Here is a 60,948-nt window from a genome sequence, read left to right as displayed (position 1 = left end):
AAACAAATTAATTTCAATGTAAATAGCGGGAGTGCTACAGAATAGAGAAAGCAGTTAATACTAGGTTTCAGGGCTGTTGCAGGAAAAATCTTCTATGACAAGGCTAGTGAGCATGAAAATAGGATTTGGGTGCTGAAGTGAAGTATCTGGAGGGAATAAAGTCTGATGGCTGCTCAACATAGGTAATAACAGGTAATTTTGATCAGAGATCTACTCTGTAAGTGTAATATAAAAAGGGACAACTGGTTAAACTGAAGAATAATAGCAATCAGAAAAAAATATATGTATAGAATTATGTAAATATATAATTCATCCAAACAATTACATTTATTATAGTCCTCATTTTACAGGTATAGTGAAACAAATAGGAAGCAAGTTGTCATGACTCTTTAGTGCCACTTATTGCTGAAGGCTGAGAGTTTGTATCCCTGTGTGCACATAGTCTTTTCTCTGGATTGTTATACACACAATCTGAGGCAGAATGGAAAGTCCCATCTGATGACTGATGTTGGAGATGCTCTGTATCAGGGCTACACTCCAACTTCCTCTTATCTAAAGATTTCTCATCTTCTTCCAGTTTCCTTCTCTTTTTCGCATGATGAAGATGTGACTTGGATTTTGTGTGTGCTGCAAGAAAGGGACACAAAGATTTCATGCTGTCATATTTCAACATTTCAAATAGAAGGCAAAATGGTTGACCCTTACCTGCCCACTCCTGATCTCCGATAATGATCCGATTACACAGATCGCAGAGTCTACTACTTCTTTTGTTTTCACTATTGTCAGAGGCAATCTTCATAGGTTCAATGCTAGGGAGACGACCCTATAGGTAATATAGTAAAACAATTGAGTCAGTTCACTTATTTCAGTTATATTTACATATACAGTGCAGTGTAGATGGAGTGTGCAGTTAAAGTATGTAACGCTATTAGAGCTACCTATTGTATGGGAGCATTAAATTGGACCCTAACAATAACTGACCATAAAATTTAATTTCACTCAGCTCAAATAAAATACCTTTTTTGCCTTTTATTTTGCAGCCACGGGATACAACCAACTTACCTCCGCACCTCCCTGTCTGACAGTGGGGTGGAGATTTGTTTTTTACATGTGACAAAACTCTAAACTTGTGTGTAAAGCCTCGTACACACAGATTATCAAACGATCTTGCATCTGATTTTTGTTGCATGCTAGTCTCATATGGAAAGTGAAGAGGTTACTTTCATACGAAAATTCTCATACGACAGAATTTAATCTTCAAAAGTGAGGTCATTGTGTTGGATTGTTTTGTAGGTGTTCTTTAGTTTCTGGGCATGCCTAGTCTTGCTCTTATGATTTTATTCGGACAAAAACTGTACTAATTAAACAAAAATCGGAAGTTGTGTTGATGTACGATACATTTTTTATAGCCTGCACATCCAGATTTGGTCATCCGAAAATTCGCAATCGGCTGTTGAAAGCACCATACTAACAATCCGAAAATCGGCAGATCGTTCGGACTAAATTTTACTTCCGATTTTTTTATCGTGTGTACGGGTCTTTAAAAGAAAGAACATATCGCCAGCATCCTTTTAGACATGCATGCTCCTCTCTGCTGGCCACAAATTCATGCTGATCATGTGTTTCATTACATCCCATCAGACCTGCTTCTGGAACAGATTGCACAGCTAATGTCTGCACCACCCAGTGGCCAGAAGGTAGGAATGTACTCATCAAAAGGGATACTGGGGATGGTTTTTCAAATAATGTTTGGGCACAGAGTAAAGCATGGCTTTCTCCTAGGGGTAAACTGAAGCATGCACAGTGAAAGTAGCAACACTGAAAATTAAGTCTTGATTGCACACCTATGGCGCTTTTCCACTGCATGGAACCGAACGGTTCGGCTCGCTTATGTGCTTTTCCACTGCTGGTACCGCATGGTATGGTTCGGTACGGCTGCGCTTTTCCACTTCATGGAACCGAACGGTACAGCTCTCAAAAACAGTACCACCTCGATAGTGGTTCCAAGAGGTACCATACCCGGTACCATATCCCACAATCCTTTGCATGCAGTCACTACTAGCCACTGATTGGTCAGAGAATCCCACCCACTCCGTTGTTATCCCACCCACTTAACTTTAGTACTACTTTAGTGGAAAAGCAAACCAAACCGTTCCAACACCGTATCATGCGGTACCAGCAGTGGAAAAGCAAACCGGGCCAAGCAGGGCCGAGCCGGTACTTGCAGTGGAAAAGTGCCATATGTGAAGATTGTGCATATTCAAAGGAATGCTGGGGACGTGTTCTTTCATAAAACACTCAGGCTTACAGCAGAGCACAGCTTCCCTCAAAGAAAAACTGAAGAATGCGCAGTGAGAGTGGCAAAGGTGAATAAACAAAAAGAAAGCAGCGCCAGCTTAGTGAAGCATAAGGTTTATTAATACAAAAAACACATAGTGACTTACTCTTAAGTAAAGGCCGGTAGGGTAGGTGAATGGGATCATCCATCTTCTTGTCCTGGGTACCGTTGCAGAAAGGAGGGGTGCAGGGTGCCGGTGGTGTGTGGAGGCTGCTGTCTGGCAGCCTGTCTGATGGTGCTGTGGTGGTGGAGGACTCTGTGGGGCTCCACTTCCTACTTCCTGTCAGCCCGACATCACTTCCTGTGAGGCGGAGGGAAAGATGGGCGTTGCTAGCTTTCGGAGCATCCGTGCTCCTTCATTAGGCAGTGAAGGAGTCTAATTCACCGCCTAATGAAGGAGCACGGATGCTCCGAAAGCTAGCAACCACCACAGCATCATCAGACAGGCTGCCAGACAGCAGCCTCCACGCACCACCGGCACCCCTCCTTTCTGCAACGGTATCCAGGACAAGAAGATGGATGATCCCATTCACCTACCCTACCGGCCTTTACTTACCTAAGAGTAAGTCACTATGTGTTTTTTGTATTAATAAACCTTATGCTTCACTAAGCTGGCGCTGCTTTCTTTTTGTTTATTCTCCTCAGAGCTTCTCCTTGCTCCAGCTGGCAGCCGCTTTCGTGGGCCCCCTCCCCCCTTATCCTTTTTTATATTTTTCTACCCATTTTTTACTTTCTATATTTTTACCTCTTTACCTGATGGTATGCCACCCACCATCAGAGAGCGCCATGTAATCATTGACTTTAAGAGTGGCAAAGGTGAAGATAATGAATTGGCTGGAATAGAGTTGCCACTCTGAATAAGGAAATAGAAGAAAATTAAAGAATCAACTAAGTCAGGGCTCGACAAACCCCGGGCGCCAGGTCGCATTTGCGACTAGAATTAGCGACCTGGGGTGCCCTGCAGGAGGTGTCCTGTCCCTTTTGCGCCCCCACCTCCTCCGAGTGCACAGACTTCCGCGCCGTCCAAAAATTGAGGCCCCGGCTTTTCGGCCTTCTGTGAGATGAGATGAGAGAGGCTGGGGAACTGGCGCCCTCTGTGGTGGCCGGGAGTAATGACTGTTTCCACTGCCTGTTAATGCATTCCCATCTCCTTCCTAAGAGGAGATGAGAGGGAAGTTTTTGCAGGCTTCATCTCCCTGTCCAGTTACCTTTGCTTAAAAGGTAAGTGGATAGGGAGTGGTTATTAATTTATTTTTTAAATTTAAAAAAAAAAGAAAAAAAAAATTTTTTTTTCCAATTATCATAGAAAAAAAAAATTATATATATATATATATATATATATATATATATATTCCTTTTTTCCCATCACCATGCCACAGCCACAGCCGAAGGCCCCTTTCACTAGGGCTGTCTGATCAGGTCCGCCTGTCAGTTTTTCAGGCAGACCTGATCGGACCCTTCATTCTCCTCTATGGAACGGTATTCTGCCGCCATCTGATCTTGTCCGCCAAAAACCGACGGATGGTGGTTCTATTTTCTATCCACCATGTGGATCGGATCAGATGGCATCGGATGGAAAGAGACAGACAGTCTGTTTCCATCCAATTGCGCTATAGAGGAGAGTGGGGTTCTAGTCGTCTTTATGTGTAAATTTAGTATCAGTTTTATTAAATAAAGCTTGGTTGTTAGTTTAAAAAAAAAAAAAAAAAAACTGGCTCCTAACTTTTTTAGCCGGCTCCTAGATTTCAGGCAAATTTGTCAAGCCCTGAACTAAGTATTTACTATCCAATCCATGAATTATAAGCAAAGAAAGAAGAATCTAGCACACAGTAAGAGCAATTCATTTTAGGCTGCTTTCACACTGAGATGCTTGAAAACTGCCCATAAAATACTGGGCGCTTTTACGGTGCTTTTCAAGCGTCACGTGACTCAAAAGAACCATTTTCAGGCACTGCCCGTTTATTTCAATGGAGAGTGGCACTTTTGAGGTGCTTTTTTTAGCGCTCCAAAGTTGCTGCTTGCAGGAGTTTTTCACCGCCCGTCAGCGAACTTGCCCAGTGTGAAAGCATTAGTTGATCTTAATAGAAATAGGTATTCGTGAGTATTTCAGGTGCTTATTTTTTGCGTTAAAGTGCTTAGTGTGAAAGGGGTCTTAGAGTTAATGACCTGAAAAAAAATGTTGGTTTATTGACACTTTAAAGATGCTAAGATTTTAGTTAAAATATAAAAAGAATATATTGTTAAATTGTGAAATTCCACTGAACCAATTTTTTTGTTTTAAGATGCTAGAGGTATTAGGCACCAAACCGCTTCTAACTCCAACTTTGATATCTTAAACTAAACCCACACTGCTCTCAATGCCAGTATGCTACTACTACAATAGACTGGCTATAAAATGTACTTATAACATTGGTCAGTCTGAAACCAATATACCAGGTCCAAGCACAGGGAAGACCCAGAAATCGAGGAACCTACAGTGTTAAGACACTAAAAGGAACATCAAACCTTATGCCAATCTAAAAAGAGCTAGAGGAAAGGGGTAGACACAGTTTTGCCCTAAATATCCAGTATGTAGTTTCCTTTTATTTCTAATATGTATTGGAAAATTATTTGAGAGAGATTTTTTCTCAGGGTTCCAATTATGATGGTACATTACAGCACACATATTAATGCAATTAGACTGTTAACTTTGTGCCACCGCAACGTACAGATGGTTCACATTAGAGTGTTCTGATGTGTTAAAAGTCAGGTCAGATGTGGTGCCATAGAAAATGAATGTCAGTATTTGCATCATTTAACCCCTTCCTTTGAGTATGGGCTGACAAGGACATGCTCCCGTGGAAGGACATCATCACACCCTGGCCGCAGCCTGGGCCCGCAGTGCACTACTGCACAGAATGGCACTCACACAGTATCCTTCTATGAAACATTAAGGACTGCTCACTCCTCTAATGCTGGAGAAGACCAAGAACCCTGCTTGTCATGTGACTGCGTGGAAGACCCCTGCATGTAAGGCACACATTCTATATATTTCTTAAACATTTGCTACAGGGTGGGGTTCAGGATAGAGAAACTTTGGGGGGGGGGGGGGGTCTCTCACAGTTGGGCTTTAAAATTTGCAAACATTCCTGTAAAAGTAGTCACCAAGGTGCACCTGAACATACCCTTTAAAACTACAGGGCACCCTGGGAGTCTGGAAACCAGCCAACTTCAGAACGGAAGGTCAAGTTTGACCAATGCACCTACCCCCCTTTGATTTATAATTAACAGAATAATGTAATTGGCCAATAGAAAAGCATTGGGACTGAAGGCTGCAGGACCAAGCTTCACTTTCCTTCCTATATGTCTGCAGGGCTTGGGTTTCAGCTTTAAGAGCCATGTCTGCAGTTCAACAATGCTGTAAAGCTACAAAGCTGTTTTTCCTCTGATCCAGCATTATTTCCTTGAAACCACACTGTATCAACTCTTACATCTTGGACTGAGCATACATTATACAATTGGCTTGTGCCATTTTCCTTTAGATTTACCAAAACCATATAATAGGAGGTCAAACCTAAACACTTTCAATTTGTATGCAATCAGGCAGGCCCTTGCAGTACATAGTTGAATGTAAACCTAAAGGAAATTGAAGAAGAAAAATGAATAAATATATGGCCAGCCTTAATTGCAAAAGGTGCATGATGCGCTTTATTTATCCTGCAAGTGGAATTTAACTAGTAGTGACAAAGCAATCTTTTTTTTTTCACTAGCCCCTATAATAAAAATAATAAAAACGTCAACTCACAAAAACGCACTCCCTAAAAACACTAGTTAAGGCTTCTGATATCTGGGATTTCAATGGGTGGCTAAAGTGGGGTACACACTAGTAGAAAATCTGCCGAAAATTCAGCAGCCGATGCCGACATTTTCAATGAAAAAAAACGGAGGGACAAACACCAAAATTGTTATCCTCCGTCCCAAGACGACCAATTTTGTTTTAATGTGTATGCATTCAGCACGTCCGCAAAAAATCGGATACGAAAGACCACGCATGATCTGAAGTTGCTGACGACCCAGAAGTCTAGGAACAAAATGTCCCAAAAAAAAAAAAAAATCAGACGAGTAATTTCGTGAACATTATGCACTGTCAACTAAAAACGGTTATGACTGCTGAGCATGAGAGAGAAAAATTGGAGGATATTTTGTCCAATTTTCGTCAAGCGTGTATACGAGCCTTAAGTAAGAAAGTAAGGGACCCATTTAAAATAGCGATAGAAAAACACTTTATGAAATAATTATTTAAAAAGGAAATAAGACTTTCCTCTGTGAAATGTTTATTTAATGCAGAAACAATATGAAATATACAGGTAGGTCAAAATTCTTATCTTGAAAATTCGGTACAGAATACATTAATTCTTAGACCATGGGTTATATATGATGCTACCTTCAGGTAATTGGATACTAGCAAAGTTTTGCTGAGATTGCACCCCCTGATTCAGGATTTTTAACAAGCAATAAGACTAGGTTCACATCTGAATGGGTGCGGGAAGCCGACAAAAAAGCGCTGCTGCTTAGGAGATGCGTGGGGTGCCAATAATGGCAACCCCACACAGAAAACTGCAGCACTGCTTCCAGTACTGCAGTGTCCCTGCAGCTTCCCTTTTGAAAAAGGTGCAGGAATCTTTTCCCTGCATTTTCAGGAGGTACAGCAGCCCATTCAAAACAATTGGTTGCTGTGCCTGAGCAAATGCAGCCACCAGAAACTGCATAGATTTGAACCAGGCCTAAGGAGATCACAGAAAAAAAAAAAAAAAAAAAGAAGAGGGGAGGGACCGCTGTTGTGTACTCCCAAGATATGAAATTTACAGGAACAGCACAATTTATGTTATCATAATTATACAGCACAGTGTATATGTGTATGCATTTCATTTCACTTGTTTATAAAACAAGTATTGTATTTTTTAAGCACATGTAAAAAAAATAGGTTCCCACGACTGTAACCTTGAAAAAATGTGAAATTAAACCCAAAATTATTCAATACTAGTTTGGCGATAAAGGTCAACTGACAATTACAGAAGTGAGTCCGCTATAAAACCAACCTGTAAAAAACTGCTCACAATCTGTATTGCAGGTGATAGAATATTTTCATCCCAAGATGATACATCGGTCACATTCAGTCCATACACACTGGGTACGTTAGTTCCAGGTCCTAGAAATTATACAAAGTATTATCGTGTTCACTATTAAATGCATATTGAAATACAGACATTTAAAATATATTCTACAGTATAGTAAAAACGCATATTGTTACGATGCTATTGAAATAAAACTGAAAACAAGTCGTTTTGGATTTTTTTCTATTCAGTGAGAATACATAAGATTGTGTGTGCTTTATTACAAAGTGCAGTAACCGAGCATGACCTGCCTTCCACCTGCTCTTCCCTAAATGAGAACTGCAGCACAGGCTGAGCACCTGTCTCTTGCCTGGCTTTGTGGTAAAATATTAGAGGAGCAGCTGCTGACACTGGCAGCAATCCAAGACTGGAAGGAGTGGAAAGAAGGAGGAGGAGCAAGTCTGAAACAAGAATGTGCTCAGAAATCAAAAGGATGTCAGAGTCAGAAGATGATTCCATCGTTCCTAGTTTGTAAAATGTAGGTTTCAGATCGCCTTGTTCTAGAGAAATTCCCAAGTAGAACTCCAGTCCAAATAAAAGGCAGTACACAAACTTGTTACGAACATATGTTCACTTTTCCTTACTGTACACTTTTATACTGCACAATTGTGTACATTTTTGGTGAGTTAAAGTGACATTAACCACTTCTGGATCAGAAGGATTTACCCCCTTAATGACCAGGCCATATTTTGCGATTCGGCACTGCGTTACTTTAATGGACAATTGCGCAGTCGTGCGACGCTGTACCTAAATAAAATTGATGTCTTTTTTTCCCCCACAAATAGAGCTTTCTTTTGGTGGTATTTGATCAACTGTACGATTTTTTTTTTGCGCTATAAAAAAAAAAAAAAAATGAGCGACAATTCTGAAAAAAAAAAAATATATATATATTTTCCACATTCTGCTATATAACATTCCCAAAAAACTGTAAAAATCAAAATGTAACATTTTGGGCCAATTTGTTTTCGGCTACATATTTTAATATAATATAATATAAAAATATAATATAAAATAAGCGTATTTTGGTTGGTTTGCGCAAAAGTTATCGTGTCTACTAACTACGGAAAAGATTTAAGTAATTTTCATTGTTTTTTTTTTTTTTTTTTTTTTTACTAGTAAAGGCGGTAATTCGCGATTTTTCGCGGGACTGCGATATTGCGGTGGACAGATCGGACCCCTAACTGACATTTTTGACACTTTTGGGGGGGGACCAGTGACATTACTACAGTAATCAGTGCTAAAAATATGCAGTTACTGTAATAATGACACTGGCAGGGAATGGGGTTAAAGCGGAGTTCCGGGCACAAAATCGACCTAATCGATTTTGTGCCCATCCGCTGGATCTTCTTCACCTGAAATGAATTGGATAGTTAGGTATATATTTTTTTTTTACTCACCTTGTAATTCTGGATAGAAAATACTCACCTATTCTGCACTTCCTCCTTCTGTGCCGCGGCTCCACTGTCACTTCCTGTCTTGCGGTGATTCCTGGGAGCTGAACGTCATTGCTCCCAGGAATCAATGCGACGGCACCGGCACCGCTCGTCACTTCTGGGGCGACGCCGCATTCCCTGCTAAACAGCTTCTGGGCATGCCCAGAAGCTGTGGAGGAATGTGGCGCCGCACCGGAAGTGACGAGAAGAGCCGGTGCAGGCGCATTCTGGGAGAAGAAGACACGGAAGAAGACGCAGAAGAGGATCGCGCCGGCTTCACCTGCCCACAACAGAGATGGCAACGCTGGAGAAGAAATTTTATAAGTGAGTATTTCTTCTTGTAGGTAAGTGCGAACCGGGACAGATCAGAGGCTAGCCATTGTGGAATGTACTAGCCCTGACTGTCCCGGGGGTACGTTTAGTGAAAAAACATTTTCGTGCCCGGAACTCCGCTTTAACACTATGGGTGATCAAGGGGTTAAATGTGTACCTAGGGGCATGTTTCTAACTTTGGGGATGATGTGGCTTGTGCCCATAGAGACCTGTGATTCTATATAGAAGGATCACAGGGGCTCTGATCATTCCAGGGAGTAGAACGGTCAGCTGTGTTTACAACAGCTACCAGTCCTCTCTCAGCGGGTAACGATTAGTGTCAGGAGGCAATCGGAGCCGCCTGCCCGCTGCATCGGCTTCCCCGCTCACGAGCGGGGGTGGGAGCACAGCAGCGCGCTTGCCCCCTAGCTGCCTGCTCGCGACCGACGTATACCTACGGCGGTTCACGCAGGAGTGGCTGTCAGCCGCAGTATAACTGCGGTGGGCAGTCGTAAAGTCGGTAAAGGCAAATTTTTTTTGTTTTGCTTAAATACAAACCTATCACATTACAGTTACCTGCTCTGTGCAACAGCTGACCATTCTTTTCTCTCAACGATCGCGGATGTCATCTACTTGCATCTACTTCCCCAGTGACAAGTGGGGTCGGGAGCGTGCCACCGCTGGTGCGTGCTCGCCCCATAGCTGCCTGCGCGCAACGGATACCTACGGTGGTTCGCGCAGGAGTGACTGCCTGCCGCAGTATAACTGCGGCGGGCAGTCGTGAAGTGGTTAAAGGCACGTTTTTTTTGTTTTTCTTAAATACAAACATATTACACTTACCTGCTCTGTGCAATGGTTTTGCACAGAGCAGCCTGATTCTCCTCTTCTCGGGTCCCCCGCTGGCGCTCATGGCCCCTCCCTCCTAAGTGTCCCCAGAACAAACAGTTTGCTAAGGGGGCACCCAAGCAGGCTCGTTTCCAAACCACTGCTCTGCATGTCCATTCACACACAGAGCTCCTGATTGGCCCCGCCCCTTCGTCTAATTGGCTCACTGGCTGTGACTGACAGTAGCAGGAGCCAAGGCTTGTCTCAATTTCAGTTCTACTTTAAGGTCTCATGCACACTGGACATGTTTAAAAAGCCAGTGACGTTAGCTGTAAAATCAGTTTTTCAGCATAACTATACTCCCATAAAAGCTTATGGCTCAAAAACGCTGAATAGCTACTTTTTTCAGAGTTGGAGTGTTTTTACAGCTCCTCTTAAAACCCACTAGTTCTGGGGAGTTTTTCTAGCCAGAAAACACCACTGCCAAAAACTGCTGATAAAAGCCTGTGTGTGCATGGACACATAGGATAACATGCTGGGGAGTTTACTGGCTGCAGAAAAAAATTAAAAAAAAAAAAAAAAAAAAAAGGTGTCTGACACCAAAAACAGCAACTGTAAAAATGCATGAGGCCTAAAGGTCTAAATACATTGGGTTAACATTTTAAGTAAAGTAACCCATTACTTTATTCAACAGCATTTTCAGCCTATGCTGAAATTACACTGCATATACCTACAAATGTTACAAATAAATACAGAATAATATAGCCAAAGTACCAGCAAAAAGTCAAAATTGCAGATCTCTATACATGTTCCAGGGCAGTGACAAACGCAACAAACCTTTGGATAAGCTAGCGATTTCAAAAGGAGAGTTTAGCAATGGCAGCCCATAATATTTAAAAGAAGTCTGTATTATGGGGAAGTATGAAGGCTCTCACCACTGACCTTTTTTTTTCTCCAACCTTTACATAGGTTAGTTGCCATACAAATCAAATTGCTCACAGTCACCAATCTGGAACCAGTAAGCAGATCGCTTGTCCAACTACACTATGAACCAATTTGCTGCATACTTGTTCCAGGTCAGTAACTCCCAATGTATTGAAGCCAGGGGATTCGATTTAGAAAGGCAGCAATGGCAATATTTCTCTAAGTACAAGTTTCGATAACCTCCTCACCTCCAAATGTCACTGATACATAGATGCCAGAAACAAATTTAGCATTGCCAGCAGACATGTGAACTTGACAATAACTTTACTACAAATGTTACCACCTCACATTTTACAGTTTTATAAAGATATATGCATAAGTTTAAGTGCGCACGGCTTCAAAGCATACAATTGTACATTATACTCTGCCCAGAAGTCACAGCTGCAGCATATAGCCTGCTGCAAGGAGCGTTTTTAAATCAATGACAGGCTGAAATATGTAGTGACTGTAGGCGGATATACACACATCTGAACTATACTTATGTGCTGCCCTCTGTATGCAAGTATCACCAGGATGAGTAAATACATATTAGCATACAACTGCTGCATATCTAGACAGTCATGTTTTGACAGGCTGCTGTCAGTGAGCTGAGCTGCACCTGTAACTCTCAGGCACAGAATTACTCCAGGATGTACTCTGTACAACTTTTTTTTTTTTCAAACAGTATACTGTACTTTAAAATCAATTTTTTGTTATGTGAACTTCCAAAATAGGTTAGGTAATAGGTTCCAAAATAGACTAGGTGAGGTTTGTTTGCTTTGTATGACTACCATGGTATGTGTCATGGTTATCGCACAATTGGGAAAACTGGATTTTTGTACTTACCGTAAAATCTTTCTCTCTGAAGTTCAACAGTTGCAGCTCCATATCTTCTTAGACCATTGGGTTAGGCTCCTCCAATCAGGAATAGGCACTAGGCAGGAAAAAGCTTTACCACGCCTATGGGGGCTGTCCTTGCAGGCATAACCCCACACACACACTGCTACAGCAGCCAGTTTCGTTGCAAGCAGTGTTTAGAAGACAAAACAACCTGATTCACTCAGAAGCAGAGGGGCGGGTGCTGCACCTGTCGAACTTCAGAGAAAAGGATTTTACGGCAAGTACAAAAATCCAGTTCTCTCCATCGTTCAATCGACAGACGCAGCTCCATATCTTCTTAGACCATTGGGATGTCCCAAAGCAGTATTTTCATGAGGGGTGGGAAGACAACGCAAAGAAGAATGTAAGTCCCCAAAGGCTAAACATAGCCAACCAGGTAATACGGAGCTCAACCAGAACAACTGGAGCTAACCTAGTAAAAACATACGCCCTCAAAAGAGAACAAAAAAGATTATTTTTAAACAGCAGCCTGCAAAACCTTGTGGCCAAAAGAAGTATCCAAAGATGCAAACACATCAACTTTGTTAAATTCTGTGAAAGTATGCATACGACAAAGTCGCTGCTTTGCAAACTTACATCACTGACGCCTGATGGCGAAAAGCCCAAGAGGCACTCAGAGCTCTAGTAGAACGCGCCGTCACTGGGAACGGAGGAACCTGACCCTTCAGTGAGTAGCCTGAACAACCTGGAAATAGTCGCCGCAGGACACAGCCAATCCCTTACGAGGACCCTCAGTAAGGACAAAAAGAGCATCTGACATTCTAAAAAAAGACTCAGTAACCGCCAGATAAACTCTGATCTCTCAAACCACATCCAAAGAATGCAAGGCAATTTCCTCAGAATGCTTGGGACAGAGTGAAGGCAGCACAATGTCTTCATTCAAATGAAAATCAGAAACCACTTTAGGGAGAAAAGATTGATTTAGTCGGCGTACCACTTTATCTCTGTGGACCACCAGATAAGGCGAACAGGCGGGACAACGCTGCCAATTCAGACACTCTGCGGGCAGAAGTGATAGCCACCAAAAAGGCAACCTTGTGAGAAAATGAAAGCAGAGAAATCTCCCTAATGTTCTCAAAAGGAGGCTTTGAAAGAAGAGACAATACCAGATTTAGATCCCACGGAGGTAGTGGGGACCGCCTCGGAGGAGCCATATGGCGCACTCCCTGAATGAGGGTACAAATCAAGGCATGCGTAGCGAACGGGCGTTGAAAATATATCGCTAAGGCCGACACTTGGCCTTTCATAGTGCCCAAAGCCAACCGCTGTTCAACCCCTTTCTGCAGAAAGGCCAAAATCCAACAAACGAAAACAAGCGAGGGTGCACCTTCAGCGATTCGCACCATGAAATGTACGATTTCCACGTACGATGATACATCTTCCTGGGAGTCAAATTCCATGCCTTCAAGAGTGTAGGAATCACAGAGTCAGCAAGACCTCCATCTCTCAACACCTGGCTTTCAACAGTCAGCGACTGTAAAGCAGTATGGAAGATCGGACCTTGAGACAGCAGATCTTTCCTGAGAGGAAGTCTCCAAGTAGCATCAGCAACCAACCTTACTAGGTCTGCGTACCAAGACCGGCGGGGCCAGTCTGGAGCCACAAGAATGACCGGAATCCCTTCCACCTCTATTCTGCGTAGAAGCCTCGACAGAAGTTTCAGTGAGGTAACGCATAGATCAGCCGATACCGACCCCAAGGAGCCACCAGTGCACCTGTGGCGTCGGCCAGAGGATCTTGAGATCTGGCTACGAACCTCTACACCTTCTTGTTGAGAAGAGAAGCAAACGGATTGACCTCCGGTGTCCCCCACCTGACACACAGGAGATGAAACACCTCCGGGTGTAGGGCCAGAAAACGTTACCAGATCGCTCAGGGAACTGCCAGCACTATCTTGTGAAAGTGAAATGTTTCTTCACAGGAAATGACAAGCCAGCTTGTCATAGATATATTTTTTAAGTTACATGCCGTTCGCCTGTCCATTACAGTCAAGACTGAAGTCCCAGCAGGGAACTAGGTCCTATTCCTAAACTAGGCAGAAACAAACTGGCTGCTGTAGCAGAGTGTGTGGGGTTATGCCTGCAGGGTCAGCCCCCATAGACGTGGTAAAGCTTTTTACTGCCTAGTGCCCATTTCTGATTGGAGGAGCAGAACCCAATGATCTAAGGAGATATGGAGCTGCATCTGTCAAACGATAGAGAAAATATATTTTGTACTACCCATAAAATCCTTTACATGGAGTCCATTGAGAGACACAGGAAGTCATTCACATTTAGGTTATACTGCCACCCACAGTAGAATTGGGCATTGACAAAATAAAAAAAAAAAAAACAGCTCCGAGTAACCCCTTCCACTACTTGCATGCCTTTATTTTGGCAGTATGAAAGCATGATCATAAACACAAAAAAATCCTATTTTATTTGTCAATTGAGGATCACAGAAGTTTTTACCGGGTGTAGAAAACACAGAACTGTGGACTGACTGCAGCTAAAAGAGCAGCCAAAAGGACCTTACATCCAAAGCTGGTATAGGATGAGGCTGCAACATCTACAGTGCATCTGGAAAGTATTCACAGCGCTTTACGTTTTCCACATTTTATGTTACAGCCTTGTTCCAAAATGGATTAAATGCATTATTTTCCTCAAAAGTCTACAAACAATACCCCAGAATGACAACATAAAATAAGTTTGTTTTAAATCTTTGTAAATGTATTAAAATTAAAAAACGGAAAAAAAAAAAAAAAAAAAAAGAAATCGCAAGTACGTAAGTATTCACAGCCTTTGCCAAGACACTCAAAGCTGACCTGAGGTGCTTCCTGTTTCCACTGATCATCCTTGGGATGTTTCTGGTGTCCACCTGTGGTAAGGTCAGTTGATTGGACATGATTTGGAAATGCAAACACCTGTCTATATAAGGTCCCACAGTTAACAGCCCATGTCAGAGCACAAACCAAGCCATGAAGTGCAAGGAATTGTCTTTAGACCTCTGAGACAGGATTGGATCAAGGCACAGATGTGGGGGAAGGGTACAGAAAATTTTTGCAACATTGAAGGTCCCAATGAGCAGAGTGGCCTCCATCATCTGTAAATGGAAAAAAGTTTGAAACCGCCATGAGGACCACCACACATTCCTAGAGTGGGCCAAACTGAGCGATCGGGGAGAAGGAACTTAGGTTTTGGTCACTTCCCCGACTAACGGATACTCTCAGAGCTCCAGCATTTATCTGTGGAGAGAGAGGAGAACCTTACAGAATAACAATCATTGGCATTGGATCTACTTTGGGAGACATTTTTTCTGTCAAAAATTGTGCGGGAGTATTTATTTCTTTACTTTTTTTGGTGAATGAGTACAGATACAATGTATCCCATACTCATTCATAGGGAAGGGGTGGGGCAGGACCTGAGGGCCCCCTTGGGTTGAGGGCATGTGGCCTGGTATAGTTGGGGGGGGGGGGGGGGCAGCGTTGTTCACCCGTCTGTCTTTTCCTGACCTGAATGTTCCGATAATGGTCTGATATGGGTTTTGGGGGGGGGGGGATTCCACTTTTTTTAATTTTGGCGTGGGGCTCCCCTTAAAACCCATCCTTAAAAAGTAGTTATGTACCACACAATTCTTAGTGAATTGCACTTTTAAAACTGAATTGATGCAAGAGCTATTTTACCTAATTTTATTTGCCGTTATTTAACTCTTAGTGAATTAACTCTTACAGCTTGAACCACTTACAATGTAAAAAAAATTTGTTGACCCCGAGTTGAATTGAAGGATGGAAGAACAATGCCCTGGTTGAAATGAAAAGGCAGAATCTACCTTCCAAGAAGGAAGCCCTGGGCCTAAACATCACCTTATACCTAAAAAGCTATCAGTTCAGATACTTGCCTCACAGAGGTGGGTACTACAAAGGGAAAGAGAAAAAAAAAATATGTCTTGAATGGGTTTCCAAAGCACAAAGAGAAGCAAATTCAGATCCTAAGGAGTCACAGGAGGACCCACACTCCTTAATCAAGGAGTGAGAGGCCAATGGTCTCTGAAACTAATAAATAGGGCAGAAACCCTTCCACAGTGAAAACAGGGCATTTTAAAAGTGTCCAGTGACCTATATACTTGAAGTGGCTCCCAATGCTTAGCCCAACCAGTCCACCAGCCTATAGATACAGGGGAAGTACTAAGGCAACGGCAGCATATCTTGACCTGGAAAGCGCTCAGTATTCAATGTTTCACCAGAACAGAGTCTAGAAAGAACCCAGTGGACAAATGTCACTTCCAGGATATCCATGCAACGTTCAGTGGGGTCTGGACAGCAGGCTGACAGAAGATGCAAAGAAAAAGAACAGCCATATAAGGCTCTATTCACACTTGTGCGACTTGTCATGCAACTTTGGACACTAAAGTCACACCTTGTTTTTGAATGACAACCGTTTAAATTTTATGCGACTTAAAATCACATCGACTTTAAAACGGTTCCTGTTATAGACTGCAATGTAAACCCTCAAAAGTCACATGAAAATTACACCTGAATGTAATACATGCGACAACTGTGGAACAGTTGTCCACCATCATTGGTCACAGCCAAAGTCGCATCCATTCAGAGGTGTTGCATTCCAAAAGTTGTGCGACTTTGGAGTCGTATAGGTGTGAATGGAGCCTAAAGAAGCTTCTTCAATGAAAAAAAAAATATGTTGAAGAGTTGGAAAAAGGTGCAAGCAAAAATAGCAATTTTTTTGGTTTTTTGTTTTGGATAGAGTGGAAAGGGATTAGAACATCGGTTTTTATTGCTACCTCTAGGGAAGTTCACCCCCTATTGGTCCCGTTTACTGTTATCATTAAAAGTAAAAGAAAATCCCACATTTTGAGATGTACCCAGAAAAATAACAGAGGGGAAATCTTCCAATGGGGACACTAATTCTAGTAACCTGGGGGCCCCTAAGAATTCCTTTAATTTGAAAGATTTCCACTCACTTCCTGTTTTGCTATGAGACAGGCTGTAAGGGTAAATCTCCCAATAGGACACATGACAAAAAAAGGGATATACCATCCATTACTCTATCCAAAATGGAAAAAAAAAAAACTTTTGCCTATATAGTAGTTCTACTTATTTGGGCACAATCTGCTCAGTTTTTCTGTGAATCAATTTTTCACCCCAATCTCTACCATTTGGCCCCTGCCCTAAATTAGTTTAACTCTTTGTGTTGATTGTGCCCATTCCATCTTTTTTTGCCCATTTCCACATCATCTATTCATTTTGTCCACATTGTTCATGTTGACCAATCACTGCCCAGATCTGTCCATCCTCTGTTCACCCAAGCAAGTAGCTTGTGCCATCTGCCGTCAGAGCTCTATCAACTCCTTACATCTGAAGAGGAATGTTGTGGAAAGATGGAATACAACTGCTCCTAGGTCACACTGCTTAAAGGTTTTCTTTGGCCTTCAACTGTGGCTTGCTTTAGGCATGGCAATCTCCACCTAAAACAGTTCCTACCACAAATTAAAATACAGAAGGTGATTTAGAGGATTGAATGACTGAACAAACATACTTTTCAAGAATCTGTTCTTCACCCATTTATTCTGTTTCTTGGCATATTTTTGAGTTCTCTGCTTAAGAGATTCGATTCCTGGAAAAAAAAATGTAATGTTGGTTACTCTCATATCTTTAAAGTTTATTACACTTTGTGCCCTTTGGAAGATGGAAATGGAACACATAAGGACTGTGAAAACAAGTGCACTGCTCACCTGTCTGTAGAAGAACCTCCTTTTGTTTTGGGTTACCGTTATCCATAGTCACCAGATATTCATGGAATTCCTTGAACCCAATTGACTGGAAAATACCATGTTGGTAATCTTGACTTTGGAAAAAGGAGAAGAGTATTTAACTAAAGGCAGTACAGTAGTTACAGTAAAATATCAACCAACAAACTACATTTGTGACTCTGCCTTCTTTCCATTTTGAAAGATAAATTTTGATTGGCCACTGCTCTATTGGTTGTGGTACTAAAGTCAAAGGATTCTTTCAAATACCAGCTCTGCTTCTGTGCCTATATGGTCTTAACATTTCTGTATTTGTAAGGGAAAAAAAAAAAAAAAAACACAAAATCAATGCTGTGCTACACCTACCCAGATTGTGCAACAAGACGTGCATTGTAGCGCTCATGAAAGTCTTGTAACTCCTTGATTAACCCCATCTGCAACATCTCATCAACCCTGGCACTCAGCCTGGTATTAAGTACTGTAAGAAAAAAACGTGATGAGAAACCATTTACGTTAGTTCCTGAAAAGTACACCAAAATGCCAGTCTTAAGAAGTTTAGAAAGACAGACTTACCTTCCTGATCTGAATGTAGCCACAGGATGCAAGGGTTTGGATACCTTAAGGCCCCACCTAGGGGGCCGCCTCCATCTTCCTGTTGCCGTCGAAGGTGTTCGGTATGGGGAAAGCCAGACTCCTCAAACACCTGCAGGCTCCTGCGTGGCAGACATACTGTCACTGGGTCATCATCAGGCACTGTTTGTAAGGCAGGGCAATGCTCTTTACTCCCTAACAGATCTCAGCATCAATTGAGATGAGCTGCAGAAATCTTCCAGCAGCCCTAGAAAAGGGAGAAGTACAAGTACACACTACAAAGATATCTTAAATAGGTTACAGACAAGTCAGCTCTTGCTAGAAAGTATGTTACCAGACTTGCTTTTCCACTATTCCTCCACAATGGGCACACTGGTTAAGATTACACAAAGGAAGCAGCACATTTGTTCACCACTAGGATTTGGAGATACAATTAAAGCCTTTGGAAAAGCCTTTGTATTACGCAATGGGATCAGGCTTCAATGACTAGGAATATACCCAATTTTCAGAATATGCACGGTCTCACCATGATCTTAACCCACATAGGAGAGGACCCATGAAAGCAAAGATATTTACCCAATTTGGTGCAGATAGTTTGATTTCCTTTAGATAATATTTGGAATCCAAACATATCTATAGATAAAGCTAAATTCATCTCTACAGCTGCTCAATTAAACAATTCCCTTCCTCGGAAGTCCTATTTGATCTCATCACTCCCAAATGAATGATAGGTCTGTTTATATTGCAGATATTTGAAATGAAATAGAATTCTGAACACAATGTATTCATTATTAAGTTGAGTTCCTGTACCATGTAGATTTAGCTGTATAGGGGGTTTGCATTGGTGAAGGTAAGGTTTACAGGATTCACAGAAAATTGGGAAGTGTGGTTATTTGCATAATGTCTAAATTCCACAGTCTTACCTCTACTTTCGCATTTACAGCAGTGGCAATGTGGATTTGACAGACACCAAAATTTCACCCAATTACCCAAGTTACTCTAACAGACTTTGTCAGACAGACCCTCCCTGCTCCTCTGCACTACAAGTCTTTGTGAGTACATTTGTGATTAGGGATGTGGTGGTTAGTAATTAATGCCAGCACTGAGCGTTGGAGTGCAAGAACAAAGCATTTTCGCTAAATGAAAAAAGGTACTTTATAGTAATTCTAGTACTCTAAAGGAATTCTAAAGGAAAGATTTAAAAAAACAAAAAAAACACAACATTGTGTTATACTTACCTGCTCTGTTTTGCACAGAGCAGCCCTGATCCCCTTCTTTTTGGGTCCGCTGTCTGCGATGCTGGCTCTGGCCCCCCCCACCGAGGACCCCCAACAGCAAGCCTCTTGCTATTGAGCTGCTCACTGGCTGTGATTGACAGCAGCCAATAGCTCCTGCTGCTGTGTGAGCCAATGAGGAGAGAGACCCTGGATAGCAGAAGCTATCATGCACATTGCTGGATCGAGATGGGGCTCAGGTATAACGGGCTGGAGGAGGGATCACCACCCAGAAGGTTTTTTACCTTAATGCAGTGGTCACTGGCACCAAGGGTGGGGCCCTATTCCTCTCACTGACACAAATGATGGGGCATTGTTACCAATGCAAAGACATTTTCTACTCCCACTGGCCACAGTCAGCCCCTCCAAAGTCTAAGGGATAGTAAACCTGCCCTTTGCTTAGAAAGTTTGGAGACCCCTGCCTTAATGCATAGGATGCATGAAGGTAAACAACCTTGAGCATTCAGAACCACTTTCAAATACAAATCAGTTGAAAATCCTAACCTATGGAAACGCGACTAGTAAAAGAAGAAAAAAAAAAGGAAATCATTGAGGTTTAAGATTACTCTGCAATATTATACTATAATATGTCTTTTTTAAAATTACATAATTAGTCTTAATTATGTATTTAAGAATAAATGTGCAAACTGGCAAAGTCAAATTAAAAAAAAAAAAAAAAAAAAATAATCCAGAATCCATCTTTCGAAGATCTTATTTCAGAAACTAAAATTGTGTTGCCATGGGTTACTGTGCTTTGCACAACAATCTCACCTGCACTGGTTCATCAAATATACCCAGTTACATAAATGCCTTTTAGTTTAGAAGCCAATACAGTAAATTAGATTATGTGATGACATCTTACATAGATTTGTAGAAAGCATCTCCTAACCCAGCTGGTCATGTCAGTGCAACAAAAGAAACTCTAATCTTCTCTTCCAGCATGCTGTGGTTAGTGATTTCCTGGCATTTGCACTTTGCTAGGACATTTTGAGAAAGTTGAACTGCAGAACACAAGTGTTATGCTTTATAAAAAGGCACTGTTCCCTAACCATTACTCAATAAAGCTCCAAATTATATCATGTAATTCATGCTTTTAGGGTTTCCCATTAACCACTTGCCGACCGCCGCAAGTACATATACTGCGGTGGTCAGCCCCTCACAGGCAGTTGTGACGCATCGGTACGTCACTAGCCTGTGAGGCTCTGGGGAGCGAGCGAGCGCGCGCCGCCGGTGGCGCGCTCCAGCGTGGTCACGGACCCCCCCCCCGCGCATGTGACCGGCGGACCCGATGTCCGCCGGTCACTCAGCGATCGTCGGGGGAGAGGGAGAAAGGCAGGCGGCTAGTGTAAACAAAGCCGCCTGTCATTCTCCCCTGTGTAGAAACAATGATCATACGGTTCTACTATGTAGGACCGTTGATCATTGCTCCTACAGCTCAAGCCACAGCCAATCACAGTTAGAATCACGCCCCTAGGGACACACAGCCCCTCCCTCTCAAATAAAGTTAACCCCTTCACTGCCAGTGTAATTTTACAGTAACAGTGCATATGTATAGCACTGATTACTGTAGAAATGTCACTGGTAACCCCAAAAGTGTCAAAAATGTCAGTCAAGGGTCCGATCTGTCCGCCGCAATACCGAAAAAAAAAAAAAAAAAAAAAAAAAAAAAAAAAAAAATCGCAGATCGCCGCCATTACTCGTTAAAAAAAAAACGGAATTTTTGTAAAATCTTACCTGTAAAATTCCTTTCTCTGAGTCCTCCGACAGTCGCCGCCCCTTCATATTCATCACCAATGGGTTATGTCCTCTCATCCGTAGGAGTAGCTAGGCAATAGAATATGTTAGTACAAAGACTTTTAACATATCCCACCCCCAGGGGGTGGTCCCCTCAGTACATAACCCTCCACTTCCTGTATCCAACTCAGTTTCAGTGGAATAGCAGTAGAGAGTATATCAAAACCCCAAAAGAGGGGCGGGGGCGGCGACTGTCGGAGGACTCAGAGAAAGGAATTTTACAGGTAAGATTTTACAAAAATTCCGTTTTCTCTTACGTCCTCCGACAGTCGCCGCCCCTTCATATTCATCACCAATGGGATGTCCCAAAGCAGTGTAAACATGAGGGGTGGGAAGAACGCATCCGCGCCCAAGGCAACGCCGTCTCCCCATCAGAGAAAGGAACCTTACCAAAGGAAGGAAACCAGTTGGGCATAAGAACAAAACACTCGCTCAACAGGAGCAAGAAAACCCAGGGAAAAACAAATGTCCCAAACAGTCAAAGAACCCGTAACAAGGGTTCTAGGGAACTGCCGCACTAAGAACCTTGCGGCCAAAGGAAGCATCAGCCGATGCCTGAACATCTACTCTGTAGAATTTAGTGAAAGTGTGTACGGTCGACCAAGTCGCCGCCTTACACACCTGGGCCACAGAGGCCCCATGACGACAGGCCCAAGACGTACTCAGAGATCTGGTAGAGTGCGCCTTCACAGGTACAGGGGGAACTTTCCCCTTCAAAGCATAGGCCTGTTCAATGGTCTGTCTGATCCATTTGGCGATGGTAGAAGCCGACGCCGCCATGCCATTCCGAGGACCTTCCGGAAGAACAAACAAGGCATCCGACTTGCGAAAAGACCCAGTCGAGTTTAAGTAGACTCTAATCGCCCGGACAACATCCAAGGAGTGAAGCAGCACCTCCGTCGGATGCTTAGGCTTCGCGCAGAGCGAAGGTAGGACAATGTCCTCATTGAGATGAAAGTCCGAAACCCTTTTTGGAAGAAAAGAAGGGTTAGGTCGCAGGACCACCTTGTCCAAATGCACAACCAGATACGGAGATTTGCAGGACAAGGCTGCCAGCTCCGACACTCGACGAGCCGAGGTGATAGCCACCAAAAAGGCGACCTTCTTGGATAACAAAGACAGCGAGATCTCCCTGATCCCTTCAAAAGGAGCACGCTGCAATACAGACAGGACTAGATTCAAGTCCCAAGGGGGAAGAGGGTCCCTCCTAGGAGGGATCAGATGACGTACCCCCTGCACAAAAGTGCTAACCAAAGCGTTAGATGCCACAGGACGTTGAAACAGAACGGCCAAAGCGGACACCTGACCCTTGATCGTAGCCAGCGCCAAACGCTGTTCAACACCCGTCTGAAGGAAGGACAACACCCTAGACACTGAATAAGTGGTAGGAGAGAAACCCCTGGATTCGCACCAGGCAAAATACGCCTTCCAAGTACGGTAGTAAACCTTCCCCGAGGAAGACTTCCTCGCATTGATCAAGGTGTGAATGACCTCAGGGGAAAGACCCCTGTTCTTCAGGACCTCGGTTTCAACAGCCAGGCCGTCAAAGCCAGCGACTGTAAAGCAGGATGGAAGATCGGTCCTTGCGACAGAAGATCTTCTCGAAGAGGCAGACGCCACGGGACGTCGATTGCCAGATTTACGAGGTCTGCGTACCAGGACCGGCGAGGCCAGTCCGGTGCCACAAGAATCACCGCAGTTGGTTCCGAGTGCAACCTGCGAAGGAACCTGGACAGCAATTGAATCGGTGGAAACGCATACATCAGTCGGTACTGATGCCACGGGGCAACCAACGCGTCCGACGCGTCTGCCCGAGGATCGCGCGTCCTTGCCACGAACCGTGGAACTTTGTCGTTCAGACGAGACGCGAACAGGTCTACCTCCGGGAGGCCCCACTTCGCGCACAACATCTGGAAGACATCCGGAATGTGAACTGCTGATATCGCCGGGACATGCGTCTCGGCCCAAGACAGAATCGCGGCCACTTCTCGAGCCGCCTGGGCACTCCTGGTGCCCCCTTGGTGATTGATGTAAGCCACCGCCGTGGCATTGTCCGTCTGCACCCTGACCGGACAGCCGTGAAGACTGTCCGTCCAACGGCGAAGACAGAGGAGTATCGCTCGCAGTTCCAGAATGTTGATCGGGAAGGAAGACTCCTCCGTCGACCAAACACCCTGGGCGGACAGAACGCCCAGAACACCACCCCAGCCCGACAGGCTGGCGTCCGTGGTGATCACCGTCCATGAAAAGGGACGAAAAGACTTGCCCCCCGACACTGAGGGGGACAGAAGCCACCACAGAAGATCCCTTCTGGTCTGAGAACTCAAGGATACCTGAGGATCCAGAGAGTGCGGTCGCCCGTCCCACTTGGACAATATCTCCGCTTGGAGACCCCGAGTGTGAAACTGGGCGAAGGGAATCGCCTCGAAAGCCGAGACCATCAATCCCAGACACCGCATGCACGTCCGAATGGACGAGAACTGATTGTCCCTGAGGGACCTGACTCCCTCCTGAAGAGTCCTGAGTTTGTCGTCCGGTAGGAAGACCTTCGCCTGGACAGAGTCCAGAATCATTCCCAGGTATGGGAGGCGGACCGACGGGCACAATGTTGATTTTGGGAAATTGATCGTCCAACCAAACTCTTGCAGAGTCTGCAACGTGACGGACAGATCCTTCACCAGACCTTGGTTGGTCGCAGACCGAACCAGAATATCGTCCAGATATCCCAGGACCGATATGCCCTGGGCTCTTAACAAGGCCAGAACCGGAGCCAGCACTTTGGTGAACACCCTCGGAGCCGAGGCGAGACCGAAAGGCAAAGCCACAAATTGGTAATGATCCTCCGCTATGGCGAATCGAAGGTACCTCCGGTGACCCTCGAAGATGGGGATGTGAAGATACGCATCCTTCAAGTCGATGGAAGCCATGAATTCCCCCGGAACCAGGGCAGCCACCACCGATCGCAGGGATTCCATGCGGAACTTGCGCACCCGCACAAAGCGGTTTAGCGCCTTCAAGTCCAGAATCGGACGTACCTTGCCCTCTTTTCTGGGCACGGTGAACAGATTGGAATAGAACCCCCGAAATCTGTCCCGATGAGGCACCGGGACTACCACTCCCTGAGCCGTCAGGTCCTGCACCACTAGGCGCAGGTCCCGCAAACGCTCCGGGGACAACAAAAGACTTGAGGGAAAAAATCTGCTCTTCGGCCGAGAGAGAAACTCGATCTTGTAGCCAGAGCGAACGATTTCCTGAACCCACCTGTCCCGAACCCGGGACAGCCATGGCCGAGAGAAACCGAGCAAGCGTCCCCCCACCCCAGACTCGGGTGAGGGCGCCCCTTCAGGCCGCACTGTTGTGGGCCGCAGAACCGGATTGGCCGGACTTTTGCTTACCTGCCCACGGCTTCTTGTGGGAGCCTTGACCCTTTGACGGCTTGCCCCTATAGTGTGACCGAAAGGCACGAAAGGACCCCTGATGGGGCCGAAAGGAAGCATGCTTCTTACCAGGAGCCGCCTTGGGCTTGTGGGATTGAGGCAAGAGCGTGCTCTTGCCAACCGTGACTCCCTTAATCAGTGCATCTAAGGATTCGCCAAAAAGGCGAGAACCATCATAAGGCAGATTGGCCAAAGTCTTACGGGAAGATTGATCCACAGACCAACACTTCAACCAAACCAGGCGGCGATTTAACACCGCCACACTGTGTACACGTGCAGCCAACGGAACCATATCCAGGTCCGCAGCGCACAAATACATGACACCCTGGTGGATTTGATCCACCATATCCAAGGTCGCCTGGGGGGCAGAATCAGCCACCAGGACCCGCCTAAGCACCTGCGTCCAGCTCGCGACCGTCTGGGCCGCCATAAGAGAAGTAAATAAGGCTTTTAACATAGAACCCATAATAGAATAGGTGTGACGGGCAAGAGATTCCATTCCCTTGTCCGTGGCATCCCGGAACACCGGGGTGTCTTCAGCCGGAATCGCAGTGGATTTGTTCAAAACCGCTATCGCATGATCCACCGGCGGTGGAATACACCAGCGCTCATCAGTAGCAGGCGTAAAGGGATAGCGTAGCTTAAACCTACTAGGTACAGCAAATGGTTTGCGTATATTACGCCACTGCGTTTTGGAAATCATCAGTGCAGGGGTACACCTGCGACGCTTTGCGCCTTTTCTGCGTTCCATAAGCCGCTAAGGCAGCTGGAGGACATGATTCCTCCTCTAACCGCAGTGTTTGCTTGATAGAAGCAACCAATTCATCCATGAGTGCAAGCTCTTCAGACGAGCCAGGGGGAGAATTATCAACCCCCTCCACCTCAGCCTCCATCTCTGACCCGATAAGGTCCAGGGAGGAACGGGACCCCGATAAGGAGACCCCAGCCACAGCAGCCCCAGCACCATCACCCTCTGAATCAGAGGAAATTGACACCCTGGGCCTTTTTGTGGATTGAGCAGCCACCAGCTTTTGCACCTGAGTCGCAAGGCTAGCCACCATCGCAGCCAAATCCCCCCCGGGGGGGGAAAGTGCAGACCCCTGGCTTCCCACTAAGGCTGTAGGAAATTTGTTTTCCTGAGAATCCATGCCCCTGTAGCAGAAAAATAAATGGGTGACCGCCCCTTTAAGAGAGCGCTGCGATCGTAGCCCACTTCACACAAAAACCCCCCACACAAGGGACCCCCACAGGGACAATGAACCAAGGCAGGACACAGGGAATAGAGGGAAATGAACCTGGAGATCGCTGCTGCTGCTGCCTGCGGTGCTTCTGAAGGAAAGGAAAGTGCTGGTATACAGGGCGCTCTATTAAAGCCTATGGAGGCTACAAGAAAATGGCCGCCATGCATGTAAAACATGCGGCCGGAGCGATCGCAGCCAAAATGGCGCCGCTTGGCGCCGAAACCGCCGCTCCCACACCCCATGAGAGTGAAGTATAAAAACACACCAATTGCCCAGCAAAAGGAATAAACATGTTAAACCGCCGCAGCGGCGCTGTAATGTGCCCCAAGCATGAGAAACTCAAGCCCCACAGCACACAGCCGTTCACATACAAACTGACACAGAGTGCAGCACAACCCCCCCTCCTGCAGCCCACAGCATGCAATACGAGGGATAGGGAGACAGTAACATTGTGAACACAGGGTAAGGTAACACAGTCCCAGACTGACACCCCCCAGACAGACAGGTCCCCACATACATACACTTACCTCTTACATGGCGTGGGGAACCCGCACAGGCAAACAAACCGCTGAACATGAGGCAGGGAGAGTCGCATCTAGGACGCATCAGAAGGTGGGTTGAGAAACCGCACAGCGTCCGGTGAGGTAGCCACCTCACCTGGCATCCCTGCACGGAACAGGGATGGGTCGTTCAGATAACTCAGGAGCGATACCTGACTGAACGCTCGATGGCGGGCTGAGAAACCACTGACCCACAACCTGCGACCAGGGGGGTCAGCCCGAGACGCAGCCCGCATGATCCTCTTCTTCCGAAGAACTAACTAACGCTGATAAAAATAACAGCTAACAAGAAAGAGAGAAAAAACTCAAATAAAATCCAAAGAAAGGAAAGAGAGCTGAGACAAGGTGTCCCAGCACAGAAACATCCAGCCACTCCTGACAGCTAGACAAATGAAACTGAGTTGGATACAGGAAGTGGAGGGTTATGTACTGAGGGGACCACCCCCTGGGGGTGGGATATGTTAAAAGTCTTTGTACTAACATATTCTATTGCCTAGCTACTCCTACGGATGAGAGGACATAACCCATTGGTGATGAATATGAAGGGGCGGCGACTGTCGGAGGACGTAAGAGAAAACACCAAAAATGACAAAAATCTTTCCCTTTGTCAGTAAACGCGATAACTTTTGCGCAAAGCAATCAAAATACGCTTTTTGCGATTTTTTTTTTATACGAAACATATGTAGCATAAAACAAATTGCCCGAAAAGGTTACATTTTGATTTTTACATTTTTTTGGGGGGAAATTTCATATAAAAAAAATGTGAAAAATATTGTTATTTTTGCAAAATTGACGCTCTTTTTTTGTTTATAGCACATGATAAAAAAAAAAAAAAATAAATAAAAAAAAAATCAAAAATCGCACAGGTGATCAAATACCACCAAAAGAAAGCTCTGTTTGTGGGGGAAAAAAAAGGACGTCAAATTTGTTTAGGTACAGCGTCGCACGACCGCACAATTGTCCGTTAAAGTCACGCAGTGCCGAATTGCAAAATACCCCCTGGTCTTTCAGCAGCCAAATCCTCCGGGGCTTAAGTGGTTAAGAAAGCACAGTTATACCCCCATCACAACACTATAAAGGACAAGCAACTGTACTGTGTCATTTTAAATCAAGCTACCACTATGCAGACCAAGGCTTGAAGTATTTGTTTTGTATGCCCACCTTGCAATTTTTCTTTTATCATGTGGATGCAGTTTTGCTGCCATCTCAGGGTCCACCTCCTTCAGTTGTGCATAAAGCTCATAGCCGTCTAGTTTCTCCAGTTCTGACTTCCTGTCACTAACAGTCTGAAATGCATCACCTTTGTCATTTGTTTTTTCTGCAGATGGGGATCCCTGTAAATAGAATGCATGCAACGTCACATGACCAAAGCATATTCAAACAAACATTTTCCTCCAAATCAGAGATGTCTGCAATGCTGAAAATGAGACTAAATCTGGGGTTTGGAAAAAGATATTTCTGATTATCAGAACCACCTATACTCCAAAGAGCAGGACTATTCAAATGGAATACAAATGCATTAGTATAAACATTTAAAGCTAACCCCAAACAAAAACCCACTATCAGTTTGTAAATGGCTACTGGAAGACTGCATGGATTCCATGCTGAAATGACCGGAGTCACTACTCACTGAAAATGTTCCATGATCAAATGATATTAAAAACTATAGAGAGAAGTGCTATATGCATGACAGTGATATGAAAATACTACGTAATAGGATATGCTGAAAGCCCCAGGTCTATATGGGATAGCCCATATAATAGCAGGATGGGGTTTTCCAGGTAGCTAATCAGACTCCACGCATACTGTAGCACCATCTGCTTTATCAGGAATGTTGGAGTACCAATCCACCCCTTGGCATGTGTGTGCCCAAAGTCACCCACCCTGCTAACATAATAGAAAAGCTGGAGGAAATATTGGGTATTTTAGCCAGCATGCCTGTGTTCCATGAGGAATAGGGCAAATACCTACTATAATCAAATGCACCACCCTCACACAGGGAATAACCATGCAGGAGAAGATTATAAATTATATTGGTAAGTGACTACGGTTACCCACGACAGACATTTTGTAACAGAAGTATCCATTCAGACAAATTAATAAGATGCTGATACATAAAAGAAACACAATGAATATAGATGCTGAGGATTTCCATAGTTCATGCTTGTTGTTGTCGTCAATTCTTTGTGGCCATAATTATTATTTTGTTATTTAAATGTATCACAAAGTAGACATAGCTTATAATATGTGCCTATATATTAGTTAAATTGATACTTTTCTGACAAGACTTACACCGCAATATACGATGAATGCACATACGAACACATGGTTACATATTTTGCCTATCATTGATAATAGTTGATTGCCAATATAATTTGTAATATCTTTCAAGTTACTCATTTTCTGAGAGGAGGGCTATGCCTTCAATTGGGTATTTTCTCTGCCCTCTCAATGCAGCTGACTGTTAGACCGAATTGCATGCTGGCCACTATACCCAATACCTCACTTCCTCCAGCTGTTTTATTAGGTCAGTGGATGACATGGATTACATTTGCACCAATGAACTTTAAAAGGTGTTGTTAACCCCAACACAGAGATGAAACAAATCCTTCTATGTAAGTTGTACCTGTTTATATGCAGTCTTCTACTCTCTACATCCGTTCAAAGTGCTGATTATATACAGTAAAGCTTGTCTGAGCATTCAGAAAATAGGTGGCAGACGGTTTAAAGGAGTTGTAAAGGCAGGTTTTTTAACTTAACGCATTCTTTGCATTAAAGCGGAGTTCCACCCAAAAGTGGAACTTCCGCTTTAGGTGGTCCTAACCCCCTGACATGCCACATTTGGCATGTCATTTTTTGGGGGGGGGGGGAGCGGGTACCTAGTTTTGACTGGTACCCGCTCCCACTTCCGCTCGGAGCGCCGAGGCGCCCTGAGCGGAAGTTCTTCTCTCCCCCTCCCTCCCTGCAATCTTCTGGGACATGTCAGAGGTCCCAGAAGATTGCCGGCCAATCACGGCGCGCAGCGCGACTCGCGCATGCGCAGTGGGTACCTGGCTGTGAAGCCGCAAACTGTCACAGCCGGGTGCCCACAGCAGTGATGCCGGCGCCGAGGGAGAGGATCGAGGCTTCGGGCGGCCGCATTGCTGGACCGTTGGACAGGTGAGTGAAATGGCTGGAACTCCGCTTTAAGATAAAAAACCTTCTTGTGCAGCAGCCCCCCTAATACTTACCAGAGCCCATCTCTATCCAGCGATGTCCACGAGTCCCTCCACCATCTGGAACTGCCCCTCCTGATGGGCTGACACAGCTGCGGCACCATTGGCTCCTGCTGTCAAAGTCAGTTAGCCAATCAGAAAACAGAGGAGGCGGGGCCAAACCACAGCTCAGTGTCCGAATGGACACACGAAGCTGCAGCTCAGCTCTGGTGCCCCCATAGCAAGCTGCTGGCTGTGGGAGCACTCAACAGGAGGGAGGGAAAGGGACCCGAGAAGAGGATCCGGGCTGTGCAAAACCAACTGCACAGAGCAGCTAAGTATAACAGGTTTGTTATTTTTGTAACAAAAAAAGAGGAAAGTGACTTTACAATCACTTTAAGTCACACTCTGCAGAGTGAGCTCAGTGAGGAGAGCTCTGAGAGCCCCCCCCCCCCCCCACCCTTTCACACAGAACAGGAACAGAGCTGAGGCTGTCAATCAGATGGAGGTCCCTCCCCTGTCACCAGCAGACAGTACACACTATAGAGGGATATGCTTTACTTTGTAAACCTCAGACATGAAAAATTTACACTTTAAAGCCCCATTATAGATCGTGGCTCCACCATTTGCTGCATTAAACACAATCTCACTGATATACGGGTTATCACATGTAGACTTGGGGCTTTCAGCAGATCATATTATGTAGTATTTTGATAGCATGCATTTAGAACTTTTCCCTGTAGTCTTCCATACGGTACGATCATGGAAACTTTTTTATGACTAGTGGGTCGTTGCAGTATTAAGCAACAGCTGGTTATTTAGCTGATTTGCAGACTAATGGATGGTTTTTGATTGGAATTGGTTTTAAATGTTTTTAAATCATGCATTTGTGTGCTATTTGGATAGTCCTGTCCTTGGGACAGTCTAATAAAGTGAATCATATTAGTCATAGCAAAGTATTTGGTCTCATTTTCAGCACAAGAGAAATTTTTGGATTAGAAGGATATTTTTGAGTTAAGTATGTACAATTTGTCCCTTTTTCTTCCAGCTGCTCAATAGTGCAGGTTTTCTTGTGCATTGGACATAAAAGTAAAGTGGTAGAAAAAGCTTTTTTCCCCCCCATTTATACCTACAGTGAAGCCTATAATAAGGCTTACCTGTATATGTACAGTAAATATCTCCTAAATATGCACCATTTAGGAGATATTTACTTTAGCAGCTCCGGTTACATCACTGGCGCACTGCGCTCTCAATGGACAGCGTGTCTCGTCCATAGAGAGCTGTGCCACAGCCGTGACTCCCGCGTGGTAGTGATGTCATCGCTGCTCGGCCGCTCAAACGGCAGTTGTCTGTGAACCCAGAGGGAAGACTGGTTGAAGATGGAAGCCCTGACAGCATGCCACTGGAGGGCTTCGTTTTCGGATAAGTCTTTCATAATGTGCTAGTATGCGATGCTTGTTAGCACATTATGACATTACTTTGCAGGGAGAAGATTTTTTTTCTTTTTTGGAGTTTTACTATCACTTTATTGATAAAAAAAAAAAAAAATTAAGAACTCAGGATGTTTCCCACAGCATCTAATATGGTTTTAGCAATCACTTCCTTTGCAATCATTTAAATTCCAGGTCAGCCCAACACCTCCCTTTTTCCAGTCTCAATAAAAGGAAGCCCAAAGTGTTAAAAAGAAGAAGGTACTCACCACATCAACTAGGACTTTCCACAGGAGTGACTCTATGTAATAGTTTGTTCCTCCCACAACAATTGGGATTTTGTCTCTGGAAAATATATCTTCAATGTTTGCATAGAATTAAGGAGTTTAATTTCTAGTAATGAAAATAAAATTATGAAAAAATGTATGCAAACTCAAGAGTTTGTGCCATAATTTACATCCTAGTGTGCCAGCCTCCAGCTGTGTCAGGTCTGTGCCTCCCCTCATTGCTCCACTGCGGAAATTCTCTACTGGTATTTTCCTGTGTCCAGTGTCTTTTGTCTTTAGCCATTGGTCAGTCACAGACGACAACTCCCATACAGATGTATGGGAGTTAAGTCATCCCACCTCTTAGATGCTAAGACTGAACATTGTACATTGATTACTGAACGTACACAAGAAAAACCGTTAACAGATAGAAAAAGAGGATTTAAGAAGAAAAGCCACGAAAAAGCTTTTTTACCATAAAACTCCATCTGCTTACAATTATTTTACAATTAGTTCTGCCTTCAAATGGAATACAAGGCGAATACCAACTTAGGGCTCCTTTCACACGGAGCGGACACTATTGCGATCCGCTCCGGCACTTTTTTTTTTTTCACGGACACGGGTGACACTTGTGTCATCCGGTCTGTATGTCCGCATATCATCCCATCTGTATGCGGATGATATACGGACATAATGTTAGTCTATGGAGATTGCGGATGTCAGCGGATGACACCGCTGACATCGGATTTTGCATCCGTTCCGTTTTTTAAATGGAAGAAAAATAGGGTTCTGTTCCGTTCCAAAAAACAGAACTGAACTGAAAAGACGAAAATCGGATGTCAGCGGATGGTCATCCGCTGACATCCGCAATAACATTGACATACATTGTGTCCGTATATCACCCGCAAATGGATGGAGTGATTTACGGACATACGGAACGTCCGTGTGAAAGAGCCCTTATTCTTAAAAATGTTCCACCCCCCTACTCCTACCTATGCATACCCTGTATAAAAAAAAAAAAATCTGTGTGCATATCTGTTTTGTACCTGCAGCTTTGACTCACCTGTGTCACAGGGATTGCTGCAAGGCAGAGGAGGGAGCACCAACATTGGCTGGACCATGGAAGCGTATATTGACTTCATGGCTCTGGGAATTCACAGCTACTGTCAAGCACGCCCTTACACATGGAGCTGGAGCTGTTGAATCTTGTGACCAGACAAAAAAGGTACATAGATTTCCTCTTTTTTTTTTTTTAAACGGGCTAGGCAGGTTAGGTAGAAGAAAGGGGGATGGAACAATTTTATGATAGGTTAGAATTAGCCTTTACTAACACTTTAAAGTTTTAATATATATGCAGTCACTAAGGCACCTATGCAGGTGCGACAATGTACATGTGTTCTGAGCAATTTTGCAGTTTGATGCATCGCATTTAGAACATCCAATTCATTTCAATGGTGTGACCATCATGAGAGAGCACAAAAGTGCATGACCCTTTTAAACCACACTGCACCAAAACGCATGGTATTTTACCATACATTTTGGTGTGTGCGATAGCAAGGTACCATTAACAATTTATGACACCGCTGAACTCCTGCAAAAGGGATGTGCATTTTTGTGCATTGCAGGAACATGCATTATTTTGCATGCATTCCCACAACGCACAAACGTAAACCTAACTTACTAGTAATTTTTAAATGCAATCTGAATTACCAGAACCTGACTTGAGACATCTGTAATCCCCTACACATCAATACTTCGATAAGTAGGGGAAAATTCAAATAGATGTATTTTTTAAGATTCATACTTACCTAGGTGGATGCAGGCACCTCTAACACTGAGAGCCGAGTGATCAAACCTTGCCGATCGCTCGATTCTCACAGCTACCTGAGCAGAGAGCTGCTGACTGTCGCTTGCGAGAGGCTGAGCTGGGTGCTGGTCCAGAACAAACTGCACTTCTGTAAACCACAGGAGAAGTACAGCCAAACAAGCTTTGGCTGAGCTTCTCCTTTAAGTACTAGTAACCAATCATGTAAACATGTTGACAGGAAGAGAGAACACAGTAAGCAGAATAAGGACTCCATCAGTGGTCATTTTATACTTAAAATAAATCTGTCGCTAACCAAAATAGTTTCAAAAGAAGCAGATTGAAAAACAAAAGGTTTCATGCATCTAACCTTTTTCTGGGAGTGTCGGAGCCCTGGAATCACAGGGCCTAGAGAGCCACCAAGCATCCAACATAACTGGAAGGGTCTTGAATGGTGAAAATTCTTTGGCAGCTGCATCTCTTTAAAAGATGTTAGAAGTCACTGCCCACCGTACTGGTAGATATTAATCATCTTTATTTGCAGGCTGCTTCTTCTCAAAACTGTATGGATAGCGACAGTCATTTTATTGGCAAGTTCACGGGTCAGGGCAGTGTTTTGGATTTTTATTCTTTACCAGGCTGTGCAGTTTCTGCAACGGTGGGGGTTTATGACCAGGTTGTGTTGACCAGCAAGAATGTCTGGATCGCAACACTGGAGCTGCAGAATTACAAATTCTCAGGCAGGTAAAACCTATCCCATAAAGATGTAGCATTGCTTTGCGAGTCTTACCTTGTGGAGTAAAGTTGTGTGCACACATACAATAGTTAACACCTTCCTTCCCTCTTCTTATTGGAGAAAAGGGTAATTTTGGTTGCATTTTCCAACAAGTTTGTAAATCTCTCTGAACAAATATGTGCTTCCATTAGAAGAAAGCTTCACCACTGCCTCGCTAGTAGTACTCCTAAATAAATGGTCCAGTATTTGAGCATCACACAAAAAAAATTAAAATAAAAAAATAAAAATAAAACAATAAAACATTTTAGGAGGTTATCAATAAGAAAAACTGATGAATATGAGAAACCTAAAATGGGCTGCAAATAGATTTCTAAAGACTTGGGCCCCATCAATCCAAAGATTATTAGATTGGATTCTCACAAACGAGAATGGCCCAGCTGAACCAGCCGAATTTCGATCCATCAATGGCCACCTTAAGCCTACATAGCATGCGCTAACAAAAAGGATATTAGAGCAACAGCTTTGTTCCGGAAATCAACAACTGTAAAACTGGTGACAAGAGGATCCACAAAGCTAATCATGTGATGTTTGCAGAGTTGCTGCTCCTCAGAGGTCACTTTATTTGTGATAATATCCAAGCCTTGATACACCTGAAAAGAGAATAAAATAAGAAAAACTATAGTACAAACTGTCATGATCGCTCCATGAAAGATTACAATTTCAAAAACAAATTAAAAAAAAAAAAAGACCAAAACAGCTGAAAATTATGAAATGCAACACAAAATCATGTACATGCACTAGTCTTGGAGAGCTATGCTCATATTTTTGACATCCATCTGAACTAAAAGAGTTCACAAAGAAGCTAAAATAAAGCCATACGCATGGAATCTCAAAGTCTGTACGAAACCCATACGCATGGATCTCAAAGTCTGTACGAAACCCATACGCATGGATCTCAAAGTCTGTACGAAACCCATACGCATGGAATCTCAAAGTCTGTACGAAACCCATACGCATGGAATCTCAAAGTCTGTACGAAACCCATACGCATGGATCTCAAAGTCTGTACGAAACCCATACGCATGGAATCTCAAAGTCTGTACGAAACCCATACGCATGGAATCTCAAAGTCTGTACGAAACCCATACGCATGGAATCTCAAAGTCTGTACGAAACCCATACGCATGGATCCTCAAAGTCTGTACGAAACCCATACGCATGGATCTCAAAGTCTGTACGAAACCCATACGCATGGATCTCAAAGTCTGTACGAAACCCATACGCATGGATCTCAAAGTCTGTACGAAACCCATACGCATGGATCTCAAAGTCTGTACGAAACCCATACGCATGGATCTCAAAGTCTGTACGAAACCCATACGCATGGAATCTCAAAGTCTGTACGAAACCCATACGCATGGAATCTCAAAGTCTGTACGAAACCCATACGCATGGAATCTCAAAGTCTGTACGAAACCCATACGCATGGAATCTCAAAGTCTGTACGAAACCCATACGCATGGAATCTCAAAGTCTGTACGAAACCCATACGCATGGAATCTCAAAGTCTGTACGAAACCCATACGCATGGATCTCAAAGTCTGTACGAAACCCATACGCATGGATCTCAAAGTCTGTACGAAACCCATACGCATGGATCTCAAAGTCTGTACGAAACCCATACGCATGGATCTCAAAGTCTGTACGAAACCATTTATAAATAAAATCATCTAAAAAACCATCTAAAACAAAATGGGGAAAAAGAAATCCTGTTAACCCCACATCATTGCAAGACTGTGTGTGTAAGTATGTAACAGCCTCAGCCCGGTCTCAAACCAGGCCACTCTCCCCAACATGGTTCGCTCCGCTCCATGACTAAGCTCTGGGGGCAGAGTGAAGCATGTTGGGGTGGGCTGGGCCTGGTTGGAGCCCAGGCTGAAGCAGTTACATGCTTACACACACAGTCTTGCAGTGATGTGCGGCTCACAGGACTTTTCCTAATACTGACATTTGAAGCTGGGACGAGTTCCATCCTTGCCTGCACTCCCTGCGGTTGGGTACAGAAGAGGACCTGTCGGAAGCCTTGAGCGGCACCTGCAATTTTGGTATTGGTTCACAGTATGAACTAAAACAGTTCACATTAATTTAATAGGCTAACTTTAGCATTTTAGAAGACCCACAACCTGCCCACAGTTCCTTGCTTGTCATCACAATTGGGGCTTTATTAAGCACTTTGTCAAACAAAGATTTTTGGTTGACTTTATCTTAAAAGTGTATGCGTAGCCAACTTTCTTTTTGTTTTAGATAGAGTAAGGAAGTGTTAAAACCCCTACCTCCAGTTGGTTTTTGTTTTTTTTTGCTGTGTGTCAGACTGGTAATATTTCACTTAATTTTACCATGCATGCAGACCACCTCAGGCAATGTCCACATGTGCTGCTGATCCTCTATTACTTAAAGTAAAATCCAATAAATAAAAACCTGGGACAGTAAGGGTGGGGAAGAAAGGGTTAGATCAGATTGGATTTCCTCCAGTCAGGAATTGGGGCCAGTCCATTCTGACTCACTGCCTGTAGAACTGTGTGAGACTGGAAGTGAGGATGGAGTTCAGATTTTAGATGCCAGTGACATAAGAGGGTCTGTACAAATCATGTCTAAGCCTTGTGACCCTCATGCTGGTCAGTAGAGAAGCAATGTGATATAAGTAAATGGTTAACTGTGTGGCCCAGGTACATGCATAGGAAGCATGTATATCTATTGAAAAAGCACAGCACACCCTCAAAAGATGAATGTGAATTCCGGGCACAAAATATGTATGTAAATATATGCCTCTTTAGTGACAAAGGATATAACCCAACCTTTTTTGAGCACCAAAAGTTTTTGCAAACCTAGAAATTACATCAATGTGCTGTACATAGCCTGTGGAGAGATAAAGCTGTAGGAGGGGTCCAGTATGTACTCCCACTACAGTCTGCCAGCAGAACACTACGAGAGGGGGTGGAGACAAGACCTGTCAACCTGCACAAGCAGAGAGAGCAACAGTGATGGGTCTTTATTGCAGGAAGCTCCTACACAGAAGCAAAGTTTCTTTAGATTACTGCACACTCATGATCCTTGTCTATAAAGTGGAACTTTAGTTAGAAATTGAAGTCCTGCTACATCAGTTCAGGCTGGTCCCTTGTGCAGGTATAGCTATGTAAAACATTAAAATATTTGCATATACGGCATAAAATCCAGTAATACACTGTCTCGCCCTGCTCTGCAGTCTCAGTTGCTCTCCATTTTTAAGCACTCCTGACAGCCTTAAAGCAGATTTAAACCCCCCTATCCTTTACAGCCAAGGCAGCTGCTTCTGTTTGATCTGCAACTGCCATGGAGCTGCACATATCAGTTATGACACCAGCAATTTGATGGTTTGACAGTTTGGTTGTGGGCACAAGCTAATGTGACAATCCCAGCATTCCAGGATTGTAACTGTTTTTCAAACTGTTAAATCAATGGGTTTATTTATGCTTTATGATTTACTGCTGTTCAGGGGCTCTGGGCTTCAGCAAAATGGCAGCCTCCAGCAAGAACCAGGAGCAATGCTGGAGGCAATTTACAGCACACACTAATTTTGGGAGAGTAAATTATTAATGTATGTTCCTCACTAAAGGAGATTTTTATCAAGTTGTTATGGGTAAAGTTCTGCTTTAAAACAACATTTTATTCCAAGGTTTCAGCTTTAGGCCCCTTTCACACATGCAGACCGTTGTCAACGGATAAAAGAAAAACTGACATCGGCTTCTGCCAACATCTGTTTTTTTTGCAACAGATCAAAGCCCTATTTTTCTTACGGTAAAAAACGTATCGGAAGAAAAACTGATGGAAAAAACAGACAAATGGTCCATTTTTGCATGTTACACATCAGAGGCTAAGGCTGACCATTCATTATTTTATTAATTACAGGTACTTATATATACCACCTTCAATTTACGCAGCGCTTTACATATTATACATTCACATTATACAAAATTTTCCTTTAGATTTACCAAAACCATATAATAGGTCGTCAAACCGAAAAACATTTTCCATTTGTATGCAATCAGGCATGCCCTTGCACTGCATAGTTGAAGGTAAATCTAAAGGAAATTGAATAAGAAAACTGTTTACGGTATGGCCAGCCTAAGATGGCAACTTCCTTGGCTGAAAAGGACAGGAGGGTTTAGTTCCACTGTAAAGGCCAAATCCACCTCTGTGACTATGTTTCAGCCATATTTAAGTGATAATATAAAACAAAGTCACATTCCGCTCAAACCCCAAAACACTAGCCTGAATCACAGGGTTAATTTGCACTGTAGCATCCTGTATTTTTTTTTTCTTTGGCCCCATTCCCACAGGGCGATTACAGGACAATTACCTTCATGCCCTGTGCAAGGCTGTTTGACCGGCAAAGGGGGATGCACAGGTGTTGTATGCAACCTGGTGCTGGCAGTCCCATAGATGTCTATTGGGACATATGGTTGCATGGACACAGCTGGTATCACATCCATGCAGGTGCCCAAGGTGATTTTGGGGACACGAACCCACATGGATGTCATATTGGGATGGAATGCCTGTGTATACCTACATGATGTATGGTCAGCCTAGGATGGTAGCTTCCTCGGCTGAAAAGGACATAAGGGTGTAGTCCTTTTGTAAAGGCCCAAGTCTACCTTTGTGACTATGTTTGAGCCAGATTTAAAGCTGTTGTAAAGCACGGCTGTAAAAATAATAAATAAATAAATTAAAAAAAAACACACCTGTAAGCGCCGGTTCACACTGGCGCGACGCTACTTTCAGGGGCGACCTCCGAGATCGCGGTGCGAGCAGCGCGCCGCGACCTCGGAGCGGCCGCCACAGACTTCATAACATTGAAGTCTATGGCGGTCGCCTCCTGGTCGCCCCAAAGACGCTCCGGACCCTTTTTCTAGGTCGGAGCGACTTGTGTCGCTCCTATTAGAACGGGTCCGTAGCTTCCCTATGGGAGGCGATCTGCGGCGACCTGTGAGGCGACCAGGTCGCCTCACAGGTCGCCCTAGTGTGAACCGGGGCTTAGGCAATTGTATGATGTGCATCGCATCCTAGCACATTATGAGATACTTACCTTACTACTTACTTTTGGGTTTGCATGCTCTGGCTGTGTGATTGGCCAGAGCAGCGATAAGAGTCCCTCCTGAGCATGCGCGTGGGAACCCTTGGTTCAGGCAAGGGGTATGCCGGACCTTCAGAGCACATGCATCGGTGAAGTTACTGGCCACATGCGGGGTAAATAGCTCCTAAACAGTGCACCTTTAGGAGAGATTTATTTTACCTACAGGTAAACCTTATTATAGGCTTACCTGCAAGTAAAAATGTTTCCTATTATCGCTTGGTCATAGTCACATTCCGCACAAACTCCACAACTCTAGCCTGAATCACAGGGTTTTTTGTCGTGTCCCCAAAATCACCTTGGGCACCTGCATGGATGTGACACCAGCTGTGTCCGTGCAACCATATGTCCCTAGAAATCTATGGGACTGCCAGCACCAGGTTGCACACAACACCCATGCATCCCCCTTTGCAGCATCCTGTATTTTGTTTTAAGGCCCCATTCACGCAGGACGATTACCTGCATGCCCCGTGCAGAGCTGTGTTTTGCCGGCAAGGGGGATACACAAGTGTTATGTGGATCCTGGTGCTGGCAGTCCCATAGATTTCTAGGGACATATGGTTGTACAGACACAGCTGCTGTGTCCCAATTTGAATTCCATGCCTTTGCCCAGCGTGAGTTTAGAGACACGAACCCGCATAGATATCATATTGGGAGGGAATGCCTATGTATCCCCTTGCAGGCAAGGAATTGCCCCATGTGAATGGGGCCTAATTCTGCATGGTTGTGTGTGGTTCAGCCCACAGTTAATGTAAATGGAAGACTACAAGCCCCATCTTGCACAGACTTTAGATCTCAATGGAGCATAAGTGTGGTAACATCAGACATCCTAATCCATGGATTACTTCCTCCAGTCCCAAAACAAGGAGGTCCACACCCTCATGTAGCTGGGGCTGGAGGAATAGTCTGCAGGAGCCTGCCCATTACACCCATCACCTATTGATCTCAGTTGCAATGTTACAGAGCTTCCAAAACACCTTTTTGTTTTCACATGGGTGAACTAGTACTATGCTTTTAACCACTTGCCAACCGCCCCACGTCTATATACTGTGGGGCAGCAGGTCTCCTGTGTGATTTCTCCCTTCTAGGTCTGCAACACACATCACCGATGACCAGCTCCGGCTGTGATTGGACACAGTGGAAGCCATTCAACAGGCCTGGCAGACCTAATGTCCGCCGCTGGGACCCATCAATCGTTCCCAAGAGAAGCAGAACGGCAGTCTGCCTATGTAAACAAGGCAGATCGCTGTTCTGCTAGTAGGGGAGTTACAGATCCTGTATTTATATCTTTGACTTCTCACAGCCAAAGCACCTCCCACAGTTAGCAAGCACTCCCTAGGAGCACATTTAATACTTTGATTGCCCCTGATGTTAATCACTTCCTTGCCTGTGTCATTAGTACAGCGACAGTGCAATTTTTTTTTTTTTAGCAATGATATTGGTGTCACTGGTCCCTGTAAAGTGTCACTTAGTGCCAGATTAATCCGCTGCAATGTCGCAGTCCCACTAAAAATCGCTGATCGCTGCCATTACTAGTTAAAAAAAAAAAATTCCATAAATCCATCTCATAGCTTGTAGACAGGAAATCTTTTGCGCAAACCAATCAATTTACGCTTTTTTTTTTTTATTATTAACCAAAAACATGTGGCAGAATACATGTGGCCTAAACTCGTGAAGAAATTTGATTTTCTTTATTTTTTTATTACTGGATATGCGTTAGTAGAAAGTAAAAAATATTGTTTTTTTTTTTTTTTTTTCAAAATTGTCCCTCTTTGTTCAAAAAAAAAAAGAAAAAAAAACTCAAAAACCACAGAAGTGATCAAATACCACTAAAAGAAAGCTCTGTTTGTGGGGAAAAAAAAGATTTTATTGGGTACAGCGTCGCACAACCGCGCAATTGTCAGTTAAAGGAACATGGTGCCGTATCGTGAAAAATTGCCTGGTTATGATGCCCCCCTTCATGACCAGGCAATTTTTTTTGCGATACGGCACTGAAGGGGGCTGAAGTGGTTAATGCAGAACCTGAATAGTGTGAAATATTGGCTGAAATAAGAGCTCTGTAATACAATACACTGGCCCTGTAATAGTAGGCACAGCATATCTTCCCTCCTTCATTACCTGCATGGAGTCCGCGCTGATAATTTCCCCTCCCAGGCTCCGACCTAACTGAATAGCCAGCTTGGACTTCCCGGTCCCGGTGGCCCCAAGAACAACCACAAGAGGTAGAGAACGCTTCAAGCTGTGCGCCGCCATCTTGTCTACGTCACAGCCCCGTCTGAGAGCGGGAAGAGGCGGGCCTGGAGCCCGTCTGTCTTTCTGTACTAGATGAAGTCATTCGTGCATAATAAGGATGAGGTGCAGGCAGCCTGCTATCATTCACACATAGCTCCGGACTCTTCTTCATTAGGAGGAAAACCTCTGTCCCTGACTTCCATTTGAAGTGACCCTGTTATTAAAATAAATACCTAAATTAACTGCAAATAATAATTTAGCCACTATTTACACAGGCGTTCTGTAGGGTTGACACATTGTCCCTTTATACCAGGACACATATTAATTGCACAGGTTCTGAGGCTGATATAAGGCACTAAGTGAGTTTAATTACCAAATTAATCAGCCACAGAACCTGTGTAATTAATTTGTGTCCTGGTTTAACCAAGCCTTTTTCTGAAAACATGTTGTTTACAAGGTGTTCCAGCCCCACCCCCTCCAAAAATTAAAAGTCAGGAGCTACACATATTGTAGGTGCTGACTTTTAATATTATGACGCTTACCTGTCCTGGAGTCCAGCGATGTCGGCACCGCAGCCGATGTTTCCATCGGCTGTTGGGTGCTGCCGCCGCCATTGTCGGTGAGGGAACCCGGCAGTGTAGCCTTGCGGCTTCACAGGCGGGTCCCTAATGCGCAAAGCGCGCTGTGCATTTGGATTGACTCGGTGGCGGGGGGAAGGAGGAGGGGGCCAAACTTCTGAGGAGCGGCGCCGCAATGACCTCTCCCGGAAGTGGGGAAGGGTACCTGTCAAAAACAGATACCCGTTCTCCCCTCCCCCCGAAAGGTGCCAAATGTGGCACAGGAGGGGAGAGGAAGAAAATGAGCGGAAGTTCCACTTTTGGGTGGAACTCTGCTTTAAAATCAGTATTTTTTGCTAGAAAATTACTTAGAACCCCCAAACATATATATATATATATATATATATTAGCAAAGACTCTGGAGAATAAAATGGTGGTCGTTGCAATATTTTTTGTCACGCAGTACTTGCACAGCGGTCTTTCAAACTTGATTTTTTTAGAAAAAAATACATTTCACTGCATTAAAAAAAAAAAAAAACGAAACAGTAAAGTTAGCCCAATTCTTTTGTATATTGTGAAAGATGATGTCACGCCGAGTAAATAGATACCTAACATGTTACGCTTTAAAATTGCGCACACTCGTGGAAAGGCGGCAAACTACTATACTGAAAATTTTCCATAGGCGACGTTTTTAACAAATGTTATTGGTTACCGGTTTGGAGTTAGAGAGGAGATCTTTATCTAGAATTATTGCTCTCACTCTGGCGATGGCAGCAATACCTCACATGTGTGGTTTGAACACCGTTTTCATTTGCGGGTGCAACTTACGTATGTGTTATCTTTAGTGCGTGAGCTAAAAAATCTGATCACTTTTATTGCTGTCACAAGGAATGTAAACATCCCTTGTGACAGTAATAGGCAGTGACAGGTACTCTTTATGGAGGGATCTGGGGTCTAAAATCTGTATTTGAAAATACTGAATTTTTTCAAATCGGCGCCATTGCCAGCCGAGTAAACCGGAAGTGACATTGTGATGTTGTGACATTGCTTCTGGGATTAATGATCGGAGTCCCAATCAAAGCCGAATTCGGCTTCGTTTGGGACTCCAACCAGCCGGCAAACGTGACGGCTGGTTACTCGGGTCTCCCGAGGGGATGGGAGACCCGAGCAGAACCGTGGGAGGGGGGGCATCCCCTCCCGCTCGCTTGGATAATGGCCAAGCTGCTGCTGAGCCACATCAGCTGTTATCTTCTGAAAAACGATCGCAGACTCTAAAAAATGGTACCAGGATGATGCCTGCAGCTGCAATCCTCTTGCAATGTTCTGGAGTGCATTCTGGTAGAATTTGAAGTTCCCAGTTCTGCAGGAAGGTATGGTGATGTCACCTCTGCCTCCTGGAAGGTTTCGGAGGCCCGGGCCAAGGTAAGTATTTTTGTTTCCATGTGAATTTTGCTTACAAATTATTATTTTCTTCTCTTGCACATTGCATAAAGTATATAGAGGCAGGAAAAGTAAATTTTCATGCTCAGCAGCCCCACATCTGCATCCATGGCAGCTTGAGGTTGTGAGCTGAAGGTACGCTTACACTGACCGAGCTGTCACAGCTTCTGCTCAGGAGCCAGCAGGACAGGATCCCAACCATGTGAGCACTGTGAGAGCCAATCACACATGATAGAGAATCTGTGCTGCCCTCCGGGCATTAAGGTGTTTTATATTCCTTGTCTTCCTTATTATATTCCTTGCCTATTTATTGGCATACAGTAAATTGTAACAATTGTCCAACTGTTGCCTGTGTATTGTAACAATTGTTTGATTCTTTCCTGTGTATATACCAGGCCCGGATTGGTCAATCGGGGGCCGTTCCACTGGGTTGCCTCATTTAAAAATGCCGCCGCACGGTGCCAACATGTCACGGCGCATGCGCCGCCGCCGCTCGGAAAAGGCCGTACACGTTCGGCTATTCCTGAGAATAGCCGAACGTATGCGAGCTTTCCCGAGTGGCGGCTGCGGCGCATTCGCAATGACGTGTTGGCGCCGGGTGGCGCCAATTTTAAATCGATGTGGCCTCAGGAACAGGTGAGACTCCTCCACTGCCTGCCATTATGCGGGGCTGCAGGCATACTACAAGAGATATAGTGCTGCGGGCACGGTACACCTGTACCATGCCCGCAGCACTGCATCTCCTGTACCATGTCCGCAGCCCTGCATTCTCCTGTACCATGTCCGCACAGCTCTGCATTCTCCTGTACCATGTCCACACAGCCCCGCATTCTCCTGTACCATGCCCGCAGCCCCGCATTCTCCTGTACCATGTCCGCACAGACCCGCATTCTCCTGTACCATGCCCGCAGCCCTGCATTCTCATGTACCATGCCCGCACAGCCCTGCATTCTCCTGTACCATGTCCGCACAGCCCCGCATTCTCCTGTACCATGTCCGCATCCCCGCATTCTCCTGTACCATGTCCGTAGCCCCGCATTCTCCTGTACCATGTCCGGACAGCCCCGCATTCTCCTGTACCATGTCCGCACAGCCCCGCATTCTCCTGTACCATGTCCGCAGCCCCGCATTCTCCTGTACCATGTCCGCACAGCCCTGCATTCTCCTGTACCATGTCCGCACAGCCCCGCATTCTCCTGTACCATGTCCGCAGCCCCACATTCTCCTGTACCATGTCCGCAGCACTGCATTCTCCTGTACCATGTCCGCAGCCATTGCAAACTTATATTCTGAGGTTTTAATTACATTATTTTAATATAGTCAGTCGTGAACTAAAGTGGGCCGGTCTAAGGCATGAAACTCCAGGGCTGAAAATTAGTCCCACTCCGGCCCTGGTATATACTGTCACAGTTGCCTGTTTCTTGCTCACATGTTGTCATAATTGCCCGTTTGTTGCATGTACAGTATATTGTAATGATTAATTCCACCTGGGTTCCCAGGGGTTCTGCCTCAAATCCTCAAATCAACATTGTGGCAGATGTATACCGCCCAATGTTGTTTTCAGTGTTGTTCTCAATGCGTGCTCACAGTCAATACTGTCAGCTCCCATTGATACCCGATGCCTCTTCAGTAGTTCCGGCTCCTGTGAACTGGGGAGGCACTGGGAGTAGTGCAGATAGTGGGAAGAGAAGGAGGGGACTTTCAAAAGCAGCACTGATCACAGACTGTGAGAGGGAGCACGGAGCTCGAGCGCATTGTTGGATAAGGAGGTGAGATCCAATGATGAGTCTGTGTAAGGCAGCAGTGTGGTGCAGAGTGCTGGAGGGGGAGGGGCAAAGGGGGCAGAGAGCTGGGGCACTGTGTGTATAAGGCATGAAAAATTCATGTTAGTGGCCTGCAGGATTCAAATTTGGGAGTTTAGTGGTCCGTGAGGCCCGAAAGGTTTGCGACCACTGCTCTAAATATCCTGTATTACACTAAATCTACCCAAAACAAAATTTTAGAAATTCATACATAAAAATATGTGATTCCAAAACTTGAAAGAACTTACCCAAAAATATACAGCACTCTGAATACCCTATAGGGTAGTAAATCCATTCAAAATTTTTCCAAATGCATATACAATATGTGATGCCAAAAACATTCTGTTTTGGGTGGAGTTAGTGTGATCTCATCGATAGATTTGAAAATGGCAGATCATCATTTTTAGTGAAGATCGTATGGGCAATTGGCAAGGCGTTAGATCAGGGGTCTCCAAGCAGCAGATAGGTAGCAGATTCCTACCTTTTGTTGCTTCGAAGAAATTGCTCTTTGTTTCACCAGCCTGATTGCCTTCTCATCCTGATTGGAAGGGTCTGGTTAATTGTTAATCAGCTGATGCACTTACTGCTTTCAATTGACGCACAGAATGGGGCTCAGTCCCGCCCCCCGCACCCTCCTCACTGGCTGTGATTGACAACATCAGAAGCCAATGGCTTCAGCTGCTGTGTCTGAGCCAATGTGGAGGGAGAGAACATTGATTGCTGGATCAAGATCGGGCTTAGGTAAGTATTAGGGGGGTTAAAGAGGGAGCTGCACACAGAAGGTTTTTAACCTTCATGCATATAGTGCATGAAGGTAAAAAATGTTTTAGCTTTTAGAATCGCTTTAAATTTGGCAAATCTAAAGTTAGTTATACAAAGATTGTATGGTCAGGTTGTACCACGTATGGTGACCCTTAAAAAGACTGTTTTAAACAGGACCAGGGGCCTGTAGATTCTTGCCAGTGGTTGTAAATGCTGCCTGGATGCACTGTGTGTGACCAGCAGTACCTGTCAGAATTGTACTCTGTATAAATCAATGGACAGTGCTGCTGCTGTTCACATGTAACTGCTCATCTGAGCAGTTACATGGGAATAGAGTCTCTGATAGCCAATCGGCCAGTTTGTATGTGTAGCACCCTCCTAGGTAGGTGCTAGAAGATAGAATGTAGTTTTTTGGATCTTTTCTGCTTACCAGAGAGATTAGCAGGTATATTTACATTGCTCTCTGTCTATCAGAGAGCAGGATCTGCTAGTGAAGTCTGCTCATGGTGCTCAGGTGCAACTCAGTTTGTCTGAAGTGTTTCACACTGGTCCAATAGTAAGGGATATTGGACAGTGGGAGGAAACCTGACAAATGAGTGCATAGGCATTTTGTGCAGCCCTGGTGATTGGCAGAGGAAAGTGCCTGGGTGCATGCTGGGATACTGTATAAATGCCAAGGGCACATGTGCTCGGGGGTCTTTCAGCTGGAGAGCGGGGTCCCAGAGGGAGAGGCGGCTGCCCCTCCTCTGTAGCAGCTGCCATGCGGCCTTAGGTGGTCAACTTGAGGGCACTAGAGTCAGAGAGGAGCTGAATCCAGAAGTCCTGCAGAGCTGACTGGAAGGGAGACTCTGGGGAGGATCTGATTCTACCTACAGTGAGTGCAAATTTGTGTCATGGGGCCTGTTCTGAGAGGGCCACCCCTTCTGCTAGAAGAGTCAGTGGACGGGTCTCAGTCAAGTGGATGCAAGAGAGTGTCCGGATGATAAAGTGGTTGCATCAAGTCTGCTTCAAGAGAGCAAGAGGGCCTAATTCTTCCATACAAGTGGCAGTATGGTTAAGTGGCAGTGTGTCTGCTTCCACAAAAAAAAAAAACCTGGCGAGGCCAAGTGAGAGTTGTCCTTATCTACTGTGAATAGTTCTAGTTGGAGTATCCCACTATTCCCTTCTACCATCCAAGTTTTACAATAAATATGAAACCAAAACCCCTGGACTGTTTATTGAGTAACGATCAACTGGTAGTAAGGATGGATGAGTGGTAATCACCTAGTGTAATCACTTACTACCACACTTAAGGCCCGTACATACTTGATGAAAATCGGACGAAATATCCTCAGATTTTTCTCTCTCTTGCTCAGCGTTCATTACCGTTTTTAGTTGACAGTGCATAAATGTTCACAAAATTTCTCGTCCGATTTTTTTTGGCACATTTGTTCCTAGACTTCCGGGTTGTCAGTAACTTCAAATCATGCGCGGCCTTTCGTATCCGATTTTTCACGGACGTACTGCATACACATTAAACGAAAATTGGTCGTCTGGGGACGGACGATAAAAATTTTGGTGTTTGTCCCTCTGTTTTTTTTCATTGAAAATGTCGGCATCAGCTGCTGAAAATCGTACGATTTTACCTCGGACGGGAATTTTCGGCAGATTTTCTACTAGTGTGTACCCCAATTTAGTGGTAGTAACTGTCCCTGCAGGTAATCAGAGGAGGCCCAAGAAGTCATCACACAGCAGGCCCTACGGGGGACAGTGCTACGTATGCAACCATAGTAGCATAGTTGCTGCATGCAGAGGTGGTGTTGAACTGCTTCTGAATGCAGAAAACTATCCACAGATATGAGCCGTGTGAATGCAGCCCTTATTGACCAGTAATGTATGAAGCAATGGGGTCAACCATGACTTTAGAAAGCAAAGTCGATAGTAGCATATGAAATTTGCCTGGGAGTTACTGTATGTATCTAAACCTGCAGCTATCTTACATAGTTACATAGTTACATAGTAGGTGAGGTTGAATAAAGACAATAGTCCATCCAGTTCAATCTGTGTAGGTGTGTGTGGCTGTAATCATCTCGCATACCCCTGAATGTTCTGATCCTTGAGATGTACGTCTAGAAGTCTTTTGAAAGCCACCATACTACCTGCAGAAACCACCTCTTGTGGTAGAGAATTCCACAATCTTGTAGCCCTAACAGTAAAGAACCCCCCACGTTGCCTGAGGTTAAAACGCTTCTCCTCTAATCGCATTGTATGCCCCCGAGTCCTCATGCAATCTCTGCGACTGAACAGCTTTTCTTCTAAGCCTAGATCCCCATTGATATATTTAAAAATTGCTATCATGTCCCCCCTCAGGCGTCTCTTCTCCAGGGTGAATAAATCAAGTGATTGCAGACGCTCCTCATAATCAAGGTCCTCCAATCCCCTAATTAGTTTAGTTGCCCTTCTCTGGACCCTCTCCAGCTCCAACACATCCCTTCTGAGGACTGGTGACCAGAACTGGACAGAATACTCCAGATGCGGTCGGACCAGAGTTTTATAAAGTGGAAGGATTATAGTCTTATCTCTGGAATACATCCCTTTCTTTATGCATGCTAATATTCTGCTAGCCTTGGCAGCTGCCGCTTGACATTGCATGCTGTTGCCTAGTCTATCATCCACCAATACTCCCAGATCCTTCTCCATTTTTGATTCTCCCAGGGGTTCCCCTCCTAACGTGTATTGTGCTTTTATGTTGCTAGTCCCCAAGTGCAAAACCTTACACTTCTCCACTTTAAACCTCATTTGCCAAGTCGTTGCCCACTCTGTTATTTTGTCCAGGTCATACTGTAGGATATCTGCTTCATGCTGTGCTGTTATTGCCCTGCCTAATTTTGTGTTATCTGCAAAAACTGATATTGAACTACAGATCCCGTCCTCAATGCTGTTTATGAATAAATTGAACAAGGTTGGTCCCAGGACTGAGCCTTGGGGGACCCCGCTTACTACCTCAGACCAGCCTGAGTATGCGCTGTTTATTACCACCCTTTGGACACGCCCTTTTAGCCAGTTCCGTATCCAAGAGCAAACCCTGCTGTCGATACCTGCAGACCTTATTTTATAAATTAAGCGCTTATGGGGAACTGTATCAAATGCCTTAGCAAAATCTAGGTACACAACATCCACTGGTCTGCCCCTATCTAGCTCACAGCTCACCTCCTCGTAGAATGTTAAGAGATTGGTTTGACAAGAACGCCCATTTGTAAACCCGTGCTGGTTACTACTGATGATGCTGTTGTCCTTAGCAAACTCTACGATATAGTCCCTTATCATCCCCTCCAGGAGTTTACATACTACTGATGTCAGACTGACAGGCCTATAATTTCCCGGTATATGCCTCTGACCCTTTTTGAATATCGGAATCACGTTAGCTTTCCTCCACTCCCCTGGTACATCTCCTGTCCTAATACTGTCCGCAAAGATCAGGAACAGTGGTCTGGATATAACCTTACTGAGTTCCTTGAGTACTCTCGGATGTACGCCATCCGGGCCTGGTGATTTGTTTGTGTTAAGTTTATCCAGCCTTTCCCTGATTACACCCTCTGTTAGCCATAGTGGCAAGTCCTGTGTATTACTACTAACCATACAGTCATGGTCAGTGTACCCCTCCTTTTGCTGTGTAAAGACTGACGAGAAAAAAGCATTCAGCACGGTTGCTTTTTCAGTGTCCTCTGTAACCATCCTCCCATCATCGTTAATTATGTGTGCAATATGCTCTGCCCTAGTTTTTTTGCTGTTGATATACTTAAAGAATTTCTTTGGGTTTTTTTTACAATCCTCCGCTATTTGTCTCTCAAAGTCTATTTTAGCCATCTTGATTTCGTGTTTACACTTCTTATTTGCCTCCTTGTATTGGTCGAAAGCCAATACTGTGCCTTCTGATTTATATTTCCTGAAGGCCAATTTTTTTCCCCTAATAAGATTTTTAACGCTACGGTTTAGCCAGCCAGGTTTGGCTTTGTTTCTTCTAAATTTATTTCCCATAGGAATGCACTGCAAGATGCCTTTGCTTAATATATTCCTAAAGCATTCCCATTTTCCCTCTGTGGTCAGGGATCCCAGGGTTCGGTCCCAGTTTACCCTTTCCATCAATGAGTACAATTTTGGAAAGTCTGCCCTTCTGAAGTTAAGGGTTCTTATGTTCCCCACTTGCCTTGTTATATTGTTATTTACACAGAGGTGTCCTTTTATGAACGGGTGAATTTTTTTCTCCGTTGGCTTCTCTACAGTTCTCCGGGGAAAATGATCACATCTGGCACCCATTTTATGAATTGGAGAACTTCAGTTCGCCCAGGGTGATCAGAGGAGAACGGTTTTCTCGGAGATCTGTGTAGAAGTCAATGGAGCGTCTGTAATCTCGTGAGACAAAGCGAGATTACAGTAGTATGAAAATCCCTGGCGCGCTTTAACAAGCAGAGATAAATTATCACTGCTGAGTACACGAGGTTAATAAATAATAGTCCCCTTACATAAATATATACATATATACACTGAATATACACACACATACATTGTATATATATATACACATTAAATATATATCTACATGTATGTGTGTATATATATATACATGTATATATATATACATAAATATGGCAGGGGGACATGATTACTGTGTTGGGGGGTCTGAACGAGGAAGAAGGAAGTCCATAATCTTCCTTTTTCCCCCTCAGTTCTCCCCCGATTCTGTCTTCACTCCCCGCTTCACAAGCTCCAGGCTGGTGAACCCGGGAGTGTGAATTCTGACCCAGATCGCCAGTGAAGTGCGGGGATCGCAGCTTCATAGCCTGGCCATTTCTGTGTCTGTCAATGACAGATTCCCATGTGAAGAGATAATCAGCGGAGAACATGTTCTCCTGCGATCATTTCTGTTTCATAAACTGAGAATGATCGGAAATGAGCTGTGATCAGCAGGATCACTGCTCATCTCCGTTTCATAAAAGGACACCTAAAAGTGATCATCCTGTGATCGCTAGAGCCCAGGTTGTCCTGGACCCCTACCTCCGAGATTAGGTCTGGGTCATTAGTGATCAATAGATCCAGGACTGCGTTTTCTCCATGTTTATACAGTATATGTTCCTCTACAAAGTTTCAGTATGCTCTATAGATTTATATAAATGTCAGATAAATGTCAGATCTGGGTTAACAATTAAACATTTGTGGAAGGAGTTTAGTGAATATTTAGGTTTGTAATAACTTCACAATAATAGCTTTAATTTATTTATTATGTATGAATTTGCAAAGATGGAGTCAGAAAAGATCCATTGGCTCATGTACCAGCTGTGCATTTACAGTAAAAGCTGTAAGACACAATGAATGCAGGAAACAAAACACATCCTTTTTATTTTGATCTTGGGACGTTAAATGTGAAAGATTGTTATTTTTTCCTTCCCTTCCACAGCAACAGACTGGAGGTAAGCACTATGTGTTTCCAGACAGATGGAGGCTGTACCCATGGTAACAGTGAGGAATAGTCCTGTATCAGTACTAGGTCCCATAGCAACAAGATGATTTGACTGGGATTCTACGGGAAAAAAAAGAACCACTAGCTATCCAATACCAACCAGGAGCTGCTCTGACAACCCTTAGCAAGAGTTACCATAGGAACACGTGAAAATGCAGAATTTATAAAGTATATGGTTTGATAGGTTTGTCTGTGGAATTACACTGGGTGTGTAAGCAGATCTGCATCTGCTTTGGGTGCTGAAGCCAGACAGTACAGAACAAAGACAAAGGAGACAGTGATGCAGCACGCACAGGAGTCTGAACATCAGACACAATGATCCTTTTTATTGCTTTCACAGATATGATGCTGGAAACACTCTTATATTTTTTCAGATCTGGTTTGCATGCCTTGAAGCAAGTATAAAGCCTCAACATTTGAACAAAAATAACATATTAAATTCCAATATATAAAAATGCTACTGGTGGTATTTATTAGTGAGACAGCTCTGGACCAGCAGGGCATATGGTACAACAATAGTTAATTACCATTTCAATCACTCATACGCTAATGGTTTTATTACGGAACACAATGGAATTGAAATGGTGACATTTATCTATCTATCTATCTATCTATCTATCTATCTATCTATCTATCTATCTATCTATCTATCTATCTATCTATCTATCTATCTATCTATCTATCTATCTATCTATCTATCTATCTATCTATCTATCTATCTATCTATCTATCTATCTATCTATCTATCTATCTATCTATCTATCTATCTATCTATCTATCTCCTTTTTAAGCTATGCTATTATGCTTCATTTTAACTGTAATTCTCATTGTAAAATGCTGCCTATTAAATATACATAGCTCCCAACTGTCCCTGATTTCGAGGGACTGTCCCTGATTTGAAACAAAGTTCTTCTGTCCCTCTGTCCATCTTTCCTCCTCATTTTGGTCTGATCTGTATAATTGTTTAACTAATCATTTTTTTGTATAATTCTCCTTTAAAGCGAAGTTCCACCCAAAAATGGAACTTCCGCTTTATGTATTCTAACCCCCTGACATGCCACATTTGGCATGTAATTTTTTTTGGGGGGAGCGGGTACCTAGTTTTGACAGGTACCCGCTCCCACTTCCTCTCGGAGCGCCGCGGCGCCCTGAACGGAAGTTCTCCTCTCCCCCTCCCTCCCTGCAATCTTCTGGGACATGTCAGAGGTCCCAGAAGATTGCTGGCCAATCAAGACACGCAGCACGACTCGCGCATGCGCAGTGGGTACCCGGCTGTGAAGCCGCAAACTGTCACAGCCGGGTGCCCACAGCAGTGATGCCGGTGCCGAGGGAGAGGATCGAGGCTTCGGGCGGCCGCATCGCTGGACCGTTGGACAGGTGAGTGAAATGGCTGGAACTCCGCTTTAAGGGAGCGTGGCAGGGGGCATGTCCTATGCTTACATACTTTTGCTAATAGGTGTTCCTCATTCCCATCTCCAAAAGTTGGGAGGTATGAATATATGTTATTATAATGTTATTATATATTTTATGTATTTATGTATTTTTATGTATTTACCAGAAATGAGCGGAACTCTGCAGCAAGTCTTCATTTTTCTGTACGCAGCTCTCTGGCTGTGCCTGTGTCTCTATGCACCACAACTGTGCATAGAAATGAATTGAATGTAGTTTTGTAATATTTCAATAATTCAAGTTAATAAAAAAAGGTAAACAGTGTCTTGCATTGTAAAAAAGCATGGCACCGCCCCTTAACCACTTGCCGACCAGTCACTGGGACTGTGCTGCGGCAAAGTGGCTCGATTCCGTCCAGCGACGTAGACCTACGCATGACTCCTTCCCCTGTAGCCGCTGTTTTCAGTCACAGCGGGAGTCGGGCCAGGGGAGGAGCGGCGGCGATCGCCGCTGCTCTTCCCCGATCGTCGGGGAATCGAGTTTGGAGATCCGCCCGCTTGTGTAAACAGAGCGGGCGGATCTCCCAAGTGACAAACAGTGACAGATTGCAGGGTTCAGCATAGCTGAACATGCGATCTGTCCCTGTGTCACTCAGTCACCTCCCCCCACACACGTTAGTAAGCACCAGGCATACATTAACACCTCCCTCTCCAATAAAATTAACCCCTTCCCTGCCAGTGTCATTTTTTACAGTAACAGTGCATATTTATAGCACTGATTACTGTAGAAATGTCACTGGTACCCCCAAAAGTGTCAAAAATGTCAGTCAAGGGTCCGATCTGTCCGCCGCAATGTCGCAGTCCCACAAAAAAAATCGCAGATTGCCGCCATTACTCGTTAAAAAAAAAAAAACACCAAAAATGACAGAAATCTTTCCCTTAGTTAGTAAACGCAATAACTTTTGCGCAAACCAATCAAAATACGCTTATTGTGATTTTTGGCCAAAAATTTAAAAAAAATTTTGATTTTTAAATTTTTTTGCGGGGGAATTTCATATAAAAAAATTTTAAAAATTTGTTATTTTTTCAAAATAAACGCTCTTTTTTTGTTTATAGCGCAAAAAGTAAAAATCACACAGGTGATTAAATACCACCAAAAGAAAGCTCTGTTTGTGGGAAAAAAAGGACATAAATTTTGTTTGGGTACAGCGTCGCACGACCGCGCAATTGTCAGTTAAATTCGCACAGCGCCGAATCGCAAAAAGTGGCCTGGACGTAAGACAGCAAAATCCTCCGGTGGTAAAGTGGTTAAAGTCAACATATGCTCATAAAGGAAAATGGATAATTTTGGTAAATGTATGTATGGAATTGTGGTTATTGTGAAGGAGCCCAATATATTTTTCATTAGGACACAGAAATTCTAAAACAGTTGTGTTATATGCTGCTGCCTGAAGAAAGTTTGGACAATCGCAAACAGAAAAAAAAAATTGAAGGCCAGGCCCCATATAACCCTGCTTTTACCAATCTTGCCCCCATTTGGTAAAAAAAAGCAGTACACAAGGCCAAAAATGGAAGAGGGGAGTGGGACCTGTCTCCTTCAATGGACTTCAAGAAAACAATTTTAGATTAGGTACAAAAATCGTATTTTCTTTATAATCCATCGAGGGACACAGGAATTATAGAAATCTGATACAGCCAGATCGTCCAAAAACAGCCCAACTTATTGGTGGGCAACAACCACTGACGGATCTAAAATAGAACCATGGGACATCTGCAAGAACTAAAAGGACCAGTGGCCAAATTTAACCATAAGAGGGGAAGTCTTCTACAGGAGAGGGGATCTGCTAAAGACAGAGGAGAGGTCATAGAGGGTCAACCTGATGCTCAGGCCAGGACAAGAATCACATCCAAAAGGATAAACTACCACAACAGACACTGAGTCCACACCAGTGAAGGCTGTGAACCAGGCACCCAAAAACAGGTGAAGTAATAGAACTAAGTGAATGGGAAGAACAGACCAACAACCAAAATGGTCAATAAAGGGAATACTTTAATTTTCAGCCTCAAAACAGACCCTTAAAGGAAAAGTCTACAAGTAGAAGTAGAGATATCTAGGACAGCCATTAAGATTTATATGAGATAATCTATCATATCAATTAATCAAGATAGAGATCTATCTAGCATAATACCCCAAGGGGATTGCCAAGGAATCTGAAACAATCCCAATGTAAGAAACTGACAAACAAAGGGGAAAAAGGGTGCAAGACGTACCACCCACCAAAATAGTCAGGAAAGGAAAGACATCAAATCCATACTGTTGCTGCAACACCAGAAAACAGTAAGACAAATAGACCTGTTCTTCGAGGACATCTGTCAATGTTATTGAAACCTGACAGGGTGAACCACTTGCAGTCCCTGTGTATCTGATCCTGGAATACAAGGTCAACTTGCCATGATCTAGTGAAGCATCTATAGCCATGGAACAAATAGGAATTTTAGCCAGAGGGCTAAGATTGATCATCACATGATTAAGAACAGGAACAGGGAAGATATTTTGAAAACGTTCCATAGAGACTGCCTAATCAGCCACAGTACGAAGGCCTGACTCCAAATAATCCAGAGGAACCCTGTATGTGTGCTATCCCCTACAGGGGGTGCCTGCAGTAGGGTTGTAGTGCAGTTTTTTGTCAAACTGTGTGCAGCGGCACACTAGTGTGCCATGGAAGAATTGCAGGTGTGCTGTGGAAATTCATCGGCGTTGGTAGGGGGAGTTCTCGTAATCAGTGGCATCAGGAGGGGGAGGCTGACCCGGGCTATAGCCCTGAGTGGGCCCCCAAAAAGCCCCGGGTCTCGTAGTGCTCGTTTTACATTATTAGCCCGGATCCCAGGGCGGAAGGCCGATCCTCCGCTGGCCTCTACTGTGGCCACCTTAGTGGTTGCTAGGATCGCCTGCCGCCCACCAACCCGTGACATCACGACGTCGCAAGGAGAGAGCGAGGCAAGGCCCAAGCTTTCAGAGTGGAGGAGGATTTAAATTCCACGCTTAGTGACTCAATTTTGTCTGCAACTCCAACCACCTCCCTTCATCTTCTCCAGCGCTGCGCGGCTCAGAGCCTGAACAAGAAGGAAGGGGGCATGAGCACCGCACTGCATGTCTGAGAGAGGAGCCTGTCTAGTGTCCACATGCACCAGCACCTGAGCCTGAGGGATAGGCTGTACAATCTATAAATGTGTGAGATAAGATTTTAGAAAGTGCTTATGGGAATGGAATGAAATATATTTTTAGAATATGACTGGCTGTGATTTGATTTTCAGGTTATCTGTATGTATATGTACTGATCCAGGTGTCAGGGGCACTCTATGGATGGAGAGGGGGAGGTGCCCTCAGTACATCTTGATGCCAAGGTGTGAGTATACCCCATCAGTACACACAATTAAAAATAAATAAGTTCTTCACTACAAAAACTGTTACATTTTTTTAGGTGTGCCGCGAAAATGTTTAGATCTTTTTGGTGCGCCTCAAGACAAAAAAGTTTGTAGTGTAAGCTGTCTGCTGACAATCTAAGGGAACACCAATCCCTCAAGAGATTTTTTTCTTCCTGGTCTGGAGAAGATAAAGCACACCCAAGTGTACAAGTTTTTCCCCAGAAAGAAAACTACAGGATGGAGAGGCCCAGAGTTTCAAAGGGATCTGTGTAGTTGAGAGCAACATCCTCAATGTTATTCAGCATAAGTACCAGGTTACTCATACTGTCCCAGGGAGAATATCCAAGCCTTCCTATAGGGGAAGGTCCTATAGCATAGGGGTGATATCCAACAGAAAGAAAAAACTTTGGGAAAAAGTTTGTTTGTTTGCACATATCAAAGTCTATTAGATCTTTAGAGACCACCTGCACATCTTCCCTCAAGTCCATACTTTCAGATACCAAGGGGGAAACCTCGGAAGACTGAAGGTCCATCTGGTCAGTCCTGGAAGTGCCGGTTCACACATATGAGATGTCAGACATCGTATGTGATTTGCAGCGCACTGCTCTGCAAATCACATGCAATGTCTGTGCATTGTGAATTCAGCCATACAGATTGTATGGCTGAATTTGCATCGCATTCGGACCAAAGTCACACAGGACCCTTTTTTTGGTCCGAACCAGAATCGGATCGCATGGGTGTTCACACCCATTCGATCCCATTCATGTCTGAATTGACAGTTTGCACTGCGATATGTGAACTGATCTGGGGGTGTCGTTAACTTTGTATTGACATCCCCAGCAAAATCGCATATGGCAGTGTGAACTGCCTGCGAGTCGAGTGTGATGCGGGAACCCTGCGAATCCACTGCGGGTTCCCGCATCACACTTGACTGGCAGGCAATTCACACTGCCATATGCAAATCACTGGGGGTGTCAATACAAAGTTAACGACGCCCCCAGATCAGTTTGCATATCGCAGTGCGAACTGTCAATTCGGACATGAATAAGATTGCATAGGTGTAAGCATCCATGCGATCGGATTCTGGCGCGGACCAAAAAAAAAAAAGGGTCCTTTGTGACTTTGGTCCGAATGCGATGTGAACTTCACTTTTGTGAGATACTGTATGTAATCTATTCAGGTAGAAAATGGTAACTGTTTGATGAAATTGATAGAAACATGAGGACCTAAGAAAAGGATACAAACCATGATACATTTGTAATGCGCCTATCAAGCAGAGGAGGGGTCCCAAGGCCTTCCAAAGTGATAGGTTCTAAATAGGTCACTATGTTCAGTTTTATATGTTCAAGGGTTTGTACATATGTGTGCCTGAATCTGGTGCCCAATGACAAACCAAAAAGGATCAGTGGGATGAATTTTAAAATGGCACCAAATGGTACCAACAGTGAAATAGCTACTGGTACCCAACCAGCCTTCCGCACTAAGTCAGCCTCCAGAGAAAGGGTCAGGCGAGAGGCTGTGCCATGATTCTGGACCCGGAAAGCACTCTGTGGTGAAATAATGAATATGTACGGTAAGTTCTGGAAAGAGTCACAATGTGGAGCCCAATGCCCGAAAGTAACATTCCATGCTAGTTCTGCAATCTTCTGGGTACAGTCTCAAAATATGATGCTGAAGATATGCTGATCTGAATAGTGCTGTGTATAGACTAGCTCAAACAGCAACTTTTGAAGTCTTGTTTAACCACTTCTGGACCGGAAGGATTTGCCCCCTTAATGACCAGGCCACTTTTTGTGATTCGGCACTGCGTTATTTTAACGGACAATTGCGCGTTCGTGCGACGCTGTACCCAAATAAAATTGATGTCCTTTTTTCCCCACAAATAGAGCTTTCTTTTGGTGGTATTTGATCACCTGTGCGATTTTTATTTTTTCCGCTATACATAAAAAAATAGCGATAATCCTGAAAAAAAAAAAAAAAACAATAATTTTCACTTACTGCTATATAACATTCCCAAAAAAAGAAATGTAAAAATCAAATTTTTTTAACATTTTAGACCAATTTGTTTTCTGCTACATATTTTTGGTAAAAAAAAAAAAAAAATCGCAATAAGCGTATTTTGATTGGTTTGCGCAAAAGTTATCGCGTCTACTAACTACGGGAAAGATTTATGTTATTTTTATTGGTTTTTTTTCTACTAGTAATGCGGGACTGCGACATTGCGGCAGACAGATCGGACCTCAAACTGCTATTTTTGACACTTTCGGGGGGACCAGTGACATTACTACATTAATCAGTGCTAAAAATATGCACTGTTCTATGTACTAATGACACTGGCAGGGAAGGGTTTAACACAGTGGGTGATCAAGGGGTTAAATGTGAGCCTAGGGGAGTGATTCTACCTGTATGGGGGATGGGCTTGTGAAATTATCACAGAGATCTGTGATCCTACATAGTAGGATCACAGGCACTTTGATCATTCCAGAGAGAAGAGTGGTCAGCTGTGTTTACAACAGCTGACCGTTCTTCTCACTCAGTGGGGAGCGATCGCGGATGTCAGGCGCCAATCGGAGCCACCTGCCCCGTGCATTGGCTTCCCCACTGAGGAGTGGGGGCGGGAGCGCGCTGCCGGCCGTGTGCGCTTACCCCCTAGCTGCAGGCGCGCGACTGAAGTAGACCTACGTCCGTTCGCGCAGGGGGGCCAGCCTGCCGCAGTAAATCAGCGGCGGGCGGTCCAGAAGTAGTTAACGTCATCAAAGAAAAAAATTATCTACTGTGTACGAAATATCTTGAAGAAAAAACAAAAAGATGAAATAAGAATAAAAAAGCTAAAAAATTATACAAACTCAAATCCAAAAATGTTGCGACACTGTACAAATTGTGAGTAAAAAAGGAATGGACTATTTTACAAATCTCATAATCTTATATTTTATTAACAATATAATATAGATAACATTAAATGTTGAAAGTGAGACGTTTTGAAATGTCATGCCAAATATTGGCTCATTTTGGATTTCATGAGAGCTATACATTTCAAAAAAGTTGGGACAGGTAGCAATAAGAGGCCGGAAAAGTTAAATGTACATACAGTATAAGGAACAGCTGGAGGACCAATTTGCAACTTATTCGGTCAATTGGCAACATGATTGGGTATAAATAGAGCCTCTCAGAGTGGCAGTTTCTCTCAGAAGTTAAGATGGGCAAAGGTTTACCAATTCCCCCAATGCTGCGGCAAAACATAGTGGAGCAATATCAGAAAGGAGTTTCTGAATTTTGAAAGAGTTTGGAGTTATCATCATCTACAGTGCATAATATCATCCAAATATTCAGAGAATCTGGAATAATCTCTGTGCGTAAGCGTCAAGGCCGGAAAACCATACTGGATACCCGTGATCTTCAGGCCCTTAGACGGCACTGCATCACATACAGGAATGCTACTGTAATGGAAATCACAACATGGGCTCAGGAATACTTCCAGAAAACATTGTCGGTGAACACAATCCACCGTGCCATTCGCCGTTGCCATCTAAAACCTGATAGGCCATAAAAGAAGCCATATCTAAACATGATCCCGAAGCGCAGGTGTTTTCTGTGGGCCAAGGCTCATTTAAAATGGACTGTGGCAAACTGGAAAACTGTTCAGTGGTCAAAATTTTAAGTTCTTTGTGGAAAACTGGGATGCCATGTCATCCGGACTAAAGAGGACAAGGACAACCCAAGTTGTTATCAGCGCTCAGTTCAGAAGCCTGCATCTCTGATTGTATGGGGTTGCATGAGTGCGTGTGGCATGGGCAGCTTACACATCTGGAAAGGCACCATCAATGCTGAAAGGTATATCCAAGTTCTAGAACAACATATGCTCCCATCCAGACGTCGTCACTTTCAGGGAAGACCTTGCATTTTCCAATATGACAATGCCAGACCACATACTGCATCAATTACAACATCATGGCTGCGTAGAAGAAGGATCTGGGTGCTGAAATGGCCAGCCTGCAGTCCAGATCTTTCACCCATAGAAAACATTTGGCGCATCATAAAGAGGAAGATGCGACAAAGAAGACCTAAGACAGGTGAGCAACTAAAAACCTGTATTAGACAAGAATGGGACAACATTCCTATTCCTAAACTTGGGCAACTTGTCTCCTCAGTCCCCAGACGTTTGCAGACTGTTATAAAAAGAAGAGGGGATGCCTTGTCCCAACTTTTTTGAGATGTGTTGATACCATGAAATTTAAAATCAACTTATTTTTCCCTTATAATGATACATTTTCTCAGTTTAAACATTCGATATGTCATCTATGTTGTATTCTGAATAAAATATTGAAATTTGAAACTTCCACATCATTGCATTCTGTTTTTATTCACAATTTGTACAGTGTCCCAACTTTTTTGGAATCGGGTTTGTAGTTAAGCCATCAATAGACACAGCGATTTTCTTTCCGTGAGTTGCAGGAAAGAAAATCACTTGTTTCCAGTTGATGGGGAAATCCCTCCTGTGGAGTCATTGTGTTCCGCCGAGAGAACACAGTGAATATTGCTAGCCGCTAACAATAATCGCATGTAAAATCCGTCAGACTGGTTGTACCCAAGTTGATCGGTCAATCAACTTGGGTACTTTCAGCTTACCCATACATGGTTTGAATTTCATCTGGTTCCTGGTGAACTGGCTGAGATTCAAACCGTC

At 44.0% G+C, this 60,948-nt stretch overlaps 1 protein-coding gene across 1 annotated transcript; it reads right to left on the bottom strand.

Moving 5' to 3' along the window:
- Nucleotides 1-306: 306 nt before the first annotated feature.
- Nucleotides 307-41,419, bottom strand: TRIT1 (tRNA isopentenyltransferase 1). The gene is made up of 11 exons (XM_082244730.1): nt 41,279-41,419; nt 34,477-34,643; nt 31,457-31,532; nt 27,725-27,897; nt 18,240-18,379; nt 18,033-18,144; nt 17,652-17,764; nt 17,456-17,533; nt 7,417-7,526; nt 706-823; nt 307-627 (listed from the first exon to the last, which is right to left on the bottom strand). The coding sequence occupies exons 1-11, from the start codon at nt 41,411-41,413 to the stop codon at nt 380-382; spliced, it is 1,470 nt and encodes a 489-aa protein (XP_082100856.1). The 5' UTR covers nt 41,414-41,419; the 3' UTR covers nt 307-379.
- Nucleotides 41,420-60,948: the final 19,529 nt, after the last annotated feature.

Source organism: Pelophylax lessonae (genome assembly GCF_965119305.1).
Source record: "Pelophylax lessonae genome assembly, chromosome: 2".
Taxonomy (NCBI): domain Eukaryota; kingdom Metazoa; phylum Chordata; class Amphibia; order Anura; family Ranidae; genus Pelophylax; species Pelophylax lessonae.
Note: the sequence above shows the minus strand (reverse complement) of the source record. Positions and strands in the feature narration are given on the sequence as shown.

Coding starts and splice junctions, on each gene's coding strand:
- TRIT1 (XM_082244730.1), bottom strand. CDS start 41,413: ATGGCGGCGCACAGCTTGAAGCGTTCTCTACCTCTTGTGGTTGTTCTT. Junction 17,534..17,651: donor GGAGGTTCTTCTACAGACAG/GTGAGCAGTGCA, acceptor TTTTTTTTCCAG/GAATCGAATCTCTTAAGCAG. Junction 824..7,416: donor TTGTGAGCAGTTTTTTACAG/GTTGGTTTTATA, acceptor TATTACCTATAG/GGTCGTCTCCCTAGCATTGA.